This window comes from Chelonoidis abingdonii, chromosome 11, assembly GCF_003597395.2.
Source record: "Chelonoidis abingdonii isolate Lonesome George chromosome 11, CheloAbing_2.0, whole genome shotgun sequence".
NCBI lineage: Eukaryota > Metazoa > Chordata > Testudines > Testudinidae > Chelonoidis > Chelonoidis abingdonii.
The window spans coordinates 756,074-825,534 of NC_133779.1; the positions used below are offsets into that span (position 1 = coordinate 756,074).

The 69,461-nt window shown below is 54.3% G+C and overlaps 3 protein-coding genes across 3 annotated transcripts in view; 2 read left to right on the forward strand and 1 right to left on the reverse strand.

Moving 5' to 3' along the window:
• Window positions 1-5,741, forward strand: part of BBC3 (BCL2 binding component 3) — a 245,466-nt gene extending 239,725 nt beyond the window's left edge. The window contains exons 2-5 of the mRNA XM_075070551.1: window positions 1,245-1,313; window positions 1,863-2,124; window positions 3,920-4,098; window positions 4,889-5,741. Of these exons, the coding sequence (XP_074926652.1) occupies window positions 1,878-2,124; window positions 3,920-4,098; window positions 4,889-5,002 (540 nt within the window). The 5' untranslated portion in view covers window positions 1,245-1,313; window positions 1,863-1,877 and the 3' untranslated portion in view covers window positions 5,003-5,741. The remainder of the gene's footprint in view (window positions 1-1,244; window positions 1,314-1,862; window positions 2,125-3,919; window positions 4,099-4,888) is intronic.
• Window positions 5,742-6,475: 734 nt separating this feature from the next.
• SAE1 (SUMO1 activating enzyme subunit 1) lies at window positions 6,476-22,681 on the reverse strand. Its single transcript, XM_032770757.2, has 8 exons — window positions 22,541-22,681; window positions 20,721-20,894; window positions 19,244-19,386; window positions 18,552-18,651; window positions 14,539-14,644; window positions 10,108-10,252; window positions 8,209-8,278; window positions 6,476-6,818 (listed from the first exon to the last, which is right to left on the reverse strand). The coding sequence occupies exons 1-8, from the start codon at window positions 22,619-22,621 to the stop codon at window positions 6,726-6,728; spliced, it is 912 nt and encodes a 303-aa protein (XP_032626648.2). The 5' UTR covers window positions 22,622-22,681; the 3' UTR covers window positions 6,476-6,725.
• Window positions 22,682-26,166: 3,485 nt separating this feature from the next.
• On the forward strand, window positions 26,167-55,793 carry ZC3H4 (zinc finger CCCH-type containing 4). Its single transcript, XM_075070547.1, is given in 15 exon segments — window positions 26,167-26,261; window positions 26,264-26,333; window positions 39,379-39,604; window positions 40,748-40,858; window positions 41,693-41,915; window positions 43,330-43,472; window positions 43,625-43,721; window positions 43,872-44,017; window positions 45,651-45,764; window positions 46,213-46,324; window positions 47,247-47,356; window positions 47,773-48,134; window positions 49,018-49,418; window positions 49,713-49,964; window positions 50,969-55,793. Coding segments are annotated over 15 exon segments (3,921 nt in total). The 5' UTR covers window positions 26,167-26,185; the 3' UTR covers window positions 52,447-55,793.
• The last annotated feature ends 13,668 nt before the right edge of the window (window positions 55,794-69,461 follow it).

The following is a 69,461-nucleotide window of genomic DNA, read 5'->3' on the forward strand; positions in this document are numbered from 1 at the left end:
CCAGGGGAAGCTTGGGGTCAGAGCTAAGGTTATTCTCACAGAAGTTATCAGGATAGGGGGTGTCTGACACCATGGTGCCCTCAGTGTCTCGTTTAATCTGCACCACGAAGCGTGCGGTGACAGTGCGGCTGGTTCAGTGTCGCTGCAACACCCCCACCCTTGTGCTAAGCCTGGGCCCTAGAGCAGTCAGCATCTCAGCCATAGGGCCTGGCTGCATTAAGGGGGTTTGCCGTGAATTGTGCCATTTACCCACCTTTCCCATTGCACCGGTGCAAGAGCTGCTTTACCCAGTGCTGGGAGAGGGGGAGGTTCACATGGCACTAGTGCAAGGGGGGAGGACCCGGGGGGTGCATGTTATGGCTGCACTGGAGGGTGGAAGACTCTAAATATCCTCTCAGGGCCCTGGTAACAGAGGCACCTGGAGCCACTGGTGGGGTGATGGGGACGGGCTGTGAAGGCCAATTGTAGCACTCCCCCTCCCTCCCCCGGTTTCCTCCCCCTCCTTCAGACAGCGATTGGGAACCATAGGAGTCACATGAGGGCACAAGCCCAGCCTGACTTGAGGGGGGGGTTTCTTCTCCTCAGCAGGGCTCAGACTAACTTCCTCTCACTTCCCAATCAACCCCTCTCCACTCCAGTTCTGCACGGTCCCGAATCCCATGCACCCCACTCCCCCACAATCCCACGCAGTGCTAGGCCCCAGACACCCCAGGGCCCCATTTCCCTCTCATGGGTCCAGCAGCCCCCCCCATCCTAAGCCTCGCATCATCACTCCATGTAGCCCCATTCCTCACTATGCACCCCCACACTCCATTCATGCACCAACTCCCCCATACCCTCAGCACACCCCCAGCACCCCATTTCCTATGCATGCACCCCCACAGCCCAGTGCATGCAGTCTGCACCTCCATCCTCCTCCTTAGCTACGTACCCCCACGCCCCAGGGCATCCCCGCTGCACTCCCCATTCCCTTGCAGCCCCATGCACCCCCCACCTCCTGGCACCCCCAGACCTCACACCCCCTCCCTCTTCGGACCCCTGCACGCACCCCTCCCCCCCCGGGGGATCCCCGCTCGCCACAGACGCCTGCACAAGCCCGAACTTGTCCGCGCGGGGGCGGGCCGGCGCTGACGTCACGGCCCGGGGGGCGGCGCGAGCCTCGAGCCCCGGGAGCGGCTGGAGTCCGCGCGCGACTTGTTGTGGCTTTTGCTTGTCCCGGTGCCGCTGAGCTCGCCGCGGCCGCTGCGCACAGTCGGAGCCTCCGCGGGACCCAGCGACACCCGAGCCGCCCCGGGAGGGTTCATGCAGCTGCAGTAAGTGAGGCCGGGGCAGTTGAGCAGGGTCCGGAGGCGGCGAGGCGGAGGCAGGTGCCCGCGGCACATGGCGATTGTTTGGTGCCGGGCGGGGACGCAGCCGGGGCGGGGCCCGGTGTCTTGGCTCAGTCCTGGGGAGGGGGCAGTGGCCGGGGCATGGGGCGGTGTTGGGGGGCCGCGGGGCAGGGATTGATAGAAGAGCTGGGGCTCGGGGGGCAGTGCCTGGGGGCCGGTGCCCGTGGAGGAGGGGGGAGATGCCCAGCCTCCCTCGCCACCCCCAGATCTCTCCTGGAAAACGGGATTTTGCAGCCTCGCCCGGTTGCCCCCAAACCCGCTGGGCTCAGCCGGTCCGGGACCTGCTGGTGGGAGGGGGGACGGGTCCAGTCGGGGCTGCCCGGGTTTGTTTACAAACATTGCTTCCCCCCCCCCCCACTCTGCGGCGACACCTGGTGGGGAGCGCGGGTCCCTGCGCCCCGGAGGGGGCGGCCGCGGTCCCCCTGCCTGGGTCCCTCCCGTTGCCCCCCTGACCGCCCCGTCCCTTGCCCGCAGAGCTCACCGAGCGCCATGGCCAGAGCACCGCAGGAGGGGAGCCGCGCTCAGCCGACAGCCGCCCTGCCAGGGGACCCAGCCTTCCTGCTGGGGGGGGCGGTGGCCGTGCCGCCCGCCGTCTGCCCGGGCAGCCTCGCCCTGCCACCCCGGCTGAACTGCAGCCTGTGCCCCAACGGCCCCACTCCCTGCTCGCTCTACCGCTGTGTCCGGGGGCCGGAGCCCCCCCGGCGCTGGGACGCCCCCGAGGCTGGCAGGACACATGGTGAGTCTCCCTGCGAGAGCCCCCTACCCGACCGGGCATCGCGCCCTAGACGGTGCCCCCCAGCACCCATGGGGGGCACCAGCATGGCCAGATGGTGTGGGGGAAGGGGCAGGAAACCCAGCAACTAGGGGATGTCCTGCCCTGGGCACGTGACCTCCTGTCCCCAGTCCCTAGAGGTCAGCTCCTGTCCTGAGGGCCCCCCCCCTTTTACAGCCCTGGAATCTGCGGGTTCCCACCCCTTCTCCCTGGGGGAGGGGACAGCTGCACCGGGTGGCTGCAGGTGCAGCCGCATCCTTCCCCCCATTTGCAGGTGCCAGTGGGTGCTGTACGCAGCCTGTGGGCAGCGCAGGCTGGGTCTGGCCAGTGGTGCTGCGTGTCCCTGGCACTGCAAGCTGGACACACGGCTGCCCAGACCCATTGTGGCGGGCGGCTCGTTCTCAGAGGCACCAGCTCTGATTGTCTCGTCCCTAGACACGGACCCTTGGGAGCCCTGCAGGGTCACAGGCAGGGCAAGTGCCAGGCCCTGACCCACCAACCCCAGGATGAGGGCAGCCTGGGAGAATGGTCCAACTCACCCATGCAGCGCTGCTGAGCTCAGGGGAGAGGGGGCAACCCAGATACCCCCAGCCAGTCCCCCCCTTCCGCCCCAGTGCAGTTGCACGAGTCCAAAGGGACAGGTCCATTGTCACCCGTCGTGCAGGCTGATGCACCAGCAGAGCTGGGGGTCAGGGGGCGGCATGCTCCCTTGTCCTGCACTGGTCCCTGGGTTTTCCTGCAGGGCGGCTCCCCCTGCACCCCCAGCTGCCGCAGACCATTCGCTGTGGCCCTGCTAGCCCCTGCCGGAGACTTCCCGTGGCAGCTCCAAGTCGCTGCGCTGCCCCAGCCAGGCCGGCTTTGTGTCCCCATCCGGCTGGGCCTCCGGCTCCCCGCTCTGCATGGAGCTGAGACACCTCGTGTTTGAGTAAACAGTGCACGGCCCCAGACCGCACTGCTGACTCATGGCTCTCCTCCTGCAGGACGCCGCCAGGCTCACTTGGCTAATGAGGGGCTGCTCGTTAGCAGGCAGGAGGCAAGGATCCGGGCAGGCAGATGGCAGAGTGTGATTGTGGGGATGGGGAGGTTGACCCAGGCAGCTCAGTTGGGCTGACAAGCTCGGGCATGTCCCAGCTGGGCAGAGTTTGATTCTCTGCAGGGCTCCCCCGGGTGAGTCTCCGTGGGCAGTGCCGCTCTAGGCTGGGCATGGGGCAGGTCTGTGACGCCGTCTCCAATCTTGGCACTGCAGGTGCCAGGGTCCCTGGGCGGTGACCGAGGGGGGAGAGACATGGTGAGAGCAGCCACACGTGCCCATTGCTGAGCTCGGGCCAGGGGCACAGCCAGAGGTCATTTGAAATGGGCATCCCGCAGATCAGCCAGGAGATAGGGCTACTGAGCCCCTGGCCGGGGGCTGCCCCCACCCTCCGTCCGTGGGAATTGTTCTGGGCTTTCCTGTTGACAAGCACTGGGGCCTGTGTCTGTCGGGAGCTGTATCCTGGCCCGACCCCTCTGGGCCCCACGCCAGCACTGGAAGCAAGACCTCAGCAACCATGCACTGGCCGGGCTCCACTGCCAGCCTTGCTGTCCCCATGGGGCAAGGGTCAGAGCCCCCCGCCACCCCTGACCTGCTGGGGAAAGTCCTGCCTGGGGGAGGGGGCTTGGGTGGGTGCTGGGCTCACATCTTTCCTGGGAGGGGCTGTTGGGTCACCTGCCCTGCAGCCTGCCTCTCCCCGACCACTCGGCTCTGCCCCCCCGCCCCCAGGAGAGCTCCAGCCCATGCAGGATGAGGGGCCCAACAGGGAGCAGCCCCCCACCGAGCCAGCCCCAGAGGGTGCAGTGTCCAACGGCGGCCTCCCTGGGGAGCCCCTGGACCCGGAGCATGCACTGGGGGCCCAGCTGCGGCGTATGGGCGACGCCTTCCACCAGGCCCACGAGAGGCAGGTGAGTCCCAGTGGAGAGACCCGGGTGTGAGGGGAGCCGGGGGCGGTGCCCATAGAAGGGAGTCTCGGCTGGGGGTGGGGACCCTTGAAGGGAATTTGTCCAGCCCAGGTGGGGCTCTGGCTTTGCGGCTGGGGGTGTGAGCTCAGGGCAGAGGGGCCCAGCTCTGTTGGAGTCACATGCTCCTGGCGAGGGCAGGGTCAGCCCGGGATGCCCCTTGCTGGGGACGGGGGGCGGGGGCTGGAAAGGGTTAATGGCTCTCTCAGGGAAAGAGATGCAGTAATAGAACCCAGGAGTCCTGGCTCCCCACTCCCCTCGCTCGGACCCCCCCACACCCCTCAGGCTTGCGCTGATCCAGCCCCAGGCATGGGAATCACACCCCTCCTCCCGTGCAGAAGGGGAGGCTGGGCCCGGGGCGGTTGGGCAAGCGAGCCGCTGAGTCACACGCTATAAATAGCCCTGGGTATATAAGGCCATGGAGCTAGCGGCAGGAGCTTAGAGTGAGCAGGGAGAGGCAGCCCAGCGTAGCCACCCCCGCCGCACGCCCTGTGGCAAGGCGCCCTGACCTCCCCCCAGCAGCAGCAGGGCTGGGTGCTGCTCACGCAGGCAGAGCTGGGAGGCTGCCTGGGGCTCCTGCCAGCCTGGGCACCCCAGGGATTTAGGAAAGAGGCAGCCAGCCCTGCTGGAGCCTGGTGGCCGGTGCCAGAGGGCTGAGCCCCGGGAGGAGGCGGTGGGGGGGGAATGGCAGCGGGTCCTGCCGCGGCACTAACTTGGCCTCTCTCCATCCCCGTAGTGGCAGGAGCGACAGGGAGCGCTCTGGGCCCGTTTCTGCCACTACCTCTCTCAGCTGCTGGGTGCCTTCTACAACATGCCCCTGGATGTGATGCCTGAGCTGCAGCCGAACTAGCCCCTTGCAGGTCGGAGCCGGGGGGGAGGGGAGGGACCAGCCCCCCCAGCGTGGACTGCAGAGCCTCTTGGCAAAATGTAGCAACTTCCAGAGCTCATACCACCCTCGCCCCCCGGGCGAGCCATGGCTCCTGCGGGCTGGGCCCCAGGCTGCTGCCCGACTATAGGCACCCACTGTCTATTTATTTATTTATTTTCGAGTACTGACTGGGACCCCCGCACTGCAGGGCCCCATGGCGGGGAGCAGCCTCCCCCCACTGTTCCTCAGGGAGCCCCACGCAGTTGTGGCGGGGGGCAGACACGCATGTGACAGCCCCAGGCATTGCCTCTGCCTCACCCCCGACTCCCCTCGGGACAGCGGGAAGAGCTGGACTCCGGCAGCAGCAGGGAGGGCGAACTCTGAAGTGGGCTCAGCCAGCCGTCCTGCTGCTTCCTCGCCATGCCGCTGGGCAGCCTGAGGGGGGGGGACCCTGCCTGCCCCGTTGCCTCCCCACGCACAACTTGCTGCTGCGGCTCGGGGCATGGCCAGCCCTGAGCCCAGCACTGCGCCCAGATCAGGGCAGGGGGGGCCTAGCAGGGGCGGCTGGAGCACTGTACATACTGTACATAGTGACACTGTACAGACACTGGGCCACGCTGTACATAGGGGGACATTGTACATACGGGGACACGCTTGCTGTACATGAGCAGTGACTTTGGTTTTCTACGTTTCCTTTTCAATAAAACTGGATTTAAGCAAAGAGGCGTCTGCGTCTGTGTCTGTGTCACTCCCAACCACGGGGGATCCCCGGCGCCCTCGGCCTGGCCGCTCACAGGGGCTATTTCGGAGCTAGGTCAAGGCCAATTTTAGAACAGGAAGCCAGAGGCTGACTTGGCCCAGCCAAGGCCCCTGCCCACGGAGCCAGAGCTGGGTGTGGAAAGGGAACAGCTGCCAGGGGCCTCTGGCACCCTTCCTACAGTGCTGCACCCCTGCCCACCAGCTGTGCCCACCAGAGCAACCCAGCCCCCCCACCCCATGTCCGAGCTCCTGTCCAGCTGCACAAGGGGGGTGGGGGCATGTGGAAAGCAGCAGTGCCACCCCTGCCCTAGGCCCCCTGGTAGCCCAGGAGCTCCACAGCACGGCCAGTCCTGGCACAGGTGAGCCTAGCCCCCTCCCGGGGAAGTGCCATTTAACTGAGCTATTTCAGTCCTAAGTGCTTCCCCTGCACTCCCCAGCCCCACACCAGGAGGCTGGGCAGCCTGCCCTGCACAGGCCTGGTTGTGCCCTTTCCCCCGAGCAGTGGCTCAGAGCAGATGCACAGAGGCAGTTTCCCCCACAGCAGGGCAAAGCAGGACCCATGCCAGCAGCCGCTAAGACCGAGGGGGCCTGGGCCCAGCAGCACTGGACAGCTTGGTGTGACAAGCCGCCTGCCACCGGTTACAGCAGCACAGCTGGGGAGAGGGGGCTCCCGCCCTGGAAGGAAAAGAGCCAGCCTGGGAAGAAGAGAGTTTATTCGAGAGCCCAGGAGAACACACAGAGGGATTGCTATGTCCCCATCCCACTCCCCCAGCACAGGGCTGCGCCCCGCAGCACGCATGGGGGCCATGCCTACGGTGGCCAGAGGGGAATGTGGTGCAAGCAGGACTCCAGCAGCACCACGCCGCAGCTGGCCAGGCACTGCAGGGAGGCTCCAGTGGCACCGGGTGCTGAACTGAAGCTGCAGGCTGACGCGCTGGCTCCAGGCTCAGTGGGGACCCAGGCACTCAACGACCCCGTTCCCTTTGATGCCATCGAAGAAGAAGAAGTTGTTGTGGGGTGGATCCCGCTGGGAAAGGGCCTGGAGGTGGGGTGGGGGGAAGGGCGTTGTTACAGCCTGGCTAGTGCCGAAATCCCAGCTCCAGGAACCTCCACCCTCCTTGCCAGGAGGTTCTATAGGCAAGTCCCTCACCACACATGGGCGGCTCCTGGAGGGGTGGAGAAGCTTCACCCAGGCGCACATGCCCCCAGTGTCCCCAATCTCAGCCAGCAGGTGAACTGAGGGCACGTGCCAGCTCACACTGCTTTTCACCTGGCCCCAGGAGCAGTCTGTTCCAGCACAGAGTAACAGGGAAGCCACAGCAGCAGTACCCATGTCTAGCACCCACGGACAGCTGAGTACCCTGTGGGGGGCAGAGCGTGGGGGCAAGCACAGCGGGGAGCAGCCCCTGCACAGGGGGCAGGAGGTCGGGTAGGGGCCCAGCAGCTGAAGCAGCACTAATCCCGCTGCAGAGTGGCTCTCGGCCAGGGGAGTTTGGAGACAGGGCCCCCCTTCCTCCCAGGCGCAGGACCACAGGTAGCCCCCAGGAGAGGCAGGGAGCCGAGGACACAGTAAGTTGGTGGCAGGCTGGGACTCACCCAGCAGTCCTGACCCCCAGCCCCCTCCCAGCTGACTGACCAGAGAGCAGAGGGGGAAGGGAGAGGAATCCCCTCCCCCCGAGCTGCCAGCCAGGCCCCTGGTCCTAGCAGAGCAGTGCAGCTGGGGCTCAGACAGGACCGTCACAGCCAAGGCTGCTGGGAGACAGCAGCACCAGGGGCCCAGAGGAGGGAGAGCCCCAACTGGCCGTGCCTCTTGCAGGGTGAGGGCACCAAGCTTCCCAAGCAAGCTGGGCTGGGCGGGGATTCCAGACACACCCAGCCCCAGGAATGCTCATGGCTCCCAGACCCCAGCAGCAGTTAACAGGCTGCTGCCCAGCAGCTGTGCCAGGCAGCTGGGAGGGGGCGCTGGGGCACAGAGCATCCACACGGCCCAGAGTGGGAGAGGGCCACCTCCGCGCAACAGCCTTTCCTGGTCCCCACCCATTCTGTCTGCACAAGCAGGGGAAATGGGGGGGCTGGGAACCAGGACTCCTGGGTTCCATCCCCTGCGCTGGCAGGGGACTGGGGCCTAGTGGTTAAGCAGAGGGGGGAGGGGCTGGGAGCCAGGACTCCTGGGTTCTATCCCCAGCTCTGGGAGGGGAGGAGGGTGTAATGGTTAGAGCAGGGGGGCTGGGAGCCAAGACACCTGGGTTCTATTCTGGCTCTGAGAAGGGAGTGGGGTGTAGTGGTTAGAGCAGGGAGGGCTGGGAGCCAGGACTCCTGGGTTCAATCCCAGCTCTGCCACTGGCTCTCTGCGGGATGGCGGGTAAATTTCTCCCCCGCCATGGCTATACTCCCTCTCCAACAGCTGGGCCTAGCCGCACACCCATTACCTTGACGACCTCCTGTCCCAGGACCCCTCCAAGCACTGCGCAGACGGGAGCCATTTCAGAGAAGCAATAGCTGAAAGAAGCACACACACCAGGTCAATGCCTGAGGCGCTCAGCTGGCTCAGCACTGAGTCCCAGTGCCAACATGGTACCGGCTGCCCCAGGCCAGCCTCCCAGACTTCCAGCCCGGCCCGAGGGTCACTGGCCCAGGCACAGAGCCCAGTGGAAGGAAGGCGACGGGTGACCCTGCCAGGCATAGGGAACGCCGGAGGTCTGCAAAGAGCATGTCTGGTAGATCCAGCAGTGAACACTCCTAGGCTGGGGCAGAGAACCAGAGCGAGGACTGAGCTAAGGGGGAAGCGTCAACTGGCCCAACCCCCAGATCTGGGAGAGGCCCTGAGAGATGGGAAAGGTGGGCAGGGGCGCAGTGAGACAGGGGCCATAGCCAGAGGGGTCGAGTAGTGGGCCCAAGATACACTCCAATGCGACCAGACCTGACGGGTCCAGGGCCTTCAGGGGGGAGCAATGAGCAGCCATCACTGCCAGGAGCTTATCAGCCACACGGGTGTCTTGTCCCAGCCTCTCACATGCTGCACGCAACCCTTCTAAAAATAGGGCCAGACATATCTGCCGTGTGCCCGGGCGCATTCCCGCCATTCCTGCCGGTGCACAGCGGCCTGCGCCTTCCAGGCCAGCGTGTGGCAACATGCATGCGGGGTGGGATTTTCAGGCTGAAATGAATCCGGGGGCACAGGGAGGGTCCTTCCAGCCCACACATGAAGGGACGGCAGGGTCAGGGGGTGGGAGTCGTGTCTCCCCCATCCGCCTGCAGCATCTGCCCTGGCCCCCCCATTACAGCTCTGCCCGGCCCAGGTACCCGGGTCTCTCCCATGTGCTCAGGGCTGATTGGGGCCATCTCTGCCCCAGCTCCAAAGCTTCAGCTGGGCCATCTCAGCCCATAGCGTCACTGCCCTGGGGCCCCTCCACCCAATGGGGCAGTTCCCTGGGTTAGGATGTCTGGGACTGTGTCCACCCCTCGTCCGGCTGTTCAGCACCAGGACTCGCTGGTGCTGGGGTCTCCCTGAAGCTGCAGAGACAGGGTCGCAGGCAGCCCGGGAGAGCAGGGAGGAGCTGAGCCTTCCCAGCAGCCCATCCATCCCTGTCAGGCCGACGCAGCCAAGCAGGGCAGAACAGGCAGTGCACGAGACGACCCGACCAGGCGCGGCCGGGAGGCTCTGTGCTCACCCACGGGGTGACGCAGCCAGACAGCTCAGATCACTGCTGATGCAGAACTGCGGCTGCCCAGAGAGGATCAGAGCCAGGTTAATGATCCTGCAATGCGCTCCTCGCTGTGGGGCTGGCGCAGCACTGCAGACAGCAGCATGGCCCCACGCTGGGCCCAGACCATGGGAGGGCTGGTCTGCAGCAAGCATCCCCCTCACAGCGCAGGGAGAGGCCCTGAACCCCAGCAGAGCTGGTACAGGAAAGGCAATTCCATCCCCCAGAAATCCCCGCGCCCACGGAAGAGAGAGGCCGAGACGTCCTCTGGAGCCAGGCAGCTACTCACAGGCCAGATACAGGCCCCAGGTGCTTCACAGAGTCCAGTTTTCACTCTAGTACCTGTGGGCACATGCACGCTCCAGTGCCTGATGAGGGGCAGCTCCCCGGGGATGCAGCGGGGACACATGGGGTGTGTGGGGGTATCTGGCAGACAGGCCATTGGACAGACACTTTCTTTGGGACCTGCTTTGCTCCTGTTCACACGTGGGCAGCAAGGAGCCCCCAGGATGGACAGTGGTCCTCAGCCAAGGGAAAGTTCTCTCCCAAAGCTGGGACTGAAGAGCACGCTGGGCCCCAGGCCCAATCCCAGCTCAACACCAGACTGCAGGGAAACCAGCGCACCTGACGAAGTCATCGGGCAGCAGGCCCACACCGACGCCCAGGGAGTCCAGCACCTCATTTCGGATCTGCAGCAGAAGCTCGGCGTCTTCGGCATAGCTCTCTGGCAACGGGTCCCTCCCTTTATCCGCCCGGAACTTCAGCAGCACTGGGGGGGGAAGAGGCGGAGGTCACAATCCCAATCCCTGGGGCTGTGCTCGTTACCCTCGCCGATAACCAACGAGATTCCTCACTGCGCTCGGGCCGAGAAAAGCGCTAATGGGAGAATCTAGAGCACACTCCACTTGCAGTAAAACTTGCTGCTACAGATCCTGTGCACACTCGAGCACATTGGCACAGCTGCCCCTTGCCTGGGCCAGAGAGAAACATGCACACTGTTCATGACAGGTGAAGGCAGCCTGGACCAGTGGACAGAGCACTGGCCTGGAGGTCAGGAGGGACAGGACCTATTCCCAGACACCTTCCTCATCAGACCTGTTTGGTTGGCAAGAGAGGACTGGCTGCCTGTGTCATGCTGGGCATACGGTGCCCTGATCTCAGATGGCAGGGGCACTGCCAATAGCAAATAACTCAGGGGAGACATGGCTAGAGGCCATGCCTAGTGACCCGAGCACAGGGCTGGGGCAGGACTCTCCCATCGCTGGCTTGCTGCATGCCCTGTCTGTAAAACAGGGACACGCTCACTGTCCGCCGGGGTCCCCCAAGCAGAAGAGCTACGCAGAGAGCTTTGGGAAGGCAGTGCCACCAGCCAGATGGGTTCTCATTTAGCCAGGTGAAGCTGCGGCTCTGACAAAACCATTCAGCAGCTGCGCTCCCTGCCAAACCCCCTCCCAGCACATCGGTGCCAGAGCGCCACGGTCACTCCCACAGGGCAGCTCTGGGGCACTTCCCAGTATTTTCTGAAGGCTGGTTCTCTCCGTACCCCGACCCTGACCCAGCTCGTTACTGTTCACAGCCACCCCCAGGCCAAAGCCCTTAGGTCTGGTCCGCTCCATTAATTTGAGCTGTTGGCTCAGCGGGCAACAGAGCCGAGGGGTCAGTATAGTCCCAGCCAGCCATCTTCCCGGAGCCAGGGGAGCAACTCCCAGCCCAGCACAAATCACATCAGCAGATCCAGGAAGGGCAGAGAGCACAGGCAGCTTCTCAGCCTGGTGTTTATCTGGGCTGTCTGCCTGCCATCCGTGCAGTCTGCTAGGGCGCTAATGAGGGGGCAGGCTGGCACCGGGCGGCTACCTCCCCTGCCACATCTGACGGGATCCTGGGGGCTGCTGGGAAAGCAGCCAAGAGGCCCAGCATGTCTGCAGTGACTTACGGTAAAGCAAACAGGAGAAGCGATTTTAACTCATCTTCTGGGAGCGTCAGCACTTTGCAGCCCACTACAGACCAGCAGAGAAGGAAACCCTGAGAGCGAGCCAGTGCCCAGCCACCACTAACTCCTTACAGGGAGCCAGCACCCAGCAGAGCCAGGAACAGGGATCCCATCCACCACTAACCCTCCACCGGGAGCCAGCGCCAGGCAGAGCCGGGAACAGGGGTCCCGGCCTCCGCTAACCCCCCACCGGGAGCCAGCGCCAGGCAGAGCCGGGAACAGGGATCCCATCCACCAACCCCCCACCAGGAGCCAGCGCCAGGCAGAGCCGGGAACAGGGGCCCTGACCCCCCGCTAACCCCTCACCGGGAGCCAGCGCCCCAGCAGAGCCGGGAACAGGGGCCCCATCCACCACTAACCCCTCACCGGGAGCCAGCGCCCCAGCAGAGCCAGGAACGGGGCCCCGGCCACCACTAACCCCTCACCAGGAGCCAGCGCCCCAGCAGAGCCGGGAACAGGGATCCCATCCACCACTAACCCCTCACCGGGAGCCAGCGCCCCAGCAGAGCCGGGAACAGGGGCCCCGGCCACCACTAACCCCTCAACAGGGACAGCGCCCTTCCCCCACACCCACCAACCACCCAAGCCCCAAACGCGGCGGGAACAGGGGCCGGCCACCGACTAACTCTCACGGGAAAGCCAGCGCCCCCCCCAGCAGAGCCGGAACAGGGGCCCCAGCCACGCTAACCCTCACCAGGAGCCAGCGCCGGCAGAGCCGGGACAGGGGCCCGGCACCACTAACCTCTACGGGAGCCAGGCCCAGCAGAGCGGGAACAGGGCCCCGCCACCACTAACCCTCACCGGGAGCCAGCGCCCAGCAGAGCGGGAACAGGGCCCCAGCCACCACTAACCCTCACCAGGAGCCAGAGTCCCAGAGAGCCAGGAACAGGGCCGGCACATACCTCTCACGGGGAGCAGCGCCCAGCAGAGCCGGGAAAGGGGCCCGGCCACCATACCCCTCACGGGGAGCCAGCGCCCAGCAGAGCCGGCAACAGGGATCCATCCACACTAACCCTACCGGAGCCAGCGCCGCAGAAGCCGGGAAACAGGGCCCCGGCCACCACTAACCCCTCACCGGAGCCAGCGCGGAAAGGGGCCCGCACCACTAAACCCTCACGGGAGAGCGTGCCCCAGCAGGCGGGAACAGGCCCCGGCCCACATCCCTCACGGGGAGCCAGCGCCCAGAGAGCCTGCCGGGAACAGGGGCCTCCGGCCCCCTAACCATCACCGGGCGCCAACGCCCCAGCAGAGCTGGGAACAGGGGCCCTGGGCACCACTAACCCCTCACCGGAAGCCAGCGCCCCGGCAGAGCCAGAAACAGGGGCCCCGGCCACCACTAACCCCTCACTGGGAGCCAACGCCCCAGCAGAGCTGGGAACAGGGGCCCTGGGCACCACTAACCCCTCACCGGAAGCCAGCACCCCGGCAGAGCCGGGAACAGCTCCAGCGACTGCTGAATACCTAGGCCAATACAGAGGCACCTTGTACCAGGCAGCGTGGCTTAATGGGGAGAGTGATGGGACTGGAACTCAGGGATCTAAGAGTCTATTCTCAACTCTGCCACTGACCAGCTGGCTAACCTTGGTCACTGCCTCTCTCAGTGCCTCAATCCCCGCCCACTGTCTCCCTTGTGGGTTCAGACCGAGCTCTCTGGGGCAGGAACTCCCACTCATTCTCTGCCTGTGCAGCCCCTAGCCCCACGGTGCCCCTCTCTCAATCTGGGCCCTGCCAGAACAAAGGAATACAAATGCGGCACAATTTCAAAGGATGGCTTTGAATCCATTCCTGTCCTATCTTGGCCTGCGAGCCCTGGGACAATTTGACAACTGACAGCCACGTTCTCCTATTGTTTGAAGTGTTTTGGGGACTAAACACCGGCGAGCAGCACCAGTCAGAGGCCGAACGCTGCCTGACAGCCAGCAGGAAAACGGTCTCCTGCGACGGACAGGGTCAAGTCCCTCCCAGACTCAGCGGCAGCCTAAGCCGATTGCCCAGCGTCGGACAGGCAGGCAGGCAGCGCTGGCTCTTCGGCCACAGCAGCAGCCAATGCAGCTCTGGAGGGAACGGGCCAACACTGGGGACAGCACGAGTCTTGGAGCCCTGCAACTCCAACACCTCCCCCAGAGCCTGATTCAGCAGGAAGAATCCTAGCCAGGCAGCCGGGAGGGGATGGGAGGCCTGGATACCTCTGAGAAGCCAGGAGAGGCAGGCATGTCCTACACCTGCAGTGAGCCCCAGCGAGCCCAGCCCTGTCTTTACCCTCTGGGCACCCTGCTGTGCGGGGGGGAAGCGGGCGCTGCCAAGCGTGGGCAAGAGCTCCCAGCCCCGGCTCTGGGGCAGAAGTGGTGCAGGAATTAATCTGGGAGCTTGCGCTGGCTCACGTCACTGGAAAACCGTGCCTGGGGCTGTGGCTTCACCGAGATTGCAGCCCATGTGGGCACTGGCGCCGGAGCGTGGCACGCTGGAGGGAGAAGGCAGCGGGCAAACCACACGCTGGGGCCGGGCCAGTCCCTCCCAGCTGGCAGGGCGCTTCCGCTCTGAGGAGCGTGACTGTTTCCACGCTTGCCCAGGTATTTTTAGCTCACTGCTGTTATGGTAAACTTGCATTAACCTCAAAGCCAACAAATCAAAGCCAGCTCCTGCCACAGGAAGTGCCGCGTGCTCGCTCAGCTGAGCGGGGCCCAGCGCTTCCTAGGCAGACTCTGGTGCTGACAGGCATGCTTGCCAGGCCTGCGCTGGACAGGGACGAGCAGACACACCCCTGCAGGGCAGATCCCACTCCGAGCCGGGTGCCGAGGCCCGAGCAAGCCAAGAGCAGGACAGAAGCAACTCTCTCTGGGAATAGCCATCTCCCCAGGAGGAGAACGCAGCATTCAGAGAGCTCACGCCAGCCCAGCCGACGCCGGGGTGCGTGTGTGGGAGAATAAAGCCTCAGAGCCTCCCCCACTATGCACCCCGTGGGAGCTGGGCCTGTGGGCTCTTCACTGCAAGGATGGGAAAATTGAGTCACAGAATGGGGAAGCATCCTGCTCCCCAGCCCCACCCCTCTCCCAGGCGTCCCTTACCCTGGAGCAGGAAGTAGTCCGGGGCGGTGCGCTTCAGGGCTGCCTTTGCCTTCTCACTGCTCCAGTCGACTGCCAGCGCTTCCTTCAGCTGGCAGAAAACCACCCGCTGCAATGGGAAAGCCAGCATGAGAGGGGCAGGGAGCCCCCCTGCAACGTTCCCCCCACGGCATCCCGCCTCCAGAGGTGGAACAAATAGGGAACAAACACAGGGACAGATCCTCACCGGCGTTTGCCCATGCAGCCCCACTGAGGTCGGGGGAGTTTACACCACTGAGGATCTGGCCTTGCCCCCCGGACTGCAGGTCATCTAGCCAAGCCTCATACACTTCTCCCTCCCCCTAGGCCCCAGGGTGGAGCGGGCACCCTCCAGGCAGGACGAGCACAGTGCGCGGGTGTTCTGCAGCAGGACGCCGTGCTAGGCCAGGGTATCTGGCCGGCTGTTGCTAGGAAGACGTTCCAGGGTGGGGCGAGGATTCGCTGGTGGGCCTGGGTCTCACCACGAGGACGCTCAGCCTATGGGGCTCAGAGACAGCAAATCGAACCCTGGCCAAGGGCAGCACAGGGGAGGGGAACAAAGGCCATTTTCCTCTCCCCTGTGTCAGGCCAGGGGAGGAGATGCTGCTGCTTGTTCGTGCTGGGCTGTCACTGCCTAGCCAGCAGGCCGGCCTGACCCCCGAGCTTCCCAGTGACGCTGGCCCCGGGCTCAGTGTGAGGTGAAGGGACCAACAGAAGATCAGGTGATGGAGGCAGAAGTGAGCTAGCCACCCAGCGCAGGGAGCTGAGTGCTTGGTCCAAAGCCTGCTGTAGGGGCAAGAGACGGGGAAGAGCTATAAATGGGTTAAGTGGGTAAAGTCTGCAGGGGCTTCTGCCAATCACCGCCACTCCCGATTCCCAAACTCTGCATGTACGTCCGGGATGCTAAGAGACCCACTCGGGGCTCTCCCTCGCCCCAGTTCCAGCGAGCAGGACCACAGCCGGACAGGAACCTCATTAGAGACCTCTTGGGGTCTCCAAAACCCAAACTTTAACTCCTGCCAGCTGTGGCGCGCAATCTGCTCCAGCTGCCCAGTCTTATCCACACACAGATGCGATGCAGGCTGCAGCCCCGCACGGGAAGTGGCTCAGAGAAGCGCCACGGGCTACATGCAGTGCTGAGCACCAGAGGAACCACCACTGCACTCACAGCTGGATGCAAGACGCAGCACTCAGTGTTACGGGCCGAGCTACTACCCACAGCTGGACTGAATGCACAGCCTAGCCCGGAAGAGGGATGCTGTCCAGGAATTAGCTCTGACCCTGGGAACGGGACAAGTCATTTGCGGGGGAGCCTCCCAGGCAGTCTCTCTCTGCAGCTTTCATGCCTCAGCACAATGCTGCAATGTATCACTCCCCCAGTCGCCCCCAGAGCCCAGGGACTGGGCAGTATGTCAAGCTGGGACAAGGGGGAGGTTTCAAGCTGAGCCTTGGGAGTAGAGTGTTAATGCCCGTCTACCTAATTGCTCCCGCTAGAATCACTGGACAAACTCCCAGCCTCAGAGTTAGGCCAGTGTGAAGAGCTCCAGAAAATCCCACCCACTGCGCCCAGCTCCTAGGATGCAGAGTATGAACAGGGAGTAGAGCCCCAGGGCTCAGGCCACTAGCGTCCCAGAGAGCATCTGCCTCAGGCGGTTGGATTAATTCTCAGGAGAACAGCTCATGCCTGGAAGGTGAGGGCAGGGGTATCCAGCCCCATTCTCAGAGCTCAAGGGAGGCTGGTAGTTACTGAGGAATTTTATCATCATCCTCCTTCAGAGATTCTAGGGGACCGTTGTGATCATCAAGTCTGAGCTCCTGCAAACACAGGCCAGAGGCTTCTGTGTCCCAGCCAGAACATCTGGCTGAGCTAGAGAAGGTCTTCCAGACAGAGGTGCCCAGTCTTGGTGTACGACCTCAAAGGGCCCCCATGCCCCTAGAACACTGGTTCCAATACTTCATTCCCCACCTCCCTGTTTTTGCCTAACTGCAGCAGAACACGTGCAAGCTGCCCTGCGCCTCCCTGCACAGCACATCTGGTTACACAAAGGAAATGCGATGCCAAGGAGCTCCCGTTTCTCTGGCACCCCAGCGGCCAAGCGCAGCACTGCAGATTGCCACCCTCCCAGGCCCTGGCTGCATTCAGACTTGCAGCAGGGGAGAGAAATGGGCGATGGAGTGACTGCGAGGTGACCCCATCCCCACTCTACGGGAGGGCACATGACCCTCAAAGCAACACCAGCCAGGTCACAAGAAACGCCGAGGAGAGATGACCCTCCAAACAAGAGCAGAGGCCTCGCCTCGCCAAGCAGCGCTAAACCCAGCTTGCCATGTTTTGTCACTGGGGGAAACTGCCCCAGCAGTCACCCACTAGGCTGCTGCCGGCGCACTGCAGGCTCGGGAATTTGCAGCAAAGCCACCAGAGAAGGTACAGGAAGCACTGTGTTCCCCCGCAGGCCTTCAGATCCATATTCCCTGGAGGGGACTCGTCCCAGGCATCGGCATGCTGGAAACTCTCTAAAGGAATCCGCTGCATCCTAACACTGATCTGACACAGATCGGAATCCCAGCCCGATTGGGGGAGGACGACAGCTGGCTAGCAGCGGCATCTGGGGAATACTCCCAGATCTCCCAATCTGGCCCAGCTGGGGCGAGGTGCGCTAAACGCCCCCTGATTGACAAGCAAGAGAAAGGGACACAAAAGGCCATTAAGCTGCTTGCATTCTCCCCATAGCCAGATAAAGCCGGGGGATTTCCACTTCCAGCTGCAAGTCCCTAACAATGGCCAGGCCTCAGGCTTTTACATGTGAAAGGCTCTTCCCTCCCCCTTCTCCCTTCATCCCCAAGCCACCCTCCCACTTACACAGGAGCTTAGCAATCAGCTGACAGCAGCAACAAGGCAGCTTCTGGCCCTGGCGTTAGGGTGGGAGCAGAAGACTTGGGGTACCAGTCTAGTTACAGCAGGGTGCAGCCGTGCCTTCCACCCACACAGCTGTTCCCAGATGGGAAGGGGAATGACCTATTGCAGTACAGTGGTGTCCATGCTTGGGACTGTTCCCGAACCGGTGAAAATCCCTCCCCAACCAAAGTAGGGGAGCAGGTGGGGCCTAACTCACCCAACACGCTATTCCAGGGGCCTGGATCCAGAAGCTGCATTTTAGACAGCACCAACTCAGGGACCCTACCATTCAAGGTGCGTGGCCGCTGACCTGGGCCAAGGCCAACGAGCCTCATTTATCACACACTGAGACTGGCTTCTCAATAGCCCAGCCTGACAGAACAAACACGAACACACAGCTGGGAAATTCCACAGCAAGCTTCTGGCTTGGGGCTATTTAACGAGATTCTCGTGGGGAGGAAAACTCTGCGGCCACCTTACACTTCCTTCACTCGCGAACACCTCCCAAGATCATCTGCACGTACATTACCCATGGCATCCACCCGTGGCTCTGGTCAACTGGGGCTGCCTTACGTTATCACTGGACCACTCTTAGAGCTCCATATAGCGCCCCCCCAGAGGATCTAGGCTCTGACTATAAAGAAAAGACCAGAGTTCTGGATGACAGCAGAGATCTCAGGACAAGGAGATGTTCCTGCAGATAACAGGTCCCACTACAGACAAGGCGCTGTCAATTCGGGATAGGTAATCCGCCATCACAGCCCCTCATTTCAAAGGGAGAGGGAAATGTTCTCATGACACTGAGCTCACACAGTTAAAGGAGACAGGGGGTGCAGACCCAGGCCACATGGCTCACCACCAGCAGACAGAAGCAAAGCCAGGAACTCCAGGACGCCTTGCCAAGGAGTGTAATCCAGCGATCATCCCACCCATGGCTCTCCATGCATACCCTGAAGTTGCTGCCTTAACAACTGCATCCTATGTTCCACACGCCACCAGACAGACCCAGCGCCTCTGCTGGGGGAAACTACCTAGACACAGACTTGAGGTTTCCCTGTAATGTGGGTGCTCTTTGGTGGCCGACAAGGGCACTGACACACACCTTTTTCACCATGGTTGTCTCTGTTGAATCAAGCTTGGCTTTTTTGGTGTCGGGCCCGTCTTCCACTCCCTGGCTGGCTTTGGTGACCTTGGTCTTCTCTCTGCAGAGAGATGGAGAGACATTTACCATGGCAGTCCCTGGCTGAGGAAGGCCGGAATCGGAACCTGTCGTATTTCACATTATCATGAGAAAGACGGCAGGCCCTGCGCCTACGAGTCCTGGACATGGTACACTAGGTCTCAGCTTTGCAACGCTTCCGTGCAAAGCTGTGTGCTATGGGGAGGAACCCCATACGCCCTGAAGCAGATGATCTGTGGAAGAAAATCCGTTGGCTCACAGAAGAGCCTCAATGCCTGAACTGTCACACAAAGCCACGTGGCCACAATTACACCCATCTACAGCCCATCTCCCTCTGCCTCCCAGCACTGGGCACAGACCGCCCCCCTTTGGTAACTTAGCTTCCCCCGCCCGTTAGGCCTTCATGGTGACTTCTCTAAAATGGGAGGCTGGCCAACAAGGATGAGGTCCCAGCATGCACAGCTGCCAGCTGCACACCGTGGCCTGCTCCCTGTACATACAGGTGCTGCCTGGCGTGCTACCGACATGCCTGTGCTAGTATCACAGATGTCAGTGCACCTGAGCGGGGGGGCGTTCGGGGGATGGCTGCTCTCCTCCCCCACAGCCAGACTTACTCCACAAACTCGTGTGCCCCCAGGTTGGCGAACATGGAGCCATAGTAGCCAAAGATATCCCCAGTGAAGAACTTGATGCCATTTCTGTGGCAGATCTGATCGACCTTCACCATGACGCAGCGGGAGCAGCACGTCAGGCACACCTGAGAGGAAGCAGAAGCAGCAGAGTCATCCTCTCCCCACCATGGACAGGAGCAGCAGAAGCTGCACATTTACAACCCTGCCCACCCTTCTGAGACTAGGGTCAGATAAACAGGCCCCGGGAGGGTGTGAACCCACCCCCCCGCCCATCCTGGGCAGTGGCAGGGGTCTTGGGCAGGACAGGGCAGCCCTCCATTCACAGCCAGACAAAGAACGGTGCTTTACATGCAGTACTATCAATTACCCCTCCTGGCAGCAGAACACTAAGTTGTGGGGGCTCATTCCAACAGGCCCCTCTCCAGGGAGAATCAGGAGTTTAGAGGTGGCAGAGCCCAGCTGGCTCCCGGCAACAAAGCCAAAGACAGACACTTTTCATTTGATTTAAACACACGGCTTGTCCACACAGGGCAACGGACCAGCATGGCTACTCTGGAGTCACTCCCTGAGTGGAGACACATTCCAGAGCAGACAGCGTCCAGCGTGTGCCGTAATAGCTGCTCCGGTCAAGTCTCCTGGCTAAGTAAGGGCTTATTCTCTCCTCTCCATCTTCCAGCTTTGGAGACTTGAGACAGGCCAGAACGGAAGCAGATGCTGTTTACAAACAGATATTCAGCTTGCCAAACCAGACGTGCAGCCATTCTGCAGAAGCCAGGTGACACAGGATTTAAAGGGACATTCTCCATTAACTTATGCCCAAAAGTCAGGCTGGGCAGGAATTGATTTTACTGGGTTTTTTTTTTATTTGGGGGGGGGGGGGGTTTGAAGGAAATGATATAAAAAAAATCAGGGAAATGGACTAAGGAAGCCCCAGTCACAATGCTTAACTGTGTGATGGTAACAAATTTGCATTTTCAGGATTTCATTGGAATAGTTTTTATCTGAAAATTTTCCAGTAGCGCTGGAAACTCAATGGCCCCACAAGCTGCCAGCCCAGGGGAGCCAGAAAAATGAAGCACACCCGTCCAAAACAGAGGACATGCAAACAGGAAACAAATGGTATCAAGATCCTCCCCCATCCATGCCAACTCACAGCCCTGGCTACACACAAAGGTGCATCAGGTTAATTAAAGATACTATTTTAAACCAGTTTAGTTAAACGGGTGTGAATCCCTGCAGGGTTGTGCTTAAATCGGTTTAAACCTGGCCTGTTGGTTTAGCTTCTGTCTGGAAATGCATGGGTGAAAGTTAAACTGACAGAACCAGCTCTAGATCAAGTTAAAAGCATCTACACAGGGGTTCATACTAGTTTAACTACATCTGTTTTTAAAACAGCTTTAATTAACCACCCAAGGACACCTCTGCCCAATCCCCACCCCCCACCCCTCCTGCCACTTACAGCATCAAACTGAGTAAAGAAATCTTCAGCTTTGTTTTCGATATTCTCCGGGTCAGCTTTCACGTCTACCATGGGGTTGAGGTTCTGAGCCCGTTCCAAAGAGGCTTCGGCTCTGTTGCGGCCCAACGAGCCCACGGGAATCAGGAACTGAGCTCTAGTGTCCTGCTGCGATACCTGAGGTGAGGGAAATAAAACCAATCCATCTCTGACTGGTTAGCAAGTGGCAGGATCCCGAGAGGCAGCGATACCACGGGCCGTTAATCACAAGTGGGAACACGGGAGAGACAGGCCTGCATGGGGCCAGCTTCCCTGCTAGCAGAGCACAGTTCTCGTCACACAGGAACTAAAACACTCATCTAAAGCCACTAGGGAGAAGAGAAACAGTTGTGGGGCAGGAAGAAGGGGGCTCATTTGGGAGTTAAATGGTGCAATTCCAGCCAGCCTGAGCGGGAGCTGTCAAACAGCAAGAGCTGGGGGAGTCACGTCCTACCAGTCAGTGCCCCTAGTCGCACCACAGAACCCCGGCTGTGCTCAGAACAGCACAGACCCACTAGGGAACACACAGCAGGTACAAGGGGAAGCTTCCCTGACGCAGCAACTTTCGCTGCTCTCCCTCCAGTCACCTTCCTCGGGCCCTCTGTGCCTTGCTAGAGAGCGTTTCTAAAGCTGAGAGCTCCACCTGGTGCCCAATGTGGAGTCACAGCCGCACTGCGGCCTAGCGCCTGCACTAGGAATCACAAGCCGCGCAAGGAGCAGCAAGGGAGACCCCGGCTGCTATTCTGACCAGGGGAACGATCCTGCTCCACACGCAGGGGCCGAGAGAACTCAGCCACGGCCACGCCAGGCCTCGCCAAACTCACATGGACAGCAGTCTCCGCATGCCTTACAGACACTTCTCAGTGCTGACTTCACCGCTGTGGGCGAGTGTTCCCTTAGCTACCATGCCACACTGCCTGTTTGACTTCTCCACACACCACGCAGGGACGCCCTGGTCTCTCTCTGCCAGCCTGTTGTAGAGGGCAGCTGTCGGCACGGCAGCCACCTCTGTGAACCTGGGTGCATAAACTCTGGCACTTCTAAAGTGGGCAGCTCTGGGTGAGAACAATGGCTCAGCCAGCTCCAGCCCCAGAAGGAAAGTCAGCTCCTCAGCATGCTATACGCCGGGGACAAAGAGGGGCCAGGAATGCAAACCTTCAATCAAGGCAGGTACTTACCCTGACCCACCTTCCATCCCAGCTAAGTGGAAGCGACACGCCCCTAAGCTACCAGCACATCCGGAACTGCCCTGTTCCATACCTTACGCACATCACAGCACTGATAGGGGCGACAGGCACCAGGCCAGCGGGAAGCGGTCGGAGAAACATGGGAGGATGCAAGCATGATGCAGCAGCAAGGAAGCATGGCCCCGCTGGGCAAGCAACTAGGTGTCCAAGGGACAGATTGAGAGGGAGGGTCGAGAGATTGGGTGCTGGATGAAGATGACCTTGATTCAATTCCCAGGCCCGCCACGCACTTCCTGTGTGACCTTGGGGAGTCACTCATCTCTGCCCCATGGCTCCCCAAAAGGAGATCCAGGCGCATACAGGGGTGGGTGGGGATAGAATCCATAGTATTCATGAGGCTCTAAGACACTCTGGGATGGGTGTTAGAGAAGCACCCAGATAGGCACTTCTTGCCTCATCCTGCAATGAGCCTGTCCTAATGGACCTGTGAGAACCAAACTCTCCTGCTCTGCTCCAGCATGGTCATGCCTCGGGGGGGCAGTTTGCAGGGACCTGTGTGCTCAGAAATCCCAGGCGAGAGAAGCCAAGGGCCCCTACCTGCTGATGGTCTAGCATGGTCAGGCCTTTGACCCCTGCCAAGATGAGGTTCTTTGCCACTTCTGCTCCCAGGCCCTTCATGCCAACCAGCAGCACCCGGGATGCTCGCAGCCTGTAACGAGATGCATGGGCAGTGTAAATGGATGGACTGCACCAGCTGAGACTCAGGGAGCTTGGCACGTGAGGGCAACGGTTCTGTGTTCGCAGCCACGTGATGGCAAGGAGAGAAATACATACCGATAACCAACATCTCACAGGGCCAACACCCCAAGGAAAGGCAGTTAGCACTGCCCCAATCAACCAGGGACGTCTTCCAGGCAAGAGAGGCCCAACTCTAGGATCTGCTAGTCACCCCCACCCCTGCTCCGTGAAGTGGGCTCTGAGTTACAATGCCTCGCCAATGACTGGGGACACAGCAAACGTGGCAGAGGAGTTGCTGCCCAGGCCTCAGTACAGTCAGGGTGAGGAATGCCTTCAACTACGGCAGAATCTCAGAGCGGCAAAGAACTGGGAATGGAGGTTGTTCTTAAGTCTGAACATAACGTTACGGCTCTTTCAAAAGTTTACAACTGAACATTAACACAACACAGCTTTGAAATGTTCCTATGCAGGAGAAAAAGGCTGCCTTCCCTTTATTTTTTGGGGCAGAGCGCATTAACATCCATGGTGGAGAGTGCAGTGCCAGTTGGAACACGCTCGTCTGCACTGTCTGCAGCAGCAGAGCCAGATGGTTCCACGGCACTTGAGAGGGGAAGCAGTTAAATAAAAGCAGCAAAGAGTCCTGTGGCACCTTATAGACTAACAGACGTATTGGAGCATGAGCTTTCGTGGGTGAATACCCACTGCATCAGATGCATGTCTACATGTATCCAACAAAGTGGGTATTCACCCATGAAAGCTCATGTTCCAATATGTCTGTTAGTCCGTAAGGTGCCACAGGACTCTTTGCTGCTTTTACAGATCCAGACTAACACGGCTCCCCCCTGACAGTTAACTGAGGCAGCGAGGACTTCTGGGGTGACACCTCTACACAGCAGAAAAGACCCAGACACTGGATCCAGAAGGCTCTGTGGCTGTTGGGTAGCACTAACTGGAACTATGCCGTTAAATGCGGGGCAGCTAGGAGGCGGCAGCTTGAACTGGGCCATCGCCTCCTCTCTGTGGTCACCTCCTTCCTCCCACCTGCCCTCTCCGCCCACCTCCATCCCATCCCCTCATCCCACCCGCTCTGCCTTCCCCCCATCTGCCCCACCCTGCCCCTATCATACTACCCCTTCTCCCCTCCCCTCCCCTTCTCGTCCTGCTTTCTGCACACTCTCACCCACTACTCCCCATCACCTCCTTCCTCCCCGCCTATGACCCTCTACTGCCCCTCCCCACCATGCTGCATCGCCCTGCTCCCCCTCCCCATCCCCGAATACGATACTAATCTCCTTTCTCCTCCCCACACCCGAACTCCCCTTCCGTTCTCGTCCCGCTTCTGCACCCCCTCACCAGCCCTACTCCCATCACACCTTCCCTCCCCGCCTATGACCTCTACTGCCCTTCCCCCTCCATCCATCCCCACGATACTAACCCTTTTCCCTGCCCTCCCCCTCCGCCCGCCTATGACCGCACTAGCTGCCTCCGCCCACGCCCGCACTCCCCGCCCGCCCGCCCGGGCCGCACCGGCTGCGCCTCCAGCCCCACAGCCGATCTGCCGTCATACTGCGCCGTCCCTCGCTCGCTGATACCGCGAGCCGCCGCCTACCTGCTACCACCATCCCGCCGCTCCGCGCACGTGACCGCGGCCGTGCCCGCGCCCCGCCCCAGCACTGCATTGGCACGCCCCGTACTCCTGAGCCACGTGACAACCACGTGGGTAAACCCCGCCACTCGCGTCACAGCATGCGTTCCATCATGCGCAATGCGCTCAGCGCCGCGCAGAGGTAGGTCGGCCCGCCCTCAGCTGAGAACTCGGGGTTCCACGTGGCGCTCTGTGGCGCAGGGCGCATCCCATCCCTGAGGCTGAGCGCACAAGGCACTGCGCCCGCAGCCCACGCGACGAGGGCACAAGCCGGCCCCAACCCCTGCGGACTGAGATGCAGGCTGCCCCCCCCCCGCAGCCCATGGACTGAGTTGCACAGGCTGCCCCCCGCAGCCCCACGGACCGAGGCACAAGGCACGGCCCCAACCCCTGCGGACTGAGCATGCAGGGCTGCCCCCCCCAGCCCCATGGACCTGAGTGCACAGGTGCCCCCCCGCAGCCCCATGGACTGAGTGCACAGGGCTGCCCCCCCCCCGCAGCCCCATGGACTGAGGGCACAAGGCACGCCCCACCCCTCGACCCCTGTGGACTGAGCATGCAGGGCAGCCCCCCTGCAGCCCCATGGACTGAGTGCACAGGGCCGCCCCCCCCCCGCAGCCCCACGGACTGAGGGTACAAGGCAACCCCCATGGACTGAGCGCACAAGGCATGCCCCCCCGACCCCTGTGGACTGAGCACGCAGGGCAGCCCCCCTGCAGCCCCATGGACTGACTGCACAGGACCGCTCCCCCCCACCCCCCGCAGCCCCACGGACTGAGCGCACAAGGCAGCCCCCTGCCACCCTCACCTCCATGGGCTGAGCACACAGGGCAGCCTCCACCTCATGCTCTGACCCTGGGACCAAGGGCACAAGGCAGCCCCTGCCCCCTGACTCTGACTCCAGGGACTATGCCCACTGCTGCCCCATAGAAGATAGCCCAGTGACAGCAGCTCCTTAACTAGCCCTTGTCCCTCATGTAACCACATTGCAATGTCTGATTGCCCGGGGCAGCCTTTCCCCCAGAGAAACTAGCCCCCAACCCTGCAACAGGAATGGAGTCCCCTTCACATCCTGACCTGGCCTGTGTAGTGTTGGGCCCATTACAGATGGGGGGCAAGAGAAGGCTGGTGTCGAGTAGCACAAGTATTTCAGTGCATCCAGATAGGATTAGTCCTGTCATCCCAGGCACAGGTCCACGGACCTCCAGGGATGTCTCAGATATAGCTACGCCCATCATCAGCTAAACAATACCCTGCCCCAGGTTTCTGCTTGGCCTCCAGGCCTGTGTACTGGCAGAGCAGCCCGGTGGGGTGGGGAGCTCAGGAGGCCTGGGTGGGGTGCAGAGGAGGGAGCTCAGCAAGGAGGCACCAGGTGCATGGAGGGGTCAGTGACCCAGAGATGGGGGGAGCTGGGTGCAGAGGAGGGAGCTCAGCAGGGGGCATCAGTTAATGGGGGGGCGGTGACCCAGAGATGAGGGATGCTGGGTGCAGAAGAGGGAGCTCAGCAAGGAGGCACCAGGTGCATGGAGGGGTCAGTGGCCCAGACAGGGGTCACACCCCCCGCTGGAGCCAGCTCTCCCTGGCACCCGCTCCCTTCGCTTGGCTTCCCCCGGCTTCCCCCTTCCTCGGCAATCTCCGCCGCCGCCCGCTCCCCTTCGGCGCGGCCCTGCCCCCGCTCGGCTCCGCTTCGGCAACCTCCGGCTCCGCTTCGGCCATCTCCGGCCGTTTCCGCCGGCCGCGCGGGGCGCTGCCTCCCGCGCGGCTGCGTGCCCGCGGGCGCATTTTGTGTGTTCGCCGCGGAGCGCGGGCCGCGCGCGAGTGAGCCCCCCCGTACAGTGACTGTGCCCCGTGTGCCCCCCATGGCCGTGGAGAGCCCGAGTGTCCCCCCGCCGCCGCCGCTCCCCCCCAGCCCGCACTGCGCCCCCATTCCGTCCTGCACCACACGCACAGCGGCAGCTGCGCCTCCCCGGCGCACCGCACAACTCACCACCACGGCCCGGACGAAAGGTCCAGTAACCGCTCTCCGAGCGCCTCTGTCTGTCCGTGTGTCCGTCCGGACCCGCGGACCAGGTTTGGGGGGGCTGGGCCGCCGGGGGGCCCGCGGAGCCAGCTGCGGCACCCGGGAGACGGGGGGCCGCCAGGGTCAGGGCCTGAGGCAAGGCAGGGCAGGGCTGAGATCAGCCGGGGGCAGGGTCGGGGGGGGCAGGGCTTTCATATGAAGTTGGGAGATAGGGGCAGCGTGGGGGCAGAGCCTGCGATCAGTCAGGTGCGGGGGTGCCCGGGACCTGCTTAGGGGGGCAGGGTCCTGGGGGCGGGCATTAGGGGGAGCCTGGGGGCAGGGCCGAGCTCAGGGGCATTAGCTGGGGGGGGCACGTATGGAGCATCAGGGGTCATAGGAAAAGGGGAGCCTGGGGGCAGGGCCGAGCTCAGGGGCGTTATCGGGGGGGGTGTATGGGGCAGCCCTTGGGCGGAGCATCAGGGGCCACAGGAAAAGGGGAGAGCTGGGGGCCAGGGCCTGAGATCAGCCTGGCAGCAGGCTCCTGGGGCAGAGATCAGCTGAGGGACGCAGAGTTAGGAGCTGGGGGAGGCTTGGCAGGGAGCTGAGCTGCTGGCACTAGGGGAGTAAGGGGGTGGGGGGGCTCTTCTGGTTTTCCAGCTTTTGGAGGGGTTAAGGGAAGGCGTTGTGGACTCCTTAATGAGGCCATGGACCCCATAGCCCAGCTGGGCAGAACTGGCCTCATTAATGTCCCCTTTGTTCTCAGTGGCTTCATGGACCCCTGCAGGCGACAGGGGGCTTTAGGGCGTAACGGCACCTGGGGTGTAATGAGGAGTGTGTAGTGGTATGGGATGTGTTGAGCAGTAATACCCCTTGGTTCCCCTCCCCCCTTTCTATAGAAAGACTCCCTTCCACAGCTGGAATCTCAAGTGATCCCAGTCTATCAAGGTACTGAAAGGTTTATAGTCCCCCAGGAAAACCCTCTCTCCTTTTATTCTCAGAGATGTGTGTGAAGCACCTTTCCCCAGCCAAAGAAACATAAGTGCAACTGTTCCCTTTGTTTGTATTAGCACTTGCTGTTATTTGAAAAGGTAGAGCCAGAGATTATTGTATGCAGTGCACAAAAATAAACAGCTTAATCATGTATGTTTGAGAGAGAGATGCTCCCTTCCCCACTCCCCTATGAAGGCAGTTGTGTAGTACAGAGAGCTGCTTGTATGTATTAGTGTGCCTTCCTCTCTAAGGAGTTCTGTATTTCATGTGATGCAGGGGTTGGGGTGGTAAGTATTCTCTTTTATTGAATAATTCAATTATACGTTTTCCTTTCTTTTCCCCACCACCAAAAAAAAAGTCCAGAGACCATCCTTTGATACATTTCATGTAAGGAATGAGTTAATACAGTATGTATACAAACCAAGCGGGATTTTGCCCCTTTATGTTGACTTGACTTTTATATTCATGCACCCCACAGATGTGAACTAAAAAAAGTCACAAAAACACACAGTTTTCTCCAAAAATAGGTCTGCTGTGATGTTTAAATGGCACTGGTACCAGAGTGAAAGGTCAGCTAGCCCAAACCCCTTGATTCCATCTAGAAACAGGATGTGGATCCATTACTTTGTTTGCGAACTCCATCCTCATTCCATTATGTTGAAAGCAGGCAGACTGTCCTGTTAAAAATATTTGGTGATCAACTCACAAGTGTGCAAAAAAAATTGTGGCAAAAGAAATCACTGTTTCCCAAATGTCATCACACATTCTCCCCCCCGCCCCAGTCCCCTTTTACAGCGTTGTAGTTGATACCTGGAGAAGTTTAAGGAGGACAAGTAGTAATGTACAGTATAAGCACACCGTTTATAGGAATCTGTTTTACAATGTCGTAGTTTCTCTTCTGCCTGTGTTTCCATGATCCCTTTGTTTATCCAGTGTATTATGAAAAGTTCATATAAGTTTGTTCCTCACAATACTTACATGAAATAAATTAGCTCATGTATTCCCTCGGTGTACAATATACTGCCCCCCCCCCCCAATCCTCAGTCTTTCCTTCTGTCCTTCATATTGAACAAAACCACACATATTGTCCTGGAGTATTCCATCCAGTTTACGTTTTGTGTGAAAAAGACCAAATTAGTTTCTTAAAAGCACGCACAAGTATATTTATGTGGAATTGTGTTGTTTCATTTCCCCCTTGTTTACTCTTCTTCCTCTGCAAAAAAAAAAAAAAAAAAATTAGAAACTTGTGTACATTTGTTAGAAAACGTCAATTATAAAACAGCACAAACACTCGTAATCCATTGTCGAAGACTAGTGGAAGATTTTTGTTGCAAATGTTGGTGCATTGTAAAGGGGACTTTCACAACTGAGTAAAATGGGGGGGTGTAAAAATTGCAGTTTACTTGTATTATTCCGTTTGCTATTATTTTAGATGTATTTTATAATAGGACCTTTCTCCCTAACATCCTACCTCTGGCAGTTTACTTATGCTATGATGTCATAGGGATTGAAATGTCTCTTTGATCAATGGGCCAGGGTCAGAGCTGGAAAATGTTTACATACCTGGCTAAGGTGTTTCTACCCCTGACAGTTCATGAGAAGTGAGACTTGACAATATGGATTTCTCCTAATTTGTTAAAGCCATATTATTATTATTTTTATAAAATCTTCATGTTAAACCTCTCAGTTGTTCCACAAAATATAAATAAAAGTTAATTTTTATACCTCCATAGTAGATCATTTTCCAAGCAAAATCTGAAAGGCTTTTTGAGTCTTAATCTACTATTGACTGATGTCATCAGGAGTTTCTGTATCCACTGTCATTGGAATTAGAATGGCCAAATGCAGCTGAGAAACTAGATATTTGGTGGAGGAGAATCTTATACTAATTTCCACTTTATTGGGTTAATGTGCCACTTCTTCATGGAAATAGGAATTGTAAAATCAGAAGCAGTAGAATCTTAAACTTCCAAGTTTTGTGGAATTGTTGAGAGATTTCACAAAATGAACATTCAAGTTTTGGAGTTTTTTAAATGTTAGTAAATGAAGTGACACTCAATCTTTTAACGTTTTTGTCTGATTACAATCGTGGATTTTCAGTTCTGTCATGACTGTAATCCAACACTCAAGACTCTGGCCCCAATCACACGTATAGTGTGGGTTTAACTTTACTGCTATGAGTAAATCAGTGAAATTACTTTTAGTAGTAAATTCAACACATGCCTAAATGTTTGTTAATATTTTTGATTACTTGGTTTCTTCCAGATGTTTTAAGGCAAAGATTTCTAGTTTTAGCAGTTCCTGAATTAGCCACTAATAGTGTCAGGTGAGAATTGAAGTGTAGATAGATGAAGCAAGATGGCATTTGGAATGATTTAGTTTTATCACCTGGTATCCTGTGACCAGTTGGATTAGAAGTGACGTGTACCCCTTTGGAAAGTTGAAAGCTTGTGTATAAGGTATTTTATTTTTCAACTGCTGCTTCACAAGATACCAGCCTTTGCAAAAACTAGTGTTGGTCCTTCGGTCTAGCTGTACTTTATGGCACCAGTTGAGAAGTGATTAAAGCAAACCCTAAACCCCAGAACAGCGTCATTTTCAATAGCCTTGTTATACTCCTGGGTTTGTGACATCATCTAGTGCAGTAGCAGTGTCTAGAATATCAAAACAACATTATTACTTCACTGCAGGATCGAGTAACGAGTGGGAAGGCGCCAACTGTCTAAACTCAGTGACTTCAGTAGTTAGCAATCAGGGCAAAAACATACCAAGTGAGAGCTGGATTATGTTTTAAAGCAGCTTATGAAAGTTTTCCCCAGTATAAAAGTCCCTTCAAAATAGAAAAGAAAAGCAGAGAGGTATAAGAACGGCCGCACTGGGTCAGATCAAAAGTCCGTCTTGCCCAGTATCCTGTCTACGGACAGTGGCCAATGCCAGGTGCCCCAGAGGGAGTGAACCTAACAGGTAATGATCAGGTGATCTCTCTCCTGCCATCCATCTCCACCCTCTGACAAACAGAGGTTAGGGACACCATTCCTTACCCATCCTGGTTAATAGCCATTAATGGACCTAACCTCCATGAATTTATGAGTGAGACCCCTGTTCAGGAATGACATGAGTGTTTTACCTTGGGTTGAGAGGAATGTCTCGTAGAACTCCCTGTGGAGAACCCACAGTTGATGTCTCAGATTGAAGAAAGGCATTGAATGGAAGGTAGTTTGCAGAAAGGCTGAGAAACTTGGGATGGAATTTCTGCTTCAACCTGAGTGGTTCTGCTGGTAACACAGTACACTGTATTCTTGAGGCCACACCAATTTGCAAAGTGAATGTCCTCCTGGTTTCTCAGTTGACCTTATTCACACTGTTACCATCTTGAGGTAAAAATCCAAGATGGCAACACTCTGAAGGAGTAGAAAAGAGGCAGGTTCTGGCCAGTTCTGTTTTTGCTTCAGGATTGGACCGAGTCTCTCAGGGTTTTAGTAAACTAACCAATATTTGTATTGAGTGAGGTAGGACTTCAAATCATACTGAGATAGACATGTAATTCTCTTAGGTTCCTTTGAAAATCCCATTTTTAATGTAGAGATGTCCTGTCCATCCAGGCCTTCGATGGCCTTTACAGAACTCGGGTAATAACCTAAGACAGTGTGCCACTGCCCACGTTAAAAAGAGCCACAAAGCACCGTAAAACAACACAAGATCTCCACCCCGCTGCACATACTGCAAAACCAGGAAAAAGCCTTTTAAACCTTGTTCAGAAAGATGCTATGAATGTACCATTGCATGACTGGACACTTGTTCTCAACTAGAATAGTCTTTTCCCACTCTCACATGAAGTTTTCTCTATTCCCTGCATATTCAGCATGTGTAATGGCTTGCTAGTTTTCAGCTGCTCTTCTTTTTGCTGATTTTGTTGTGTAGTTTTTTTCCTCCCTTATGGAATGTGCTGTAAAAAAAAAAAATCAGATTTTTAATAGAAAACAAAAAGGTCTTGATCATACCTTTCTTGAGGTAGAAGAAATAGATTTATCCCAAGAATAGGGAAATGTGCTATGCAGTCTAGCTAGGTTTTCATATATTTTGTTTAAATTCGTGCAAGATTAGAAGTTAATATTTCATGATTGTGAGATTAGATCTTGCAGACTTTTCAGTTCAGTAAACTTCCGGTTAACCTGTGTTTGTGGTTCATTCTCTAATGGAGCCACCCCTTCTATTGCTTTGAAAAGATGCATTTTCTCCACATTTTTTGCATTCTTTTATGCTGACCTCAGTTACCTTGTAGCCATTTTTCTTTCTGTGTTAACATTCAGGTTTTCTAGTCTGTGGGTCCATTCCACTAAAACAGATCACACTGTACATGGAATTTCATGCTCAACTGCACCTGTTGTGCAAATAACTATTGTAAAAAGGAAGGTTTTCTATAGTAGTCTGGCAGCCCAGATATTAATCACCATCCTAATTCTCCTCCCCTGTGACCAACACTTTGGATAAAGCTGTTTTTTATAACGTAAAGAAGCTACTCCCATGTTTTGTAACAGATGGGTTTATAGAGCAATTTTTTCTTTCCCTTGAGTCAGACAAACTTCCTTCTCTTCCCTTTCCAGCTTCCACAGATAGTAAAACCACTTGTTTTCATATGAAGTTGGGAGATGAGGGAGAGCATGTTATTTTGGACCAACTTTTGTAGCTGTGATGAGGAAAATAATTATAAAATCTTTAGCATAACTAGTAAATTATCTCAGTTACAGCTGTCAGTTATGTCCACTGTGCAAAGTTCTCATAATTTGTCAGTTTCATACGAGTTTTTCCAAGTTCATGCAAGTATTTAGTTACATGAAATAGAACTTTGTAAATATTTAGCCCTTAATTTTTCTAAGCCATTTTGAATTATTTTTAAAAAGCACCTGAATTGTTTTTAATAGACACTTTTGCATAGTAGAAATGCTGCTATTACATAAAACATGTTGTTTTTTCCTGTATTCACATGAAACATGTTATTGTTAAAAGAAAACAGAGGGCAAAAAATGAATATTTAAGGACAGGGGATGTATTCAGCTCACAAGTGCAAGATTATTCTGAGCAAAATTCTTTCTTAGCTCTCTTTTGTGCATAATATTGCATTATAGCGCTTTAATCCCCAAAATCCCGATGGATGATTTAACATTCCATATGTGCATAGGTACAAACACACCTGGTGCGACTAAACACCTGTTCAACTTCAGTTTATCAGAAAAAATGTTAGTCAAAGTTCTGAAATAGTTTGGATAAATGTGACATTCTAATTTCTGTAAATTCTAACAGTATGTGGTAGTGAAAAACCTTGAGCATACTCCAAATTTCCTATTTTTACGTAAAAACCATGTATTATTTTGCTACTTATTCCTATTATTTAAAAAATCTTTGTAAACACCTGGTATCACTTTTTAAAATCGATTACAATATAATGATTAAAAAAAGAAGAAAACAGACAACTTGAAATTGTTTTCCAAAAGGCCACACCTTTTTTTTTTCCAGATTTACGCTGTTGTGAATATTTTTGTTTTCTCTGCTGCTATCATATGAGAGAGTTCACCTTTATGACACTATATCTGCTTGAGGTGGCAGCTGGTTCATAGTACTGTGTTTAGATCATTACTGTGATTGTGAGGTCATAGATGTAGTGCTATGGATAAGGTTCAGCATTCTGCTAAGATAGCAGCATGCTCTGTACTGGAGATGGCCCTTGATAGAAAAAGTGTGAAGGGACTATAGGAAGGCCACAGGATGGGTACACACTTAGCTAAGAATTTTCCCACAGTCAGCATTCTTCTCTACAAATATGTTAGCCATTTTACCAACTTGGCTTCTTTACTATATAACCACAGTGAATGCAAATGGTGAGCTAGCTTATGAAATTAGCACAGCCTTGGCACTTTATAATCATTTTTATTCAAACTTTTTAATTCGTAGTTTTACTCACCCTAACTTTCAGGTGCCACTGTAATTTGCCAGATTTCAGATTCTGATGTTATTTTCTATTTTGTTTGTGTGAAAACCCAAAACCAAAGTTAATGGTGAAATAATATTAAGCCCTCTAGAGTCCTTCTGTGCAAAGAGCTCAAACACTAATGAATTAACTCTCACACGCTCGCTCTGAGGTAGGTATTGTAATCTCCATTTTACAGACTAGGAAATTGAGGTTAAGATAGCGTTTCCCAAATTTGTTGGCCACAGAACACTTTTTAGCCTATTATGGAACACTTACAATATTATTTTCTAGTCGTTTGGTTTTCAAGTAAAAAAATTGCATTATTTATGCTCAAATATATTTTATTTTATAAAATAAAGCAACAATACAAATTTAAAATAACTTGAACTAAGAATTTCTAACTAAAAGGCGTGTATAAAGGAGTACAAAAATCAAGTGCAAGAGTCTTTCACAGAACACTTATTAACATTGTGCGGGACACCAGTGTTCCACGGAAACGCTGGGTTAAGAGATTAAATAATGGGACCAAAGCTACTAAAATGAGTCGGTGGCAGAACCCAAGTTAAGGAATTCAGGAATATATGGCTCCTGGCCCCATGGTGGGTGCTATGCTGTGCCATTTCTCCCAAGATTTTGCTTGATATCTAAACATTTGTATAAAAGTGATTTATTAGACTCTCTTTTATTCTATTGAATTTTTGTACAACGATGAAGTAACTTGTTTCACCAGAATTAGTTCTGTTTAGAGTCCCAGCAACTGTATCACAAATTGCCTCGCAGTAGCCACAGGCTTTTACAGTTACTTCCAGATTGGCCTCTTGTTTTTCATGGTATTTGTTATTCACAAATGCCATGATAGAACAGGCTGATACATTCTTTTCTCCAAACTGTACATAGGCCAGAGAAATTCAAAGCAGAGCTGAAGAACTGTGTATTTTACTCAACAAAAATGACAGTTGTTCTGACTGCTGGGAATTGCAATTAGAGTGATTGCAACCTGATATTGATGGAAGCACTTGTTCGTGTTTAAAGCCAACAGGGAAGGTAGGAAATGAAGAGCAGCTTGCAATGCCCAGTTGGCAGGTGTTTCAGGGAAGGTAATTCTGATTTAAGCAGAGCAGTGCTAATGGGAATAGTCATTTTTCCCTGTGGATAATAGCATGCATGCCAAAACATACGTTGTTGAATGAATTTTCCATACCACAGCAGTGTCTCATCAGCAGTTGCCGTCAGAGAATATTAATACTCTGAATAGCTTGACCAGCTTGTTCTTTCTCACAACATTGTCTGCGCTGGTGTGGGGTTTTTTGGTACTATATCCAGCTACACACTGGACACTGCTTGGTTGATGGAAGTATTCCGTCAATCTAGCTACCACCTATTGATAAGAAGGATTTACTACGGGTCTACACTGGAATGGTGCAGCTGTGCCTCAATAGCATTTCTAGTGTAGCTATACCCTGAGTCTCTTGAAGCCCAGTCCTTTATGGCCAGTGCACGATTGTTCTTGTTAGTTTGTTTTTTTTCTGCATTATTCTCCCATCTGATTGTAAATGTCTGAAATAATGGGGTTTCTGTTGTTTCTGGGATGCTAGTATTCATAGATTCATAGACTCTAGGACTGGAAGGGACCTCAAGAGGTCATCGAGTCCAGTCCCCTGCCCTCATGGCAGGACCAAATACTCTCTAGACCATCCCTGACAGACATTTATCTAACCTACTCTTAAATATCTCCAGAGATGGAGATTCCACAACCTCCCTAGGCAATTTATTCCAGTGTTTAACTACCCTGACAGTTAGGAACTTTTTCCTAATGTCCAACCTAAATCTCCGTTGCTGCAGTTTAAGCCCATTGCTTCTTGTTCTATCATTAGAGGCTAAGGTGAACAAGTTTTCTCCCTCCTCCTGATGACACCCTTTTAGATACCTGAAAACTGCTATCATGTCCCCTCTCAGTCTTCTCTTTTCCAAACTAAATAAACCCAATTCTTTCAGCCTTCCTTCATAGGTCATGTTCTCAAGACCTTTAATCATTCTTGTTGCTCTTCTCTGGACCCTCTCCAGTTTTTCCACATCTTTCTTGAAATGCGGTGCCCAGAACTGGACACAATACTCCAGTTGAGGCCTAACCAGTGCAGAGTGGAGCGGAAGAATGACTTCTCATGTCTTGTTTACAACACACCTGTTATAAAAGTGTAAAAGTTTAAACACAGTTTCATTTCTTTGTGAAGCTGCCATTTCAAATTAGCTGCAACTCCATGAAAAATGTTGGTTCATCTAGTCCAGGGTTGATTTTCCTACTTTCTAGAAGGAGTCAGATTCACCAGTGTCCTGGGTCCCTTGTGATTGCAGAAAATCAGTCATGGAGGATTCTCCTGGCTGATCCTAACATAGTGCCTTCTCAGTGCTACAGAGGAAGATGAAAACCAGCTAGCCACTCCCAAGGCAAATACAATGTTAGAACTCAGGGATTCTTGCCTTCTCCCTAACCGCTCTAAAGGGAGGAAAATCTTTCATATTATGTGTACTCCTAGTGTCTTGTATGTTTTCGATTTGTCACGTGTGCGTTAGACTTTGGAAGTTTTTCCTTGGAAATCATAGCTTGCTGAGATTTGGTGACCTTAGAGGGGCTTTTGTTTTTAACTAGTAGCAAATCATAATTCATTGTGGGATGGAGAAAGGGTTGTCAGGCACCTGGTATTGTACTGAACCATTATTTTGAGATTCTGGAGTGTCTGAGGTAATTGTTGTGGGGACAAAGGAAAATGACTGCTGCAAGGGGAAATGACAGTTATTTAACCTTTTTTTTTCTCATTGGCTTTATACATTTATTATTTGAAATGTGTATACGGTCTGAATTCACCAGATCCAGGCATTCTCACTTTGTGCCATTTGGATGTGTGGAACATGAACCTTGCATGGGCACTGAGTACTTTCAGTGACTAGTTGAAGTTTATTCAACTGATGCTTGCCTCTCAAAATTCCACTTGCTTGCAGGAACAGGTAGACCTGCAGCAAGCCTGATCGTGGATTGAACAAATCTGTTGTTCAAATGTTGCAAATACAAACCAAAACAGGATTGGAATTTTGGATTATAGTAGGAATGGATGGCTCAGGAAAATTGGCAATGGTGGGATTGGGGCTGTTTGGTCTCTAAGCGGCTAGAGCTGGTTTCCATTCAGTCCTAGCGGATGATGACCAAATGTTGTCTTCTAATGTCCGTTCAGCTATCCATGTAATGAGTTGCAGGGCCTTAGTCCATTCAAAATAACTTCAGAAGTGTTAACTGCATTGCTCGCTGTCTGGGAGACACTGGGGTGTGGATGATAGCTAGCTGGCTGAGACTCAACCAGATAAGACTGTGGTGATGTTGGTCGGATTGGTGAGTTTACCAGAGGAGATGGTAGGAATTATTTCTGTCCCCTCAAGGTGTGCAACTACCTGTGGTTGACCTGGTTCCTGACCTGGGGATGGCGACATCTAATGAGATTCCTACCTGCTGCTAGAGGAGCAGGTAGGAGCTATAGCTGCTTTGGCAGCTAGGAAGTTGTTCCTGTTCCTTTCAGATGTAGACTCTGCCACTGTCATCTCTGCCTCTGAAATCAGATACTGTCATGTGCTCTACATGTAGATACTTCTTAAACCTATTTGGAAACTGCAGTTGGTGCAGAATTTGTCGGCTTGCTTGTTAATCAGTGTTTATTTTTGTGAGCACATTAGACCTGTGATGCATAACCTGCCGTAGCTGCATGTTGAATTCTGGATTGATTTTAAGATGTTGGTTTTGACTTATACAGCTGTAAATAGTCTGAGATCTCCCTGTCTAAGAAATGCCTCTTCCCCATGACACCGTCATAGCTGCAGTCAAAGGAGGCACCTGAGCTGGAGTCCCATCAGTATAGGCTGGAGGGGTTTGTTGGCAGAATGTTTTTTATTAAGGCCGTGGGACTTTAGAACTCGCATCCTCCCGAGGCCCCTATTAACCTACTGGTGTATTACAGTTCCTGTCTGTTAGAGTGACCATAAGTCCTGTTTGGCCAGGACAGGCCCTTTTTTAAACCTTGTCTCTGCTGTCCCGACATTTTTGGCAAAAGTGAGCGTTTGTCCCGTTTGCTTTTACCAACTTGATCAGTTGGCAAGAGAAAACTGGACAGATGCCCACTTTTGTCAAAAAAGTGGCATGCTGTGGGGAGGAACATGTGGGGGAATGAGCAGAGATTCCAGCCCCTTGCAGGGGGGCATGGCTTGTGCAGGGGGCAGGCAGGGTTCCAGCAACCCCAGCCTCGCTTGGGGGGGGTGGGAGAGGACAGACGGGGGTACCAGTGACCCCAGCCTCATCCGGGGGGGGGTAGGGAGGGGACTCCGGCGAGCAGCTGGGGCTGTCCCTTTGCAGGGGAGGGGCACTCAGGCCAGCCCCGTGCTGGGGTGGGGAGAGGGCTCGAGCCAGCCCCATGTGGTGTTCCATTTTCCCTTTGGGAAATATGGCCACTCTACTGTCTGTCCTCCGTGGCCTTGTGGGGAGATTGGTGTTGAGCAGGGCTTGTGGTAACAGGGGTTCGATTAATTTCTGTTTACATGATCAGTGGGTTATTTGATTTAATCGGGTGGTATTGATTACTCTGTTCATTTATGTAATGTAGAAATTACCAAGGGCGTTCAGAGTCCTGGAGGGGGATGAGGGCGTGCCCTTTTACCATTTGTAAAATCCAGATAAATCATTCCCCAAAATCACAAACAGAGCAGGCCCTTTGGTGGCAGAGTCTCAGCATGGAGGTGGAATGACTGAAGTCCCTTCTTTCCCCAGAGCTTGTCTCTCTGTGGAAGGGGTGAGACACATCAGCAGGGGGATGTGTAGAGAGTGGAACTTTGTACCGTTGCTTCTGTACCTGATCTGTAGCTAAAGGCACTGTTTCGGTTTCAGTTTCTAGGGCTGTCCATCTTCGCATCTTTCAACAGCAGTGAAATTAATAGATGTTTTTGTAGAGGGGGCAAAGATTATTGTCCTAAAAGCTGTTTCTGTTTGAATTCTAGCCACTGAAAAGTAGTAACGGCACCATTATTGTTGTGCTTTGCCTTTAACAGAAAAGGAGGGGGAGATCTTGTAATGGATTTTAGACTGAATGCTTGCTGGGGTGGGGACAGTGCCTTCCAAGCTAATCTTGGGCATGTCTGCCAAATAAATAACTATGAAGACAACATAGAAAGATCCCTGTGAAAGCAGACATGCGTGTGTTTCCAAAATTAAGAGACAAATTAAATTTTCTTGAGGTAGCATTCTCACTTGGAAATGGGGACTCAAACAGCTATTCTTTCCTGGCAAAAGTCCGGATAATTATAGATGAAACCAAATGTTTATTTGTTTGTTTAAATTTATTCACACAGATGCTTTTTAGGTAAGAAGAAGTTGCCTGTGTAAAACCCCTGGAAGAGGAGCTAGATGCTTCTTCAGTACATGATTTGTCTGATTTCCTATAATAATTAGGATAGACAATAGGAATAATGGGGTTTCTGTGACAATTTGTTTTATTTTTATCTTCTGTGGGACCACATGGTTTCTGAAAAAATATTGACTTTAATTGTAAGGCTGATTGAATTTGTGATAATGTTCTCTAAGATTTGAAGCTGTAATTTTGAAGTCTCTGCTATCGTATGTTATTCAGTAGAATTATAGGCTTTCAGTTTTTTTAAAATGTGCATAGATGTGATCAGTTAAATAGCAGAGCTTCCTTGTCTTTATTTAACTGGGAACTTTGGTCTGAAGCGCGCGTGTGTGTGTGTGAGAGAGAGAGATTTGAATAGGCTCTATTTGTATGTTCCAGTGACACAGATTGATAAAGTCAAATAGACTTTAAGGTCAGAAGGGACCATTATGATCATCTAGTCTGACCTCCTGCACAACGCAGGCCACAGAATCTTACCCACCCACTCCTGTTACAAACCCCTAGCCTATGTCTGAGTTATTGAAGTCCTCAAACCAAGGTATTTGAGACTAGTGTTACCTTTAGATTTAGGAAACCCCAAGATGTCCAGCTGGCTTGAGTGCCTTGAGTGATTTTGTCAGGAGTGAAATACCAATTTGGGTGTTTGCTTTGCAGGGAGGATGGGGAGCTGGAAGAAGGCGAGCTGGAGGACGATGGGGGAGAGGAGCCCCAGAATGCATCTGAGTCCCATGAGAGGGGCCGGAAAGAGAAGGGAGAGAAACACAGAAGTGACTCGGATGAAGAAAAGGCTCATCGGCGGATGAAGCGCAAGAGGAGGAAAGAAAGAGAGCGAGAGAAAGAGAAAAGAAGAGCAAAAAAGAAAAGGAAATCCAAGCACAAAGTGAGTAAGCAAACCTCCAGGGTCCTCTTATTCCTGCCAGGTATGGTAATAGGGATCCCAACTCCACTCCTCCAAGAGGCTACATATCTAGTGATTCCAATGGCTGCATTTAAATACTTACCTTGTAGAGCTGGGGTTCTCAGCCCGCCCCCCGAATGCTGTAAAACCTCCACAGCCCACCTGTGTCACAACAACTGCTTTTCTGCATATAAAAGTCATGGGTTAGGGGGTAGCAAACGGCAATTGCATGGGGCCCCATGCCACAGGGAGCCCCATTAAGGTAAGCTGCTCAGATTTCGGCTTCAGCCCAGGGCCTCGGGTTTCAGCTCCATGCAGTGGGGCTTGAGCTTTCTGCCCAGGGTCCCAGTGAGTCAGATGCTGGCCCTGCTTGACAGATCCCCTGAAACCTGCTCGTGGCCCCTCAGGGGACCCCGGATTCCTGGTTGAGAACCACTGTGGTAGAGAACATATTAGCTGCAGTATCCTAGGCAGAGTCTCTCTGCCTTAGGCCCTGCCGTATAGACATAGTCCATCGTTATGGCACCATGTGGTGCATTGTACCGCACGTACAAGGAGATATGAGCTTGCTGTTTAAATTAGGCATCATCCAGCAGGAGGTAACAAGTAAACAAACAAGGGGGAGGTAGAAGATACCCTAGTAAGGAATCTCTCTTCTTTTTCTGTGTTTGCTTATATCTGTGGATGGAATGGAAAGGAAAAAGAGGGTTCATTTGGGAAACTAAATCTCTTTTTTGTGAACACCTGTGCTTGCAAGAGACTAGTATACGGTAAATTAAAATATCTGGCTTGTAAAGTCAAAGATGTTTAGGAGACCCTCAAGCTAACAGACAGTGTAATATGAATTGCTTTCATTAGAAACTGATGAAACAAACTGGTAATGTTCCCAATTGGGACGGAATCTACAGTGAAGTTTGAAATACACTAGAAGTCTTTTGCGTCATAATTGTTCAATTCAAGGAACACTGTCAGGATTTTTGCAAGCCAGAATCTGAGTTACCTTAAGAAAGACTCTTTTATATTGTGTGTGGCAGTCCAGATGCCTGGCCACAGAGTTGGAATTCAAGCTTAGAGCGTAAGAGCCTCTGTACTAAAATCATACAATATGTTTGCCATGCCTTGCAGCGCCATGCATCTTCCAGTGAAGACTTCTCTGACTATAGCGAGGACTCTGATTTCAGCCCCGGTGAGAAGGGGCACAGAAAGTACCGGGAATACAGCCCTCCTTACCCTCTTGTAAGTATCTGTGATCAGCCAATTGTGGAAAAAGCTGCTCTCTCTTGCACTGGGTTGGAAATGCTGCAGGCTTTGCACATAGAGACCTGTCTCGCTGCATGCAGGGGCTGAAGGCCAGTCTTATGGACTCCTGGATTTGCCTCCAGATGCTGAGCCCCTTCCATCTTTCATTTTTTCCCATTTCTTTTAAAAATTAAATCATTACATCGAATGTCCCCTTTGGCCTTCGCTTGTCAACATGAAACAACCACTACCCAACAAAGAGACAGGGAAGAGCAGAAGGAAATGAGCAAATAAATGCAAGTGCCGCATGCAGTTATATTGGGAACTCAGCCTGAAGCAGGTGTGGTTTTCTTTCAGAGGCTGTGGGCCTTTGAATCCAGAGAGGACCCTGACGAATGCTGGTGATTCTCTCTTCAAGGAGTTACCTATTCCCAGGCTTTAATCCTGTAGAGTAGTGGCTGGGAGAAGGGAAATGACATGAGTTCACCTTTCAGTGTCATCTCCTAGTTCTGTCTGATGGCTCCTTTACACCCCTTCTAACCACACTTTGCATGTACAGTCTTGATGAGGAGCTTGTCTGTCTCTACAGAGTTCCGAAGGCCCTGAGAGAAAGCTGCCAGGGAAGGGATGCATGGAGGGTAGTAAATGAAACCATGAGGGGGCTGCGGCTTTGCAGGTTTGGGGATAAAGACTGCTTTACTTCCACAATTCCTTGGCAAGTCTGGAAAGAGGGCATGCCCCGGGGACCTGCTGTGCGTCAGCCATCGCCATGCTATTTCAGATTGGTCTTTGCTTCATTGTTAACCCTTCCTGTCTGTCTACTTTTTTCAGTCTCATCAGCAGTATCAGTCCTCTCACAGTGCCCCCTTGCCAAAGAAGAGCTACTCCAAAATGGAGAGCAAGAATTACAGCATGTACGAGGATTACGAGAATGAGGCCTATGGCGAATTCGAGGGGGATGAAGATGAAGACATGGGAAAAGAAGAGTATGACGACTTCACAAAAGAGCTGAACCAGTACCGGAGAGCTAAGGAGGGGACACATCGGGGGCGAGGTATGGCTGCCGTTGCCAACACGCTTCCCAGGCCAAGCCACTTTTGTAATCAACATGTTACAACAGTTTGCTTATTAAGGTTGATGATCAGTCACTACGTAAGGCTCTGATCTTGTAGTTGGCTGCATGCAGGTGGACTGCTGTGCCCACTCTGAGCCCCGGTACAGCAGAGGTCTGCTTCAGTTGCAATGGCCGGGCCGAAATAACTCATTAATACTGCATAGCGAGACCCAGAAACAGCCATTTCTTTACATCTTCTACTCTGCGAGGGCAAAGGCCAGATCCCAGTTTTGTAGCTTTATATTTAAAGATGCGTTCTTTCTCTTATGTCTAGATAGATTTAAAAATACAGGTGAGGTAAAAAAAAAAAAAGCGTGTCCTTTATGTGCAAAGAAAACAAAGTCAGAATAACATGACAAGTCCGATTTCATCCTGCTAAAGTACACTCAGAGTAAACTCTGAAGCATAACGTGTTGCTGATCCTGCAGGAAGGATGAAACTTTATGTGTGGTAATTTCCCTGCATTCACAATGGCTGCTTTAAAATGTTTACGTCTTAGCCACTTTAAGAGTAATTGCTTCAGAATATTAAAAAGCATTAACCCACTTAAAGTCAAATAGCACCAAAACTTATTCTATCAAAAGTCTAAAATACACAGAACCTGCTCTTATAAGGAGGCGGCGAGTGTTTCGATGTCTTTACTAACCTGGTATGTAAATATACATATATAGATACATTCTGTTAGAAGGGTCACTGAGTGGTAGAGATGATAACCTGGGACTCGGAGGATCTGAGTTCAGTTCCCTGCTTTTCCACAGATTTCTTATGGGACCTTGAGCAGGTTACCGTGTCTCTCTGAAGCTCTGTTTTCCTGTCTGTAAAGTGGGGAGAGTAGCCCTGCCCTCCCTCATAGTGGTGTGGTGAGGATAAACACATTAGAGATTGTGATGCGCTCAGATACTGTGGTAATGGGGGGCAGGTAAGTACCACAGATTGATGGATTCTAGTTACAGGTTGATAGCATGGTACAAATATTGTACCTGGCATGTATTGTCTTTGCCATATTCTTCACTATTGAAATGTGATGGGTAACCCTTACTGGAATGCCTTTGACTTTCCTTTCAATTAGGTATGCACTTACATTTGTGTTCCTTAGGAAAGTGACCCTATGTTGTATTAGGAGACTTAAAAAGCCCCAACACGCCCTCGCAAACTCATTGATCTCACTAGCAGCAACTAAGAGATTATTTTCTGTCATAAGCTGATCTGATTGTCCTCTGGAAGTGAGACTACATGTTACTCCTGTGAACTGACTTGGTACCTGCTCCAAAGACCGTCAGATGTGGTGCCACGTGGCTGGCTGAGTGTTCAAGTACTGCGACAGCAGACTGACGCTTGTTTGCTTGCTCTACAGGCAGTCGAGGCCGAGGCCGAGGATACCGAGGGCGTGGAGGCAGAGGTGGAATGAGAGGGCGAGGCATGGGCCGAGGAGGCCGTGGGAGAGGGAGAGGCGAACATCCGGAAGAGGAGGAGGAGATGTATGAGGAAGAAATGGAAGTAAGACCCGTTACTGACTGTATCTGAGTCCCCTAGAGGTGGGGAGCGTTAAGGGGGAGAACATTCCTTTCTGGAATTAGAAGCGGTGGGTGAGCGTCAGTTTTGGGCCAAGAGTCCGGTGCCCTGAGCGCTCTGTTCTTTCTGAATTGCAGTATGGTGACAATGAAGAACCAATGGGTGACGAGGAGTACGATGACTATTCGAAAGAGCTGAGCCAGTACCGGAGAAGCAAAGAGGGCAGAGGGCGAGGTACATGACTGAGCCCAGAGTAGAGTGAATTAGATGGTGCTCGTGGGCTCTGCACAATCCAGAGAGTAGAGCCAGCCTGTGGTATCATAATGGTCAGGTTTTATTTGAGGGGAAGAGTATAAATAATGATGTTGTTTTACTCTATTTCAGGTTTAAATCGGGGGCGTGGACGTGGCCCCAGAGGGAGAGGAAGCAAGGGGATGGGCAGGGGAAGAGGAAGAGGTGGGAGCAGAAGTGGAATGGGGAAAGGTGGCGGAATGAATGAGGATGACGATTACTATGATGAAGACATGGGGGTAAGCAGCTCTGCCTTGTTTCATTGGGGGTTATCGGAGAAAAACACAGTTCTCACTCTCTGGTTGGGTGCAGCAAAGTCCGATACTTTATTCTCTCGAGCAGTTGCATAGAGGGAGAGAATGCATTAGGGCACAAGGTTTCCCCCTCCTAGGCAGGTCTCTCTCCAGGTAAACAATTCCAGCAGCATTTATACCTTTTGTTACATACAATAATAAGCAACAGCTGCATTTTGTTTATACATAGGTCATCTTAATATCTTAATTTCCTCACTTATTTAGACTCTAGTTTACATTCCATATTTATCGACTCAAGGTCGCAACAACTTCTCACACAGTTCTTTCCCACTCGCCTCACACGCTCCTCACTTCTACAGATTTTGTGTTATTAGGGTTACAGTTAGCCTGACTTTTGCTCGCAGAGGAGACTGTTTGCATTGAAATCCCTGTCAGTTCTTGCTCTACTTCCACAGGGTCTAGCCGCACTTGGGTTACCTTGAAAAGATGCCCAGGGGTTTATCTCCAGCAAACCAGACAGGCTTTCCCAGAAATAATTTCACTTGAATGTATTGAATTCTGAAATACGGAACTTTCTGAGCATGCCCAGGGCTCTGTGCACCCAGAACAAACATGGTCAGTTTGCACATAAAGATGGCTTTTTCTGCCCACCGGCGCTGCATACTGCCCTAGGCTCAGAGCCACAAGTTGACCTCCTTTTATCTCATTCATCATCGCCAAGAGTAAAGATCCAGCACTCGGGCTTCTGCAACCCCACTGGAGTACAGAACTTGGGAAATAATGAACAGTCGTGATGATGAGGCACAGAGCAGAGCACATCCCAGTTCCCTTTCCCACCAGGTTTGGCTCTGCAGGGCCCCTAGGAGTAAAGCCAGTAACTGTTGATCTTGCTCAGTAAACTGACACTGAACCAGCACAGAGAGCAGACCTGCCACGAGGACAGGGCTCCTTTTATCTAGTCACTTTTCTCATCCGAGCTGCACTTCAGTGGCAGGAGGCTGCTGATCGGTCACGTACTCCTGTGCTTGGCAGTCAAGCTTCCAAGCAGCCCAATTTCTGAACCCTGGGCATCGATTTTCTCCCTTCTTTTAAGGGGCTTCTCTGCCTGTTTTTATCTGGGATGAGAAGTGCTCTCAAGCACTGTTTGACTGGAAACAACTAATGCTAAAAAGAGGGCAGCATCTTGGGGAGCCCTTATTAGGGTTCATGTCACTAAGTGTATGCACTGACCTTACAGTCAGAAAAATGACCCCCATTCCCCACCCACCAAAAAGATGATCTCTGAAATACCTTGAAATGAGCCCAAAGTCTAGACTTCATATTTGTGTATTTCCCAGCAGAGTAAAAAGGGGACTGGTCCAGGCGTCGTGACAATAATCCCTTTTCTAGGCAGGATGGATTTTTCAGATTCGGATGGGTTAACTGACAAACCAAGTTGAAATCTGTCTCTCCATCTAGCTACAATCAGTCAGGCTGCGAGTCTTATGCCCCCTTCATGCAAGACTTTCATGTGCACTTCAAAATGCATATTGTAGGGAGGTTATTGTAGGTTAATTTCTTTCCATGACTAGGATTTGCCTCTTCATGCTTGTTAACTACACTCTTACAATTCCTGCAGGATGGAGGGGGTGGTGGAAATTACAGGCGGAGTGACCATGATAAACCCCACCAGCAGTCGGACAAAAAAGGAAAAGTTATCTGCAAATACTTTGTGGAAGGCAGGTGTACCTGGGTAAGGAGATAATTAATGGTGGCCTTGACTTTACTGTTAAACATTTCTATAGTACCTAAAATGCATCCAGGTCTGTACAAGATATAGACTGAGATGTATGTGATCCTTGACTGAGACATACGTGGTCTAGAACATAGAGTCTAGGATACATGTTGAAAGTGATAATATGCTGAGTGCTAGGAGTGTTACACCGAGTGTTAGGAAAATCAAGCGTGCAAATGCCAATCTGAGACAAACGCTTGCTTTACTTTCTGCTTCCTGATTCTCCGATTTTAAAAACACAAGATGACGGTGGTACACAGAACCCAGTTTTCAAGGATTTCAGGGCCAGAGCCCCAGGAGAGAATCAGTTCCATTACAAGTGCCTTATAGGTGTTAGCTGCCCCCTGTTATCGTGTATGCTTTATTGTTTCGTTAACGGTGTGGGTGTTGTACTTTTTCTATACAGGGGGAGCATTGCAATTTCAGCCATGACATCGAGCTACCAAAGAAGCGAGAACTTTGCAAGTTTTACATCACTGGTTACTGTGCGAGGGCAGAGAATTGCCCTTACATGCATGATATCCTTTCCTCTTGTTCACTGTGTTCCCAGTCACCACGAAGATCAGTGGCTAAGTCAGTCGTTTGCAGCCCTGTGCAACAGGAAAAAATGGGCCAGAAGAGTAGGTCCCTGCACCAAGCAGCTTATGATCTATAGGCAAGTGCTTGTATGATATAGGTTCCCAGAATGTGGGGTGCATCCACTTGTGGGAGGGGGCCGTGAAAAGCTAGCTGACGGTGTAGACAGACCTCTCATTCGTTTTAAAAAAAGTCAATCTCTAGCTGTTAGAATTGTAGACAAATCCTTCAAGTTGTGATCTGAGTCAGCTGCCTAAGTTTGCAGAGATCCTGAAACAATAATGGGGGGAGAGACTACCCTGAGTGTAACCTATGCCTGCATGAGCCTGAATGCTGAGGTGTGAAGAGCCCCATTCATTTCAGTGAGTGCTGACTCAGATGCCAGTGATGGCATGTTCATTATTTCACTGCTCACCGGAGTGTGTCAGAAAGGAAGGGAAGGGTCCCATGATGAAGATCTGCACTAATGTTTCCCTGGGGGGGAGGGAGGCTAGGACTAGCCATGGGAGTGTGGAAGATGTATACCTTAAGATGTGTAGGCTTTTAACAGTGTATGACAGCTGCAGCGACACGAGTGAAGGCGGGCTCAGCTTGTGAACAATACAGTATGGAGTAAGCACAAGGGAATGGGGTCTTCAGGCCGCAGAGCTGCACAGAGCAGGTGGGTTTGCAGGAGCTTTGGAAAAGGAAAATGTGGGGTATGGGACAGTTGTGCTTTATTTTCAGTGTTGGGACTGCAGAAATATCACATGCTTAATAAAAATGTACCATTGGTGCAGCATTGTTAAAAATAACCTCTCTGCCCATTGACAGATTTTTTTATTAATTACTCAAAAAAGTTTTATTTTCCTTAACACTTTGTACGAGACTTTCCTTGTAAACTGTTCCACACCACTGGGAACTGTATCAATGGGGATGACTGCATGTTTTCCCATGAGCCGCTCACAGACGAAACACGGGAGCTGCTGGACAAGGTAAAAGGGAATGTTAATGCGGGTTCCTTTCCGAGTGGCTCTCTTGCCTTGGCTGATTCTGCTGCCCAAGTGAGACTTTCACAGCAGGGAAAGAGGAGTTTGTAAGATGGGGTAACGATGGTGTCATTTGAAGTTCCGAGATTGAATTCTGAAAAGGGAAGTGCAGGGAGCCTGGTCTGACTCTGCAGAGCAGATGCCCCATCATTTGGGACATTTTCAGCTTGCTAGGACACTAGTTTAATGTACAGTAAGAGACAAGCCTGTGCTGGCAGACTCTCATATGGAACCTCAGCACTGGGAAAACACGGGCCCAGGCTGTGATCTAACCAGCCGTGCCAAGACCTGGCAAACTCATACCAACATGGGCTGTTTAGGGCGTTGCTTTTAACTGCCTCTCATTTCTCTCTCTCCCTCAGATGCTGGCTGATGATGCAGAAGCAGGTGCAGAAGATGAGAAGGAAGTTGAAGAGCTAAAGAAACAGGGCATCAATCCATTACCGAAACCTCCACCTGGAGTGGGTCTGCTGCCCACACCCCCTCGTCCTCCTGGACCGCCAGCTCCAACTTCTCCCAACGGCAGGCCAATTCCTGGAGGACCACCGCCTCCTCCGCCACCTCCTCTTCCACCACCAGGGCCACCACAGCTGCCACCACCACCGAATGAGCCTCTCTCACCACAGCAGCTTCAGCAGCAGCAGGACATGTATAAGAAGATCCCATCTCTGTTTGAGATTGTGGTACGGCCCACGGGGCAGCTGGCGGAGAAACTAGGCGTGCGGTAAGCATGACCTTCCCAACTACTTACGGATGTACTAAAGGAATAATGCTCAGTGGGAGAGTCAGGAATAGGAAGGGAGGGTTATGTGTGCCATTGGTAGGTCATTATTCATACCCTTAAAGTAATTTTACAGGGTGAAATTCATCCACAGCCCCTCTCAGTCACAAGCAAAACATTCCCACTTGCAGCCTGGTTGTTATTTAATGTAGTTAATATATGGAATTTCTTTGTGTTATTTGCGTAGTAGTAAAATTCTCCCTACATGCGTCTCAGACACTCTGTGGATCCTTTAGACATGGTAGAGAGTGTATAGGAACCTGTGTGTGGTTTCACTGCACATGGCGTGCTACTGACCCCTTAGTGCAGTCACTGAGACAGTTTAATCTGAACATTATGTATTTCCTGCTCTCTCTCTTGGAGTAGGCTCGGAAAGGGGCCGGCCAAGGTTCTGCTCCAGCCTGTCGTCTTTGCCCAGAGAGACCTCTGTGCCATGGCATGGTGGTTTAGGCAGGAGGGGGTTGCACTGTGTGAATTCAACATCCTGCTGCCATTTCATAGCAGTGTAGAGAAGGGCTGGGGACACAGTCCTGCTGCTACTGAAACTCGACATTAAGGAGCTAGCTGTTGAAGTTGAGAGATGTGGAATAGGTGCCTTTTGTGTGGAAATGAGGCTTTTCTGGCAGCTCCTGCCAGTGGGTGCATTAAAACAACATGATCTATTCCTGCAGGAAGCAGAGCGTGCAGCAACGGGCATTCCCTGCAGCACCATGCCTGTCCTTCCCGTCTGATGGGGACATTCCTGCAAGCCCTGCGTTTCGTAGGGAAATGAGACTGATCTCAAGTTTGCATTTTAAAAGTTAAATTTCCCTCTGTTCTCTTCCAGGCACCCAGTTCCACCACCTCCCCGCTTCCCTGGGCCTGGTGGACCACCTGGGCCTATGCCAGGACCCATGCACCCAGATATGCATCCTGACATGCACCCGGATATGCATCCTGACATGCATTTGGACATGCACCCCGACATGCACCCAGACATGCATCCGGACATGCACCCAGACATGCATCCCGACATGCACCCAGACATGCACCCGGACATGCCTATGGGCCCTGGGATGAATCCTGGGCCTCCAATGGGTCCCAGGCCCCCAGTGATGCCATATGGCCCAGACGATTCTCCACACTCCGGAATGATGCCTCCTGGCCCACCTGCACAGAGCTTCTACGATAATTTTTACCAACAGCAAGAGGGCCTGGAGATGGACCCTGGCTTGATGGGTGACCCAGGTATGTTCCTCTTACTAGCTGTCCCTGGGTTGTCTCTGTTTACCAAGAATGACAGGAGTTGGTCTGGTACAGGGAGGGCTGAACATGCGATGTTAGCTGCCTGTGAGCACTTAACGTGCTGCTCTGGGTGGCCGGGCAGAACTTGCACCAGCCAAGACTCAAACATTGGCTGGTTTCATGGGCATAAGTCTCTCTTTACTGCTTTCTTGAGTGTTGGCTGCTATATTCAGCTGTATGAGAAATAACTTCAGTGTCCTGTGATTGTGAATGTTTGCCCTGTTCCTCCCATGGCAGAGGACTATGGGAATTACGAGGATATGGACGAGCCTCTGGGAGAGCATCTTTTCCCTGACCAGTCCTTGGAACCCGACTCCTTGTGTGAAGGAGGGGCTCCAGGGTTACACAAACCATCAGCCAACATCCCTGACTTCCTGCCATCAGCCCAGAGAGCCCTGTACCTGAGGATCCAGCAAAAACAGCAGGAAGAGGAGGAGAGGGCTCGGAGACTGGCCGAGAGCAGTAAGCAGGAGCGAGAGAATGAGGAAGGCAAGTGGCAGAGCAGCACTGGACTTGTTCAAAGATGTGTCCGTGAAGGGTGCCCCTGCACAAGCTACCCTATCCCCAGGGGCTCCACACCAGCCTAACCTGCTGCCCTGGCTTAGGCCCTTGGCCTGTTTCCTCCCAGGGTCCAGTGGCTCCATTTCTGGTTGACTGGAGTTGGTTGCTGCCTTCCCCCTCCATGTGAGCTATGGGCACTGACACATCTGAATTTCCATGCTGTGCTTGCAACATTCCTATGCTTGCAGGTCTCAGTGACAGAGACAGGATCTGTCTTTGCCGAGCCCCTCCCTGTGAGGGCTAAGGTGTCTTGGGGGACAGACATTCTCCCTGTTTTCCAAATGGCAGTCCTGTGGGAATGTCATTCTGCATCCCATCCCTTCTGTCCCCAGCTCCTTTTGGAACATACTCAACAGCTCAGGCTGGCGAGGGAGATTGTGCTTTTATTTTACAAATGACAAATCTTAAAACAAAAAGAGGAGCTATAGAGATTGTGATCTCAACAGACGGCGCCTGGTGCCAGTGTGGGCCCCGCGTGGGAGCTAGGGAAATATTATCTGCAGATGGGCATCTAGGTTTTGTAGTGAAGGGCACTGGAGGTTTCTGAAGAACATGCACTCGGGTCTTTTCCCAGTAAATCTCCCAAGCACTGAGTCAGAAACTCCCTTCGTAGGGAGGGCCTGGGGTGAGCGCCGAAAGTCATGAAGGAAGAAATAGGTGAGAGGAAGAATGGGAAGAGTACGCTACAGAAATAGGAGCAGCTGGCTGAAAGATCCAGCAAAGCCAATGTCGTTTGGTGAGGTCGGGTGCCTGCTAAGTGTTTGTGGATCCCCCTTTCTAGCATTGCAGCACTGTGAGCTGCCACGGACCTGAGGGAGCTGTGTGTTAGTGTGAGACCAGTTGCTGCAGACCCTCACAGAACCAGTTACCCTGCAGTTAGCTGTAGTTGCGCATACTGTGTTATTTGCTTACTCTCTTCTCCTTGTTCCCAGGTGATCCTGGCAACTGGTATTCCAGTGATGAGGATGACGGTGGAAGTAGCGTCACTTCCATACTGAAAACGCTAAGGCAGCAAAGTTCAAGCAGGCCTCATGCCCAGGCATCCCATGGAGAAATCATTGGCAGTATCGGCCCATCCTCAGGTGTGAGTGACCCTCGCCTGCAGAAGGCCCAGCCAGCAGGGAGCAGTCGGCCTGCGGATCCACGTGTGCTGCGGGATCCCAGGCTGTCTCGAAATGCTGATACTTGTGGTCCATCTAGCACTGGGGAGGCAGGGCCCACTGACCCGAGACTAGCACGACACATTCCCATGCCTGCCCTGAAACTGGATGCTCCTCATTCCAGCACTGCTGCCAGTCAGAAGGCTGCCTCGGTTCCTGAGGAGGAGGAAGGGGAAAGAGCACTAAGGGACAAACCGGTCAATATCCCCTTAGACGCACTGCCAGCCCACGCTCTGCGGGACCCCAGGTCTCAACTGCAGCAGTTCAGCCACATAAAGAAAGACGTGATCCTGAACAAGCCAAACTTTGCCCGAATGGTCCTGTGGAGCCCTGAGGATCTGATTCCACTGCCTGTCCCAAAGCAAGAATTTGTTCCTGTCCCAGCTGCTCTCCAGTCATTACCTGCCCTTGACCCACGACTCAACAGGCCCCAACGAGGTGCAGCAGCCCAAGCAGAGCCTGCCACCGGTTCTGGCACCAACATCCCTGACTTCGAGCTGTTGTCAAGAATATTAAAGACTGTGAGTGCATCTGGCAGTGCAGGGCCTGGGCAGAGCGATAAACCGAGTGACCCTCGGATGCGCAAAGCATCAGCCGATCCCAGGTTACAGAAACCAGCAGAGCCAGCAGCTGCCAGAGCTGCTAAACCTGCGGAGCCAGCTCAGCCAACAGCTGCTACCATGCCTGGCAGCGAGACAGCTCCCACCATTGCTCCCTACGACCCCAGGCTGTTGACAGCTGGCGGACTAAGCAAAGGCAGTAGCCAAAGCAGTGTGCTCAGTGGGATTAGCCTGTATGACCCCAGGACTCCCAGTTCAGGTGGCAAAGCCGCAGAGTCTCCCAGCGAAGGGACTGCATCGTTGAAAGGCCCAGAGGCCAGCAAGACCACTAACAAGGCCAAGGAGCCTCTGTTTGTGCGCAGGTCTGCGCTGGATCAGCCCGAGGCCGAGAAGGCAAGCGCTGAGCTTGCAACAGACAGATACAATAGTTATAACAGGCCGCGTCCCAAGGCCTCCTCCACCGCCCCCGCAGCCTCCTCCACACCTGCCCAGGAGACTGCACCTCAGCCAGGGGTTCATAATCTCCCTGTGCCCTCCGTCTATGGCATGGTTAAGCAGACCACAAAGCCTGGGTCAGGCAGCCCCTTTGCAGGGAACAGTCCTGCCCAGGACAGTGAGCAGCAGGATGCTGGGTCTCTGAAAGATGTTTTTAAGGGCTTTGATCCCACAGCTTCACCATTCTGCCAGTAGTATTAAAGGACTGACCTTGCGTCCATGTATTGAAGAACAGTGCGCAGTGTTGGTAACTTTTTTTTTATTCCATTAGTGCTCACTTTAGCCATATAACATGTATATAAATCGTTTTGGTTCTGGTCAGTGCTGTAACATACAGTCTCAAAGATTCATTTTAAATGACTAATCAAAGTATCCTTGTGCAGTAATAACCAGCATTTTGTTTGACTACCCCCATAGTTTGTTTTAGAGCTTTCTTTCAAAACGCAATTGCAATCATTCTCGGAAAATAATTAATTGTCTGAAGTCTCCCTGGGAAGCTGTGGCTGATCTGTCACGCAGCCCTTTTGTCCTCTCTCTTTGCAGTAGCCGATCATCTCCCCAGTACTACATTCAGGACAAGGGTAGTGACAGACTGGATGGCAGAGAAATGTGGTTCATACGTGTTGTTTAGCAGATTAAAGCTGTGAGCCATGCGGATTAGTAGAATGTGTTCACTTCTAAAATGTAACACTGAAGTATTTGTATCATAGTCGTTTTTAAAATTCTAGTACAGTGAACAGAATTACCATGGAAACATAACCATGTGGGATTATTTTTGTAATTGTGGGGGTTTTGTTTGCTTTTGTTTTATGTAAATATTTTATGCCATTTCCTGGAGGTAGTTTGATTGTAAGACCCAGTTGGGTTATAACAGGACTCGCATTCTTGAGACCTTCCGTGGATGGCCATGGAATATTTGCATCCCAAAAAGTTATGCAGTCTACCAAAAAAAAAAAAGGTTGTATTATTGAAATTAAATTATTAATCTCAATCAAATTTCACTTGTATGTATTTTGCGTATGGATGGTTTTTCCATAAACACAAATCTGTGTTCTATGATTTTCAGTAATGATCCCCACCCTACCCCATCCGGGGTAAAACCCATCTCCTTCAAGATGGGACGGGTGAACTCTGCATGCTGTGCATTTAGGAGGCAGAGTTTTGTGGTATAGTGCCACGCTACGAAGAGAGGCTGTTCTCTAGGAAAGACAGGAAAGCGATGTTAGGTGCTGAATACTTTTTCTGATTCATTGTGTGTTTAGAAACAAATGTGGAGATGGAAGTGTTGAGTACAATGAACTGTGCTTTCAGTGTGTGCAGGGAAAAGCAGCTACCGGGGCAGGGACATGAGTGACAGATAATCAAGATTTTCCAAAGATGAATGGGATACAGTAGAGTCTGTGGTTATGAAAATGGTTGTTGAGGGAAGGAAGATCTAGGGTGACTCCTTTCTGTGGCTCAGTGTTCTTGCTCCAATCTGTTTCAGTGGGTAATGGGGGTAATAGGTTTATAAACTTTTCCAAGAGATGAGACAAGTCTGTAGTTTACAGTTCCCTGATCAACCCTCAGCCCCACACTTGTCTCAAACGTGCTAGATCTTTGTACTAATACTCTTTTCCCCCTCATTCCCATGCTCCCCTTGGTAGCCTCTGGTCACTCTACGTCTATCGAAATACCCAACTGCTTGGTATTTCAAAAGTGGTATCGCTGTGGAGCTAACTGGATTCTGCCATTCGTCTCGTGAATATTGGTAGGACCTCACACTCACAAGTGTTTGGCTGCAAAGCCCGTAGCAAACATGCTCACAAGTATTGGAAGATGAAGACATTTTATGCAAAGTGTCTTTAAAACATAAACTGCACCAAGGAAAAGCTAAAATGCCTGCACCTTTTTAGCCATATGTTGAGACATGGATCTGTACAATGTACATGACCAAAATACAGTATCAATTCCTGTGAAATAATGGAAACAAAGTTAAATATTTTAAACAGAGTTTTATAAACATGGCTGAGCCAGGTGTGTTCTTCTTTACACTTCCAGCCAGGTTAGCATCTGTGGTACTATCAGGAAAATGTCTATGGAGTGTGAACTGAGTATAGTGCTTTCTTCTGACCGAGGCACAAGCCAGAACTTTTGTCAGAGACCCCAAATATTTGGTGATGGTGAGTGTTTTAAAGGCACAGTGTGCGCGTCGTAACTCTCCTTCCCCAGAGCCTCGCACCAGGGAGTGCTACACCAGCTTAGAGGAGGATCCGGTGCCAGGGTATCCCAGCTGACCCACCTTCACCAGAAGAGAGGGTCCTGTTTTATTGCAGAATATATCCCAAGGGGCTGTACCTCTCTCCCTTGAGAATTCATCCACTGCGTCATGTCACAGTGGCTTGTCATCGGGCTGGTGTTTGCATAAGGAGCAGTGTGAGTGGAAAAACATTTCTCAGTACGCTGGCTGCCGTCATCGAATCTGGTTTAGGACGAATTGTCCCAACAGTGGGACAGCTGCTTAAAAACGCATTCAGTTTTGCTGTAAGCGTTATAATTTGTTTTGAAAACGTTCTACAGCTAATGGTGCATGTGAGATTAGTATTAATAATGCCAAAATAACTCTTCAATTACAAAACCCCGTCTGGACTCTGAAGTTTTGTTATGTTTGTTTGGTATTAATTACTTGTCTTCTTCCCTTTGGACGCTATTTGTTTTACTTCTTCCTGCACCCCGCTTTAATTTGAGGCAGACTTACTCAAAACAATGTCTCTCAACCCAGCTGGAGTCCAGAAAACTCAGATGCCAATGGATTGTGCTGATCTCTTCAATAAGTGGATGTCCAATGGAGATCGAATCTATTCAAATTTCTGCTTGCATCTCTCCCTGAAGTTGTGTGCTAGTTTTCAGTGAATCAGCCTGGCCTGTGTGTGTGTAGTAGTTGGCGCACTGCTGAAGTGGTTCACCTCATGCCTTCTCTTGGTGTAGCCTCAGCTCTCAACCTGCAGTGAAGTGGGACACACGAACTCCTGGCTTTGGAGTTTGCCTGGTATCACTAACAAAAAAGAGAAAAGGGAAATAAATCATTTGTGTCGTGTTCCACCATGTGAGATTGCTTTTAGGGAGAGGGATGTAAAATCAGTGGCATTTGTACCATAACCCTCAACATTTGTAACAGAAATAAAAAAACCAGACTGAACTCTCTCCAGAATATGAAAAGTGATTATGCTCTGCTTTGGAATAGATTCACCATAACGTAAAACATCACCAGTCTTTAATCCATTAATATTTTTCCATCTGCCAGAGCTTTAAGAGAAAAAAAAAATAATGCTCTGAGATTGTAATAAGCTGTAAATACTATTTCAGAATTGAAGTTGTTGATGCAAATATGTATATACTGTATTGGTATTTTTACAATGACTGATTCATTGCATGGCTTTGTGGTTTTTTTTCCTTTTTTTATTGCACATTTGTCTTCCAAAAATGTCATCTATATTTCTCCTGTGAGCTCTTTAATCCTCTATAATTGTATTACTGCCATTAAAGGATGCAGTTATTTTAAAGGTTTCTGCTTCATTTGGCTCAAGCGTGGGTTAACTGCAGTTGTGTGTGTTTAGCAGTCCTGCCTGATAGCCCTTAATAAATTATAGCCTTCGTTTTCATGGGGGAGTTAAAAAATCCGGTCTCGTCTCATTGCAACACTCTTGGGCAGGACTGTTCCACGGAGTGAAGAACGGGGGAAAGAGTTTAAACCCGGGTCGCTGTTTTTGTGTTTTAACAGTTGCGGTGGGGGGTGGACGCGCTTTGTAGACATGTTCCCACTCTATTTTTAACCCAGTCCTACTCAGGCATGTAACATTGTTTAGAGAACAGCAGTAATCCTGGGTGTGAATATAGGAGTGTTGACGGACACAAATAACTGCAGGGTTAAAGGGATGGAGTGTGTTCTCAGGAAAGAGTTGTTAGGAGGAGGTGGCTTTGCAGTCTGTCCAAGCACCTGTATGTGTCTCTGCCCTGAGCACCTCACAACCAGGCACTTGATCTTCACACTGTCACGGAGTCCCCGGGCTATGCTCTGGAACTGCTCCCCACTAAGCCAGTCAGGACTTTGGGGAGCCTCCTCTCCCTTGGAGCAGGCTTGTTCAGGGCAAGAAGCTCACGTGTCTTCACCACCTGGGTCTCCCCTTGGAGCATTCAGCATCCTCTGCCCCTCCATGTGCTTCCCACAGCAAGTCCACCCCAGCAGGGTGCTGGGGAAGCCACAGGGTCCTGCCCCCCCTCTTTGCAGTCAGACGTGACTCTCAGCCAGCCAGTAACACAGAGGTTTATTCGATGACAGGAACAGGGTCTGAAACAGAGCTTGTAGGTACCGCGAACCAGACCCCTCGGCCGGGTCCATTCTGGGGCCAGTGAGCTAGACCCCCACGTCTGTCCTCAGCCAACTCCAGACTAACACCCCCCTCCAGCCCCTCCTCTCTGCTCAGCTCCTTTCCTGGGCCAAGGGGTCACCAGATCCCTTTGTCTCCAACACCTTCAATTGGCCCCTTTGCAGAGGAGGGGCCCAGGCCATCAGTTGCTAGGAGACAGAGCGTCAGGCATTTAGGGGCACTGGCCCTTTGCTCTGCAGCAATCACACCCCCTTATCCCACCACCTAGATACTTAAGAACTGCATAGGGGACACTGAGGCACCAACACAGTATTCAGAGCAACATTAAGAACATTCCCAGTTCGTCACATCTCTCCCCCCTTCGAGACCGAACTGAGCCAGGTCACTCCAGCCAGTGACCTGGGGAAGTACAAACCCACCAACGTTCCCATGGACGCCCCAGCATCTCTCCCATTCCTCAGTGTGAGTTACACCAGAACAGTCCAGTTTAGCGCCCTCCCTTAGGTTGTGTGTGCTTGATGGCACTCGCAGGCTGCATGTGGGAAGGTTTATGCGGCTTGAACCCTTTTGCTACCCCAGTACCCCTGGGGTTCAATCTGGGAGGAAGTCCTCTCCCAGCATTCTGGGCTGCGACTTGGGCTCTCTTGGTTAAGAGCCCCCATCTTGGCCTTGGCCAGCTCTGGGCTTGGGCAGCCGCTCCCCACCTTGTGGCCCAGATACAACACCTCTGCCATCCCCATCTTATACTTTCCAGTTTTTACCGTCAGTCCCACCTCCTTGAGGCAGCCCAGCCCCCTCTTCACCTGGAACACCTGTTCCTCCCAGGTCTGGCTAAAGATGCACATATCTGTGTTTGCCAGGGCCACGTTCTCCATCCCCCTCTGCTTGTCTAGAATCTCCCCAGGCCTAGGCATGGGGTGGGCATCAGACAATGAGATGGCTTTAAGCTTCTGATAGCCCCCACAAAACCAGATCCTCCTGTCTCCCTTGGGGATCAGCCGGGTTGCTTTCCCAGTGACGCTGAATGGGGAACACCTGATGGGGAGATTGGCTCCCACCTCAGGGAAGAGATCCCCCAAGGGGTCTTCTCCCTTCTCCTCCCAATCCTCCCTTTTCAGGTCCAGGGGTCCCCTCACTCTCCTCCCATCCAGCAGCTTGAGAGGGAAGAACCCTGTGGATTCCTGGGGCACCACCAGCTGCCTCCTGATTCCCCTCAGTTCTACTTCCCCTTGGGGAGCCCATTCCCGGGACAGGAATCCCTTCTCCCGCAGGACTCTGTCCCTGCAGCCTTCCCCAAGGGGGTTTGCAGCGCTGTGGCCAGCAAGTTCCCTCAGCTTCTCCAAGGAGGGATCTCTCTGCAGCTCGGTCTGGGATTCAGCTGCTGGGGCAGGGAGTGGGACCTGCTCCCTCTCACTGGCTGGGCCTGGGGTCACAGCCTCCCTGAGCCTTGTCCCTGGTAGCTCCCTCCCTGCTGTGTAATCATTTCCCAGCAGCACGTCTGGACCAGGCAAACCTGGTTGGCAGCTGACCTGCCTTGCCTGGGTGTCCCCCCACTCAGCTGGGGTCTCAGCTCCCCCCGTGCTCAGCGCTGCCCTGGCTGTCCCAGTGGGGGCAGGCAGCGAGCTCTCTGCTCTGGTCTCAGCATCAGAGCCAGCGTGAGCCCCCTCTCCGGTGTGCAGGGGGGCGGGGAGCATCTCTCCCTCCCCCTCAGTCCCAGGGGGCTGGTTACAGGTAGGCAGGTATCCTGAGCCCAGCAGCCCCTCCCCACTGCCAGCAAGGTCATTTGCATTTTCACTGACCATTTCCATCCCAGCCAATTGGTTCCCTGGATTTAAATTCAAACCCTCGGCAGTTACAGGAGCAGGGCCGGGATCCTGTCCCAAGGGGAGACAGTCACCCCCCAACAGGGCCTCCCAGCCGATATCCTGGAGAACCCCAATGACCAGCCAGTCCGACCCCTCCTGCGTCTGCACAGGGATCCGGGCCATAGGCAGGGCGAGGGGCTTCACCCCAGGGACCTTCACCCAGGTCCCACAGTCCCTCAGCATCTGCGGCTGCACCACCACAGTTCTCTCTGTCCCAGGGCCTCGCCCCTGCAGGCGTGTTTCCCCACTGACCCCTGGGCAGCCCCCTATGTCTCTCCGCTCCACCATCACCAGTCCATGCTGCTGCTGCTTCTCCTGCAGCTTTTCCACAGCCTCTTGCTCTCTCTCATGGTCCTCTCGCTCTCTCAGGCTCTGCTCCAATCCCATCCGTCTCCGATCCCCTGATGGGGAACCCAATCGTGAAGATCCTTGTCTGGTTGGGGACCAGACTCTCAGGGATGCCTGGCTGCTGCTCCAGCTGCTCCCAGATCCTCTTGTAGCCCCATCTGGGTCAGGAATCTGCTCCTCAGAGCGGTCCTCCTCCTCCAACTGCAGGATTAACTGTGCCTTGGTGAACTTCCCCATGCGTAACTCTCTCTTTGTGCACAGGATCACAATGTCCTTCTTAAGGAGATGGTGATAGGCCATCACTTCACCGTTCCCAAGTGGCTCTGGACTCACAGGCCTGTGTGCTCTTGGCTCCCCCATGGTTTCCAGGAAGAACCCCTGGTGTGCCAGCCCTTCTCGTGATCACCACCTCTTTGCCAGGGTCGAGCTGCAGACTCCTCTGCCCCTGGGACTGCTCCTGCAATCCCCAGGGGAACCCTGCTACTGCAAAATCCTTCTCTCTCCCAGGGTCGAGCGGCAAGCTCCTCCGCCCCTGAGACTGCTCACTGCAGTCCTCAGGGGGACCCTGTTACTCCAACAGTCCTTCTCGCTGGTCACACACTCCCAGAGGTTAACTGCCCCCTGAAACCGTTCCTCTCTCAGCCTTCAGCACGCCTGGTCCTCATTATCCCTCCTTTGTTTTACTGCTCCCCAGTCACTTACTGCAGGAAGCGCCATCCACGGGGTGCAGTATCTCCCTCCGCTGCCACCAGTTGTCACGGAGTCCCCGGGCGATGCTCTGGAACTGCTCCCCACAAAGCCAGTCAGGACTTTGGGGAGCCTCCTCTCCCTTGGAGCAGACTTGTTCAGGGCAAGAAGCTCACACGTCTTCACCTCCTGGGTCTCTCCTTGGAGCATTCAGCATCCTCTGCCCCTCCGTGGGCTTCCCACAGCGAGCCCACCCAGGCGGGGTCCTGGGGAAGCCACAGGGTTCTGCACCCCCACTTTGCAGTCAGACGTGACTCTCAGCCAGCAAAACAGAGGTTTATTCGATGACAGGAACAGAGTCTAAAACAGAGCTTGTAGGTACAGCGAACCAGACCCCTCGCCGGGTCCATTCTGGGGCCAGTGAGCCAGACCCCCACTTCTGCCCTCAGCCAGCTCCAGACTAACAACCCCCTCCAGCCCCTTCTCTCTGCTCAGCTCCTTTCCCGGGCCAGGAGGTCACCTGATCTCTTTGTCTCCAACACCCTCAGTTGGCACCTTTGCAGAGGAGGGGCCCAGGCCGTCAGTTGCCAGGAGACAGAGTGCCCGGCATTTAGGTGCACTGGCCCTTTGCTCTGCAGCAATCACACCCCCTTATCCCACCACCTAGATATTAAGAACTGCATAGGGGACACTGAGGCACCAACACAGTATTCAGAGCAAACATTAGGAACAGTCCCAGTTCGTCACACACACCTCTCCCACTGAGCATCATCTCCACCTTATCAGGGAATCACCGCACCAGGGATGGGGAATGGACTGTAGGGAATGGCCCTTCACTGGCCCCTCCTGCAGGGTTAGATGGGTCCTGATGGTCATTAGCATCTTTGAATACTTCAGGCAAAGTTGTGGATCTCCTCCGTGGAGGGTGCCCACGACAGCTGCCGGTGCCTTCAGACTCCTTTCACTTGAAAATCTCGCTCGCTGTAGAGAAGCAGAGAACAGGGCCCAGGAGCCTTGCGCAGGGAAGTGGGATTTCTCCTGAGCTGGCAGGCAATCTAATCACTGCCTCTGGAGAGTGAAACATGCCTCTCCTCGTTAGGGCTGGCAACAGCCTAGCTAGGAGGAATTGAGCTGTGACACTGAGGACGTTTCCCAGATCTGAGGAAGAGCTCAGTGTAAGCCCCAAAGCTTATCATCATCAAAAGCTGGTCCCATCTTGTCTCAGCTAATAGGAAATCAGACCCCAGAAACCTTTTACACCCCCCTTTAGCTGCAAGGTGTGGGATGCCCAGAGAGTTGTCCTCGTGTCTGCGTATTGCTTCTAATCCCAGCTCTCTCTAGATGGTGCCATGACACCTCCCTACCACCGCCTGGCCGACGCTTGAGGCTTTAATGTCCCCATAGCTGAGCGGGATCTGACCCACAGCGGCCACAATGGGGGTCCCAGATGGTGCAGGCAGCAACAGGGCCTGGTGCATGCGAGGGGGCACGAGAACAGCTCACGGGGCGTGTAGGCAGCGTCACATTGAGGTGCCATGGTGGCAGTCCAGCGTTTCCAGTGTAGATGTGCCCTAAGTTACTCCTAGACTTGGGTGGGAGAGGGGCTGGGAGCTCCCTGACATGCACACGCCCGACTGGTAGCAACAGGGGCCCGGCCTGTGGAGAGGTGGAGCTGCACGGGGCTTTGTGACGGTCACTTACAGCTCATCTACGCTTCAAACACCACAGCTGCACTGTTGCAGCGCTTCAGCGGAGACACTGCCTAGGCCTGCTCCCGTTGCATGGCTAATCCGCCTCCCCGAGGGGCAGCCGGGTCGGCAGGGGACTTCTCCTGTCGCCTAGTGCTGTCTGCACTGAGTCAGGGGCTGGGTCAGGTTAACGGCATCGCTCAGCGGGGTGGATTGTTCGTACTGTGAGTGATGCAGTTACACCAACCTCATACCTGGCCCACCTCACTTGCCTTCGTTCGATGGCATCTGCCCAGGTGCTTCAGTGCCTAATGCAGTCGGGAGAGATGGGGTGAGATTAAGCAAAGGGCTGTTTTGCCCGAATCCTGGCAAGCGGCCCATCAGGCCTGGGTCAGTGCCCCGTGTAGGGGGGATTTACAGGAGCAGGTGCAAAAGGGACCACTCGTGCATTAGGGTGCAGAGCATGGACGGGGTCTGACCCAGCCAGGTCGTGCTCCTCCAAGGTCACGGAGCCCTTTGCTGCATAGACGATCCTCCTTGGTTAGGTCGCTGCACAGGGACAATTATGTAACAGACCAGCACATGGGGGCCATGGAGCTCAGAGCATGGAGCTGCCAAGTTCTCTGACACCCCCAATCTGAATGCCCCGGGTCGATCCACAATCTGCACTGGAGATGGCTATTGTCTGCCCTCCCACTGGGAAATTAATCTCATTCTGGCCTGGCGCCTGGTGTGCTGGGATCAGGGTCTTTGTGGGCAATCTCATTAGACTAATCGACCCATGGGGGAGCTGATGCAGCCCCCGCCTGAGGGGCTGCTATCTATAGACACTCATCCTCTTACAGGGAAAATGGGTCAGGGACCTAATGAAGCTCCAAACCTGTGCTGGATTAGTGCCTTGGCAGTTAGCGCTGGGTAATCTCACCAGGCCCCACGGCCCTTCATCCTGGACTCAGCCGCGTGGGAGCGGCAGATGATGCCAGGACGAGCCCAGAACCATCTTTCTAACTGCAGGGGAGGCTGGGAACATGCCTCTCTGCAGCCAGGATGTGCAAACCCACAACGGCCAGGGAGCGCTGGGGGCCTAGGCTGCTGGAGGACGCGTCCCTGGCCCCAGTGCCCTCTAAATCACCCCAGCACATGGCTCAGTCCCTGTCCACTCAGCCGTCGTGACCATGCCCATGCCAGCAGACCCAGAACTCCAGGGCAGATTGGGGTGGGAGCAGCGCTTGGGGCAGGTGTGCGTGGGGGGCGCCCTGGCTCAGACTGGAGACTGATGTGTCCTTCCCCAGGGCAGCAGGTTAACCCCTGGACTGGGAAGGGAGCTAGCGGGGATGCGGGATGCAGATGGTGTCTGTCACTTCTGCGGGTGTTGCCCTGGGAATAGAAGGGCTCCAGGCCGCCCCCCATGTGCCACACTGTCCCTAAGCTGGGATCAGGACACTGAAAAGCCGCCGCTGCAGTGCAGATCCCCACAGGCTGGGCTCTAGTAGCTGCTCCCTCCACGGTGCTGCCAATTCTCACCGTGTTTGGTGTTTTGTGAAAGCCCCAGCTCCTGGAGTCCTGGGATGAGGCAAGAATCTTGGTTTTAACTGGACAGGGCTTGTTTCTGTCCCTGCTGGTTGGGGATAGAAGCTGGGAAAGGGGACCCCCAATGGTCGTCAGGAGGCAAAGAGGCAGGTGCCAGTGCTGGTTACAATTCAAGCCAGTCCCATGATTTCAGGGGCCTGGATCGTGCTGTTTGGTGTGTGGGGTTAGAGTCAAAGGCTCAGCTGGGGGAAGCGGCTTGAGACAGCGATCTGAGCCAACAGCATCACTCCCATAGTGAGCAGGGCTGCTGTGGGGAGGTGCCCACTCTGACTGGGCATCGAGCATCGTGCAGGCCATGTGTTGAGTGGGCCCCCATGACTCTACAGGGCTCATGGCAGGGGGTAGCTAGAGCTGCTGGGAATCATAAACGCTCTTTGCGGACAGCTGAGATCGGAACGTGGGCAGCTATGGGTGTGGCGGGCGTACCAAGGCTGGGCTAGCAGGGGCAGTGGGTCGGAAGTGAGGGGCACCGGCAGGGCTCGGGGGGGAGCCCAGGGCTGGGCTAATGGGGGCTGCAGGTTGGGAGTGAGGGGCACCGGCAGAGCTGGGGAGGGCAGGGGCTGTGGGTCAGGACTGAGGGGCACCGACAGGCTGGGTGGGGCAGGGCTGGGCTAGCAGGGGCTGAAGGTTAGGAGTGAGGGACACTGGCAGAGCTGGGGGGGAGCCCAGGGCTGGGCTAGTGGGGGCTGCAGGTTGTGAGTGAGGGGCACCGGCAGAGCTGGGGGGGCCAGGAGAGGCTGTGGGTCAGGATTGAGGGGCACCGGCAGGGCTGGACTATCAGAGGCTGCAGGTCAGGAGTGAGGGGCACTGCCAAACCTGCGGGAGTTGGTTGGGTTTGAATGGAACAGGGGGATGGGTCTGGCCAGTACTGGGAGCTGGGATCAGGGATTTTTGTTTAGTTGCAATTTAATTTCCTGTGAAATTTCCCGTTTTATTTTGTCAGGAAACTGCCTCCTCCTTCCCCTCCCATCCCATGGGGTGATGGGGGTGAGGCACTTCCCATCCCTGGGATTCCTCTGCAGGAGCCAAAGGGGAAAATCCTGCAGTTCCCAGAACAAATCTCTCCCCGCCCCCATAGCACCACACCCCATCCAGCTCCTCCCATAGGGCACCCCCCACACACAGCCCCACTCAGTACCCCCCAGGTCACTGCCAGTCAGAGCTCGCTGGGTCCCAGGGTCAGCCCAGGGCCTGTTCTACGCTGTGGGGTCTGGACAGCCTGGCCCCTCCCCTCCCCTCCCCTCCCCCCAGTACCAGGGTCTCACACTCTGTCCAAACTCTGCTGGAGCCGGGGGGCTTGGTGCCTCTTCCACAGGGGCTGCGAGGCCAAGAGCTGCCCTGCCCCAGCAACACGCTCCACACATCCCCCCAGCCCGCAGGGGGCAGACGCAGCACTCCGTGGAGATGGGGAAACTGAGGTGCAGAGGAATGTTCATCATTGCCCACTGAGTGAGTGACAGCAGGGGAGAGAACCCAGAATTCTGGCCTGCCCAGACCCCCCATCCACCAGACCCCACTCCCCTCCCGGAGTCAGGGAGAGAACCCAGGAATCCTGGCTCCCAGACCCCCTGCTCTAACCACTAGCCTCCACTCCCCTCCCGGAGCCAGGGAGAGAACTCAGGAGTCCTGGCTCCCAGCCCCCCCAGTTCCCACTCCCCTCCCAGAGCTGGGAGAGAACCCAGTAGTCCTGGCTCCCCAGCCCGCCCTTAGTTCCCACCCCTCTCCCAGAGCCAGGCAGAGAACCCAGGCGTCCTGGCTCCCAGCCTCCCCACCCCTGCCCCAACACTAGACCATGCGCCCTGCCTCATTAGCCCATGATTAGCAGACAAGGTCTGTCCATCTGGGGGGCGGGCGGGGGAGATCCACGTGTGAGACAGTCCCGGTCCCTGACTCACCTGGGCGAAGACTCAGGAGGGAGCCATTTCCCTGTAGAGGGGACGAGGAAGTTCCGCAGATATATGGGTCTGTGTGACCCCCCCATAGACACAGCTCCCCACTCTGTGCCCCCAGATCCCTCCCGAACTGGCCTGTGTCCCTCACAGCCCCCCCTACCTGTGGCCTGTCCCTCCCAAGCCCTGCCTAAACATGGCCCACAACTGCTAATCAGGCACACTCACACATGCCTGTACACTCACAAGTTTGCACACATCGCACATTCATCTGCACACGCGTTGCATGCTCACGTGGGCACCTTTCCCATCTGCACACACGTGCACAAACGTTTGCACACACACATTTGACCACACAGACGTGCACACACTTACATATGCTTGCATGGCCAGTGTTGCACACTCGTGTTTGCACACATGCTTCTTACAGGTTTGCAATGGCTTTGTGCACACACGGTTGCACGGTTACACGCACGTATTTGCACGCATACACAGGCTGAGTCACTCTCGGGGACTGAGCCCCTGGCCTAGGATTTGGGGGGGCAGCGGGCGCGGATTTAAGCCTGGCTTGGGGCGTTACGTCAGTGGCTTGCCGATCCCGGGCGGGGGGAGGAGGCTGCTCCCGGCCCCCGGCTCCGCTCCCGAGACCCGCCCGGCTCCAGGCTGCGGAGCCAGCCCCGCGCAGGACGCGCCAGCAACCGGATCCGGGGCTGCGCCCGGCGGCATCAGGCAAGTCCGGCTCCAGCCCCCACCCCGCCAGCGACAGGCCGAGCACCGCATGGGGTGGTCGGGGGCTCGAGGCCGGAGGGGCACCCTGCCGCGGTCGGCGGGGCGGGGAAATTCGGCGGGGGCGAAACGGGGCCAACCCGGTTCTGCGCGGGGCCGCGGGACCCCCGAGCGGGAGCGACCGGGGCTGGAGCGCAGCGGGTCCGGCCGCCGCCTCTGCACTGAGCAGGGCGTGTGTGTGTGTGTCTGAGGGTGTGTGTGTGTGTGTGTGTGTCTGGGTGTGCGTTTGTGTGTGTGTGTATTGTTAGGGGGTGTGTGTCTGGGTGTGCGTTTGTATGTGTGTCAGGGTGTGCGTTTGTGTGTGTCTGCCAGTGTGTGTGTTAGGCTGTGTGTTTGTGTGTCTGGGTATGTGTTTGTGTGTGTGTGTCAGGGTGTGCATCTGTGTGTGTGTCAGTGTGTGTGTCTGACAGTGTGTGTGTGTGTTTCTGTGTGTGTATTGTTAGGGTGTGCATTTGTGTGTGTGTCTTTCAGTGTGTGCATGTGTGTCTCAGTGTGTGCATGAGCGTGTCATTGCATGTGGGTGCATGTCACTGCGTGTGCATGTGTGTGCTCTGCATGCACATTAGTGCATCTTTGTGCTTGTGTGTTAACATGGCGGGGACTTAGTTTGTGGATATGCAATAGTGTGTGTGTGTTTGTGTTAGAGTTTGTGGGTATGTGATGTATTAGTGTGTTGCGCTGTGTGTGTGCGAGTCGGGTTTGTGGATATGTATATTTGTGTGTTGGTGGGTGGGGATGGATCAGGATGTGTGTGTGTGAATATGCATGTGTGATGGTGTTAAAGTGTGTGTGTATTAGAGTTTGTGTGTGTGTGGTGTATTGTTGTGGTGTGTTGTGTATTGTGTGTGTGCGTGTGAGCCGGGTTTGGTTGTGGCTTTGTGTGTTGTTGTGTGTGCGTGTTAGAGTTTTTGGGAGTGTGTTGTGTTGTGTGTGTGAATCGAATCGTTGCATATGTGTGTTTTGGTGTGTGGGAGTGCGTGGTGTATTAGTGTGTTGGGTTGGGGGGGTGAGCTGGGAGTGTTGGCCTGTGCCCCCACACTGGGCTTGCACCCACCAACCCCTTTCTCACGCTGTCTCTCGGGGCAGGGCATGGGGGCTGACGTAGCCCAGGGGCTGGGGCTGGCAGAGGACGGGGCTGCAGCTCCGGACGCTGCCAGGGGCAGATTCCCAGCCTCATGTCTCTGTTTGCTCCCCTCACGCCCCAGAACCTAGAACACAGCGGGGGGGGGGGGGAGTGTTGCCCTGGGGACAGGATTAGAGTCCAGTCCGGACTCTGCCCCCCATGCACCCCCCACCCGTGCATTAAGGCGGCTCTGCTCCCGGGCGTGCGGTTTATTTATAACCCCGGGGACTGGGGAGCACTCGCAGTGTTAAGCTGCCCCGGCCTGGTGGGGCTGTCGGGGGGGAGCGCTGGCTCTTCTCCTCCAGGAACATACCCTCCCCCCAAGGAGGCTGGGCGGAGGGGGAGCCAGGTGGGTCTCGGCGGGCAGTGGCCCCTCCGCATATATTGGTTATGAGTGACAGTGGGCTGGGAGCTTCCAGCTGGCCCCTGGTCCCAGGTCCCTGAACCTCAGGGCTGGGGGTCATGAGCCCTGGGGCTTTTCATGGCAGCTGCAGGCTGGGCCAGGCAGGGAGGAGTGCGCCAGGGACGTGGGGATGGCTGTGTGGTGAAGGGTCTGTCGGGGGGGCAGGCGACCTGAATTCTGTCCTAGCTTCCCGGGCAAGTCACTGCCCATGGCATGGAAATGAGGGGAGAGAAACCAAGCAGAGCCCGGGTGACTGGCCCAGAGCCATGCTGATCTCCTGGCAAGCTGCACACAGGTGAACACTGCACTGTTCACAGGCTGGGGCTGGGGCTGGGATTTAAAGGGCTCGGGGCTCCCAACAGCGGCGGGGGCTCTGGGCCTTTAAATCCCAGCCCCAGCCCCAGCCCCAGCCCCAGCCCCGCAAGGCTTGGGCTCCATTCTCCGCTGAACCTCCAGCAGCCATTTAATTTGCCTATGAGCCCCAGCTTAATTTAAAGGCCCTGGAGCTCCCAGCCACAGCTGATGCCCCAGGACCTTTAAATCTTGAAAGGCCACGCCCCTTCCGGTTGAGGCCACGCCCCCTCAGGACTCTGCTCAGATGATGATCCAGGTGCCAGGGGCTGGAGCATAACAGGCCATTGCTCAGGACACGCAGCTCTCCCCAGGGAGCACCATGCTGTCCTGTGGCTGCACGTGGCCGGGTTCCTGGCACTTTTCTTTGGAGCAGCTGGGACTGGCCATGCGTGGCTGGAGGCAGGATGCTGCCTGGTTCTTGTGCGCAGGGATCTCTGGCCCTGGGAAAACCAAGGGCCTGCTCCAGGCTGCTGCTGGGGTGTGTGGACACAGCTCCTGCACCAGGCAGGTCCAGTAGGTCTCAGAGTCGTTGGCTTCAGGGAAGGGCCCTCTGGTGAAATGGTCCAATTTGCCCACCATCAGCCCCACCCCCAGGGTAGAGGTCGGGTCTCGATTTCACCTGGGGACGGGCGAGGGCAGCCCTGGGCAGGACGTGTCGCTGAATGAATCAGCTGCTCTGCTGGTGCTTGTCGCGGCTCGACGAGTCAGTGTGCTGTCCGCAGGGGGGTGTTTCCTGCCACTCAGTCACCTCCCCTGTTAGATGGGACAGTCAGACTCTAACCGCTGGCCCTCACTGCCTTCCCAGAGCTGGGAGAGAACCCAGGAGTCCTGGCTCCCAGTGCCCTTCCCTACTCTAACCACTAGCCCCCACTGCCCTCCCAGAACCAGTGAGAGAACCCAGGAGTCCTGGCTCCCAGCTCCCCTGCTCTAACCACTAGTTCTCACTGGCTCTGGGAGGGCAGTGGGAGAATCCAGGAGTCCTGGGTCCCAGTCCCCCTCCCCGCTCTAAGCACTAGCCCCCACTGTGCCGTCCCCAGCCCTACAGCAGAAAGGCTGGGAGGGAGCAGGCCAGGCCAATCCCCAGAACCCCAGCCCCACATGAGCCTTCCGTGCCCTGAGCTCCACCTCAAGCCCTTGTGTTTAGGCAGGAGTGAGAGGCTGTCCCGCGAGGTCAGTGCAGAGATGGGGGGCAGGGCCGTTTCCTCCCCATTAATCTGCCCCGCTGGGTCCATTCCTGGCAGGAAGTGAAGGCAGCGCAGCCATTTATGGTAACAAAACTAGTGATTGGCTCTGGAGTGAGAGCAGGATGGAAGGAGCTGGGCAGCAGGGCAGCCAGGGGAGATGTGGGTGCACACTTGCACACGTGTGCACACACACACATGCATGCACTTGCACATGTGCACACACTCGCACAGGCACGGGCACAGATGTGCACACACACATGCACACACAGGCACTCATACATGCACATGCATCCACACACAGGCACACTCACCTGCACGTGCGCACACACGCATACTTGCACACACACTCATATGGACACATGCACTCACATGCATATGCACACTCACATGCATATTCATGCACACACAGGCACACTCACCTGCACACACACACACATGGATACGTGCACTCACACGCGCACACACACACCCCAGTTGAAGGCTCTTGGAAAGCTGCCCCAGGGAGCCCTGCGGGGCCCGGGTTGATGTGGTGCCCCTGGATTGGTCCAGGTGTCCATGGGAAGGATCCCGCTGGCTGCCCAGTGCCCCGACATTGGGGTTCCTGGGCTTGGGGGGCTCCAGCTGCCCTGCCATGGGCCAAACTGTAGCCTTTGGCTGAGCAAAGCTCCCCCCCAGTTACAGCCCCCAGAACATGGCTCCATCCTCCTGGCCTGGGGTTCACCTTCCGTCTCTGCCCAGGTCTGGGAGCTCCCTTCAGAGACCAGACTTGCGCCCAGCAGGGTCCAGAAGCAGGCGCTGGGGGTGGTCAGAGCCCTGAGCAGAGCCCAGCTCTCCCAGCAGCCCCACTGCCCAGCATTCCCTGGTCCGCTCCTGGCCCCTTGGTGACTCCAGCCAGATCCTCGTGCCACGCCACAGAACTGGAACAG

What these genes read in the sequence shown, in the direction of transcription:
- SAE1 (XM_032770757.2), bottom strand. Translation starts at nt 22,621, where the DNA reads ATGAAGGGCCTGGGAGCAGAAGTGGCAAAGAACCTCATCTTGGCAGGG. An exon ending in GGGGCACACGAGTTTGTGGA is followed by an intron (nt 18,652 to 19,243) that starts GTAAGTCTGGCT and finishes ATCTCTCTGCAG; the next exon opens with AGAGAAGACCAAGGTCACCA. An exon ending in AGACAACCATGGTGAAAAAG is followed by an intron (nt 14,645 to 18,551) that starts GTGTGTGTCAGT and finishes TTCCCATTGCAG; the next exon opens with CGGGTGGTTTTCTGCCAGCT.